This window comes from Rhopilema esculentum, chromosome 11 (assembly GCF_057945365.1).
Source record: "Rhopilema esculentum isolate cy_ngs chromosome 11, ASM5794536v1, whole genome shotgun sequence".
In the NCBI taxonomy this organism is placed as follows: Eukaryota; Metazoa; Cnidaria; class Scyphozoa; order Rhizostomeae; family Rhizostomatidae; genus Rhopilema; species Rhopilema esculentum.
The window spans coordinates 15,752,667-15,803,443 of record NC_142825.1 but is presented as its reverse complement, the minus strand read 5'-3'; the positions used below and the strand labels follow the sequence as shown (position 1 = coordinate 15,803,443).

At 36.3% G+C, this 50,777-nt stretch overlaps 2 protein-coding genes across 3 annotated transcripts; both read left to right on the top strand.

The window, feature by feature from the left end:
* Window positions 1-7,149: 7,149 nt before the first annotated feature.
* LOC148959084 (NK1 transcription factor-related protein 1-like) lies at window positions 7,150-13,655 on the top strand. The gene is made up of 2 exons (XM_089111348.1): window positions 7,150-7,717; window positions 8,460-13,655. The coding sequence occupies exons 1-2, from the start codon at window positions 7,603-7,605 to the stop codon at window positions 9,035-9,037; spliced, it is 693 nt and encodes a 230-aa protein (XP_088967474.1). The 5' UTR covers window positions 7,150-7,602; the 3' UTR covers window positions 9,038-13,655.
* Window positions 13,656-24,392: 10,737 nt separating this feature from the next.
* On the top strand, window positions 24,393-50,390 carry LOC135693486 (serine/threonine-protein kinase N2). 2 transcript variants are annotated; one of them, XM_065211990.2, is made up of 23 exons: window positions 24,393-24,728; window positions 26,686-27,061; window positions 29,998-30,470; window positions 30,971-31,150; window positions 31,598-31,757; window positions 32,119-32,228; window positions 32,450-32,593; window positions 36,673-36,748; window positions 36,888-37,032; window positions 37,365-37,545; window positions 38,379-38,545; window positions 39,495-39,570; window positions 39,866-39,957; window positions 40,147-40,234; window positions 40,726-40,814; window positions 41,121-41,183; window positions 41,384-41,522; window positions 41,815-41,895; window positions 42,319-42,426; window positions 48,002-48,082; window positions 48,504-48,563; window positions 48,997-49,098; window positions 49,518-50,390. In XM_065211990.2, exons 1-23 carry the CDS (start codon window positions 24,681-24,683, stop codon window positions 49,557-49,559), a joined length of 3,081 nt encoding a protein of 1,026 aa, XP_065068062.1. In that variant the 5' UTR covers window positions 24,393-24,680; the 3' UTR covers window positions 49,560-50,390. The 2 variants fall into 2 exon arrangements, with proteins under 2 accessions (XP_065068062.1, XP_065068063.2); XM_065211991.2 differs by lacking the exons at window positions 24,393-24,728; window positions 26,686-27,061; window positions 29,998-30,470; ... (2 more) ...; window positions 32,119-32,228; window positions 32,450-32,593 and adding an exon at window positions 32,601-35,494.
* The last annotated feature ends 387 nt before the right edge of the window (window positions 50,391-50,777 follow it).

Below are 50,777 nucleotides of genomic sequence, written 5' to 3'. Positions count from 1 at the left end.
AGAAAAGTTTTATTTGTCATTGTATATAATTTTACAAGAGCAAAACTCCTTGAACCATTTTATTTTCAGCAACTTCCTCTTGAGGTTGCTCAACATACTTAATTTAAGACACAGCTACCAATCTACCAATTCAATTTACAGCCTTGTTTGAAACATATTAGAATATTAGGAGACCGTCATTTAATTCCGTCTACATTATGCTAATATTCATGATGATTAATTCATGTAAGCATCATTACAAAGTTTTACAAAAGATATGAGCATAGTTAGCGACTGAGAATGAAAAAACTCACCAATTTATTCATACGCTCTTTTCCTTTCATATTCCAAGTTTCAAAATATGGCAAAGTTATTATAAAAAAACACTTTTGCAATAGTGCTAGTTTAGACTTCGTTAATTTTGTTACTTCTAGTCATAGGAATTTATCATCTTTCGCACATTCCATTGTTTATGATTTCTTTTGTTATCTAATTGCACCTTTAGATTCATTAGTTATTTCTTTTGGGATTTTAGTATCAATATTCGATTTATCTAATTATTCTTTGGAATAGTATCTTTTGTGTTCACTATTATCACGTAAATACGTAACTTGGTAGAATTTCAATTACAATCTTGGTCCTGCCAAAAGTCTTGGAACACTTGCTACAATTTACGTTGTGCACGAGCAGCAACATCCCCTCCCCCCTTGTACAATGTTGTGCCACGGAAATATGAATAATCCTACATGTACAAGTGATACATTTTTACATAGCTATGGTTTTCAGCTAGCGAATCAACATTGTATGCGGGGGAAGGGGGGCAACACCCTCCTTGTTGACATGGAAATAGAAAGGAACACGCGAATTCACAGAAATCTCAGGGTGTTCCAAGGACTTTTGGCAGGCATTGTAGTTCTTGTTTATGTTATACTTTGGGCGTGTTACTTCATTACAGAGTTAGTTGGAATTACGGTTGAGCGCGATAAGGTTAAGATTTGATGCAATGTATTTTTAGGCTCTCGACGATGTATTAATGTGGCAAGATGCGTAAAAAACATAGAACTTGTTATTAACCTTATTCGCGGAAAGATCATTTGATCGGAAGATAGAAGTCGTGAGAACATCACGATTTTTGTCGCTTCTCTTAATTTCACATGGAAGGATACGATGCAAAAACCCCTATTACACTATGCCCATTTCTTATTAACAAACGACCCCGACATTTATTGTGTTTGTTGTATGTTTAATGTGGAAGCTTCTCAGATGCATGCGATTTTAAGAGAAAATTTCTAATGTAACTATTTATAGACCAACATCTCTAGCGATTTTGCTTATGACTGCTACTTTTTTAGCGACAGGGAATGCAGATACATAGACAAGCGGATAAGTGAACTGTAGAGTGCCATTGCATGGTAGTAATAACGATTAACTTCAAGGAAAGGCTGGCGACTTGGTATTTATGCGTCGACGGGGGTTTGCCAGTTATGACCTAATATTATTGTTAAAAAATGATTTATTGCCGAATGTCTCGCGGAGAACGGAAGGCTGATTAACGAAGAACAAGTAAAAACTCTATTTGCATTTCTGATCTCAAATTTAGGTCTTATAAGGATATCCTGCGCATCAAGTATTACACTTCGCGACACCTTATTTTCATGCTGTTATCTAAACGATCTACGAATTTTGCGGTGTCGTTTGAGTGTTATTGCCTATTAAACCTGGATTAAATATTCGACTTGCCTCAAAACCAGTGCGCAACTGCCCGCCCAGTCCAGGTGTCAGCTGATAAACGACAGAATGGGAACAAGAAATACTAGTCTCGGATCTGCCACATATATTTTGTTGAAATCTGGCATAGCAGTATTAGCTTCTCTACGTTTTTTGTTCGTAATCAGGCTTGAGCTTTAAACTCTGGCTGCGAATATGCTCGTTTGTGGCTAGAAATTGTTTTTTACATTTTTCTTTTTCTCTCTCTGGCTTCACCTCTTCCTTCCGTCTGTATTCTGCTATCTTTCTCTTATGTGCAAATCAATTTTTGTTCTGATATCAAAACATTCATTGCGCTACCATGCCCTTTGCAAGCCATTTCCTTGAGTCAAGTTTCATAGCAAGTTCAAAGGTCTTTAAATTTAAGAGGGCAAATTGCGTTTACACACACAAAGCATTCACAGTCCTTTGATGGCGCCGTGGTTTAATTGCGCTGACTAGCTGAAAAATGCAACAACTCGCGATTTATCAACGGCTACTTTATCTTCGAAGTGAAACGTTGGAGAAAGTAACAGGTTTTTTGTCAAAAATTAGTGTGCAACCGCAAATTTCCTGCTCTAAAAGCATACTCGCCCAAGCATGCAACATTATTGAGCACGTTTATACTAGGACTACACTATACACTTATTTATTGAAAGAATATAGTCTATAAGGATATTGAGGCTCATTTACTGAAATTCAAGAATACTTTGAAAATAACGTAAGAATCAAAAGTTTATTCTTTTTGTTAATTTGAATTTTTTTTAGAAAACAAAACAAATGCAAGTTTCACGCTATGAAGTAGACGTATCTGGCCGTCTGGCCTCAGAGTCATTAAAGGCAGTATGTCCCCCATTGTTCTCGGAATCTCTTTTCATGGCCACGATATTCATGCATATGAAGAGCCACCATAATTCGATGATATCAAGATTAGGCACTCTTTTTGTGTTCACCCTCAATAACAATTGTCGGATGCTAAAAGAGAGAGAGACCCTTTAAAAACGAGGCTTTCAAGATAGAAGAAGCCATCACGCCAAGAACAGACTGTCTTTAAAACTACAATGCTTTAAAACGTACCTTTTGTCGTTTAGAATAGTTATAGAATAATCCTAGGGTCAAAACCAAAAAGATTTAAGAACATTGAGGCTGAAAAAAAGTTAGGTATTCTTATAATAAAAAGTGTGTAAGCGTTATCAAATTTGCTTTCAATTTTGAAACTCATTTTCAATAAAAATCTGTTTATCAGATTCTCTGTTCTAGGGCCACAGAGCAGCTAAATTATAAACGTGCTTACAAAAGCGCGATGCATTCCTCCAGCCCTCTCACATGGTGCTTCCGTCCTTATCCGGAGGGGCCAGCAAGGTGAAGAAAGTTTGCTCCTAGCCTCTCTAATCCCAATTTTGGCAAAAATTGTTCTTACTATCTACAGATCAATCTATTTGAAATAATTTGAGGTAGTTTTGATATTTCATCTCACACAAAGATAGAGAACCTATGCCCACTTGCTACTCCTGTGATGTGGATCAAGCCATAAAACTTTTAAATATAAGAAAATTGCCCTTATATTAATGTGTTTGCTTTTAGTTATTTGTGGATGAAAATCTATGTTGGAAGTATCATTTGTGTGAATTTTCTAAAAAAGCTTCAAAACTTTTTGTTTTGTTCTGCAAAGTAAAACTGTTCTTGGCACGTTGTATAACTTTAAAACATTTCTTAATTCGCCATTACGGGGTCATTTTTTGTGTCTCTTTATTCCTTGTCAGTTTCTAACATCTCTTTTTCTTAGCTTCTTCTGTAGCACTTTCCCTCGCATCCTCTAGGGCCGTTTTCTGTCAATTCATTAGGCCCCTCTTCTTCAGTACTTACTCTATCGTTTGCATTTCTTTTTCTGTAGCCTTTTCTTTCCAAATGACATGGCCCTAGAGGAGGGTAATATGGGGCAATGGACAACTCAAGTTTGCCCAATGTCTTCCAAAAATTTTCTTCTCGTGTGCGGATTTTTATGAAAAAAGAACAAAAATGAAGAATATGCTTTTGTGCAATATCCTCTATGTCAAAGAAATCTCTTCAGCCTAAATCTAAAAAGACACAATACAACGTAAAGTTGCCTTTCAGAGCTTTTATTGTATCTGCTTTGTGATGAAACCAGAAGTCACACTACGTTTACCGTTTAGAGCCCCAAACTATTGCCCTTTCATTTCTACTTTATCTCTTAGCTTTATATCCAACCTTTTTTATACGTGATTAGCTTTACAAGTGACATTCTCATGACTTGAAAAAAGGTAAGAATATATTGGTGTCCCAAAAATTAAAATTCAATACAACAATCTGAATTCGTTGATTAGTGATTCACCAGGCCTGTCTGTGGAGAAATTCTTTGTCACATTTCGATCGTAGCTAATGGGTTTCCAGTGCTTCAAACCTGCGGCGCAAAACACACAAGGTCTTTTAAGATATTTTGATCGAAGTACATTGCCCCTTTACGCTGTTCGTCAGCGGGAGACGCTTATCTTTCTTTGAAAGTGCTCACATCTGCTCACTTCCTATATTAGCTAAAGAGAACAATTTTGGAACCAGGACAAATTTCGGCAATAGACTTTGGCGAAAATAGTTTTAGACAACAATGTTTTTTCGAAGGTTGGAGCATTCGCAATACAAATCTGAATTTATTAAGCTACTGTCTTTATTTTGATCAATATTCTGGGAGGGTGACTTGAAGAAGCTCTTGATGAATTCTGGATCTTTTTATTATTGCTTTCCTCAAGGGTCTTGATTAATGCTTAACTTCTAAGGAAATCATTTGGTGAGAAGGAACAAAGCAAGAAAATATAAGAATAATGTCATGAGATCAAAACATTTCAATGCTACTCTGCGTTTGGTTTTGTCAAAAAATTTTACTGGATTCAACTGGAGGAGCCAAAATTTTGTTTGCATAAATGTTGTCTATAACCCCAAAAATGACTTTCGGGCTTAAGGCATCATAGCCCCTAGCTAGTATGCTAAAACTTGTATGTATACGGCTTTGATGTATGTCATGAAGGCTGCAAGAAAGTTTTTTATTGTATCAGGATCCTTCTTGCTACAAGAAACGTCTTATTGAAATGTAATCTTTATCTTTTAGTTTTGAAGCAAGTTCCAAGTGTTTGTGATTTTGAAAGAGAAATGAGGTCTTCTATATTTAGCCGTTTTTAAAAATTGAATATAAAGATTAGCTCTGGCGCTTTGTGGTTAGTGGGAACATGACACTAGTAGAAGAAGGACAAGGTCACAGAGGTGGTATTGTTGAGGCTTTTTTTACCCATTCGTAGAAATATAAAGAACTGATGAATGCACTTTTCAAGTGAACTTTTAAGCAAAAGCTAGGTGCATTTTAAAAAATTTTTGCATATGAAAAAGAATTAAAAAAAATAACAATAAGAGTCAGGGGGTACCATTGAAGAAGGGGCTTAGCCCCTTGCTAGAGAGGCTTCGGGGGGGCAGCCTCTCTCGACAAGCCATCACATGTTTGGTTGGACGAATTCTATGTTGACCGAGCAGGGCCACACACTCTTGGGTATGCTTAATGGCATAACCGTTCATGGGGTTTTCTGTTTTCTGTTTGTAAATCTTTCGGCCATGTTTTATTCATATTTTCTTTATTTAAAGTTGCACTAATTTTTATTCTGTATTTTTGTTGTAAATAAAGGTGGTCCTTGATACTTGTGAATGGTGAATAATATTCGACAAATATTCATATTAATTACAACATACAAAAGAAAAAATGAATTATACATGAATGCAATCATATATACAAAAATAATAAAAACTTACAAGTTGAAAAGAAAATATAATGTACAGAACTGAAAGGAAACATCGAACTTTCAGGCTCTATTTCAGAGCAAATTTACAGTCTCTTTATATTTGAAAGCGTTTTTCAGTTTCTTTCTATTCAGAAGTGAAATTTCGCTATTAGTCTCTTTCAAAACAAATTTTCAGTCTTTACAAATCGAAGTTTAACTCTCTTTCAAATGAAATAAAATCATCTAAAAATGCAAGTTAATTCAAAGTTCTTATAAAAGATTGGTACTTCGAAAATCAATGCGCCTGTAACGCTTGCAGTCAATGACTTCCATAATGCAATCTCTTAAATTGCTTCATGTTAGTGTTTATTAGTGTTCACACTATTGTCAAACTAACAGTAAAAAAGGTATTATTTTTATTCAAAGCGATTTTGCCAGTCTCTATCTCTTCCAAATTAAGCAAGACACAAAATAAAGAATTTCCGAGATTACACACACTGCGTAGTTGTACACTGGTCGAACAAGGTAACCGGCTGAGAAACGCCTGATGACAAACTGAAGAAATTTCGCAGTAGATGTTGATAGAAATTGAGAATCACTGGAGTTTGCGCTTTCTGAAACAAAGCCTAGATTTAGGATGTTTTTCTTAGCGTCTAAAGGCAAAATATCTGGCTGTGAAAGTGGTACACGCAATATATTTTTCAAAAAAGGACACTTTTTACACTTATTCTAATCGGGGAGCGGGCCTGTGCCCCCGTGCCCCCTCCCCGGCTCAGGCGGCCCTGGCCGAAAGGCATATCACTCCACGAATATTCTCGTACGCCTTTGGCAAAAATCGTTTTCTGTTGGAGAAAAATCCGCCTAAAATCCCTAAAAATCCTATTGTTCTAAAACATCTCGTATGTTGTATGGGAACGGTGATACACTCGTCGGTGTTGGCAACCTTTTATTCTATTATGCCCGAGATTTTCCGAGAATATAGTTGACATAACTGCAATATATTTGGTGTGGTCTTGGCTATAGTCATGGATGTGGCTTCTAGAAGCATGGGCATGGTTAAGGGGGCTTACTGTGGATCATACCGGAATATTTTTTATTTTATGGGACAGAACTGCCTGAAATGCGTAATTTTAGGACAGTGCAACTGGTAAGAGGGCTTTCCTACAGAAGCAAGGGCCAAACTTAGTGATCTGCAGAAGAAAGAGTGAAGCAAAGGTAATGCAAAAACCCTCCCAGCTTCTAACTTTCCTACGCAGTTTCAAAATCATAGAATTTTGTCAGAAAGAAAACGTAATGCCAAATATTACGTACCCCTCCTCAAGATTTCCTCATCGATTTTATATATGAATTACAAAATTAATTCTGCTGAGAAATGGGGGACACGCCGCTACTGATATGCTGTTAGAGCCTCTTTTTCTTTTCATTTCACTAAACACCTGGATGTAAGGTTTTGTACAAACAAACTTTCTTCTTTATCTATTTTCCACGCATCCAAAGTCCCAGCTCCCTATAGTTATTCCATTCGGGAGTCTGGACTTCTTTCGATGTCTTGTCACCTCCAGCTAAGGATGATGTACGACTTGACCTAACACCCTGTTTTGTAAAGTAAAATAAATACAAACGAAGAACCTGTTAATTGGAGAGAAATACTGGCTTGATGATGCTAATCAAGTGTCTGCGGAATTGTAGCCGGTCTCACAGCAACGACGTTCTCGCACGTGATTATAAATGACTCGGTGAGATTTGCGACCCAGTGCTTTGTTGTGACATCCTTGTTGCTTGCGTGCATTCGACTGCAAAATATCACCCACAAATTTCCGTTATTTCATGCAAACCAGAGGCACAGATATGGCAATCTTGGCGAAACACCTTTGGACGATGTGATCTAGATGCACTAAATGTGGCCTTTGCTAGCTGTTATGCTTTCTTAATAAATCATAAGGACCTATTTATCAATCGTCAAAAAGAGAAATTGGAGTGAATCACAGCAGCATAATCTTTGGCATCAAGGAGCACTGGGTCAAAAAGCACGAAGAAAAAAACTTTATAAATATTTTCAGGTGGACCGTAAGTATCGCTCTGCCTACTAAAGAAAACAATGGAAAAATTGGCAAACAAGAAAATGCCAGGAAAATTGAAGTCCTTTTTTATAAAAGATATAATTGCTGGCGACGATGTGCATGATGATGGAAGAGCCAGCCTAAACGAAATTGGTATGAGACTGTTTATATTCAATTTTGCTACAAGAAAGTTCTTTATGTAACTTTAGAAATGTTACGAAGGGGTTTTTATATCATTGTTTTGAAAGTTCTTGATAAGTTTCCCGATTTTATTGAACTATTTAATAAAACTATATTGAACTATTAGTTGCACTTGCTAGGACATACGAATATCACTTGTGTACACTCTTCTTTTACTAGATCAAAAACATTTGCTGAGGTTTGATGTTTTTGTTTATTTTCTTATATGAAAATCGATTCTTCTAGTACATAATGTATATCTATCAACTATAAATTGTTTCTAAGACTAATGAATAACAGTTTTTCATGACATCTTTTGATTACCTGGACAAATTCCCTCTGTTATATGAGAGAAATTTTTAAAAAGACAAATTTTTTCTTTTAATTTTTCATCGAATCGAAAAACTGGGCATATTAGATGTTCTTAGGTTGTTCAAATTTTTTTTTAAATCGAGCCTCGGTGTTTCCCTCCGAGAGGTGATTTGGATCCGGGAAAAGATTTATGTTAAAGAAGGAGGATAACAGACGTCTTGAATATCGCCAATGAGTTTCAGAAATTTTAAAAAAAATCCAATTTTTCATATAGCTATATCTTAGGTATAAATTTTCCGAAACTAAAAGCCACAAAATTACAACTGCATTACTCTGGATATTCTAAAATTTACCAAAACCCTGCCAAGATAATGTTGATACCCTTTTCCGATTTTCATTTCAGCTGAACGTATGTGTTTGGGCCACAATGATGAGCAACTGTGTGTAAATGATTTAATTCCATCAAAATCCAATTGTCTACCTGAAAGCGCTGGAGGGACAGTTGGAAGCGGTGAAGATAGTGACTCTAACAGTGGGAACGCCGATGGAAGTTTAGAGAACAATGAACCGAAAAGAAAGTACCCACGAGAGAGAACGACTTTTACCGCAGCTCAGCTAAAATTCCTAGAAGAGCTTTTCAGAGTTAAGAAATACTTGACACTGATAGAAAGGAGCAAAGTTGCTTCACATTTGGAACTCAGTGAAAAGCAGGTAAAAACTTGGTTCCAAAACCGTAGGACGAAATATAGAAGACAAAAGCAGGGAATCAGTTCTTTGGCAAGTAGCAACGCAGGCTTGTGTAGAGGACAAATTTATAACAGTCAAGGCTACTGGAAGTTTCTTCCAACAGCCTGTTATTCGGCTGATAAAACACAGGAGTGCTGTCGAGCTGAAGACTTCACATTGAAAACGGATTCTGTTGCAAGCAAACATTTCATGTGCTCAAGGCCGTGGCAGTTTTGTTCTCATAGCCAACCATAATTTAAAAGATTGCATAAATTTAGTCGAATCATACTCAAAATTACATTTCGATGAATCACATTTCCAAGGTATTTCTTAACTTAGATAGGCAAAGGTAAGAAAATAAGGGTACTGCAATTTATGGCTGGGATCCATTCGTTTGAATGTTAAAAATCAAGCATTTAGTGAAAAAAGGAATTTCTCAAGAATGCTTCCAAACTATCGCTGCAAATCAGATAACTTCTTTTCAAGATACCAACAGTCTGACGGGATAGGGTTTGCGAAAATTTTCCTTTGCAAAGTTGTTTTCTGTATGATTTTTATCTGTCACTAAAACATTGCCAGTTCTTTAGATTAGATTTAGTACCTTAAAATCATCCAAACTAATATTGCTAATGTTCTTAGACGAATAATATGTAGAGGTCAGATTCCAATCTACTTTTCAGGGAAACTGGCCTTTTAAGATTAAAAAAATTCAAAGCCATATCCTTGAATGTATCAATCATAGATCTAAATGTTATTCACCTACCCCAAAAGAAATGTAAATGAGAATATTTGTAAAAATGTAGTATAGATGTAACCGAATTCAATAAGACATCGATTGTGCAAATAATATGAAAGGGGAATACTTTCATTTTTAGAAAACAAATACGTTATATTTTCTGTCCTTGCTGTTTCTTATACATATTTTCCTGTATTTGAAGAAAGCCTAAATTAATTTCTTTGAGGAAAAAACAATTCAGTGTCCAGTAGAATATTGTGAAACATTGAGGGATCTGGGAAAGACGCTAATTTTTTCAAAACTGATTGTTTTTAGATATTTCTTTTAAATTCCTATTTTGAGTTAACTTGATATTTCAATGTATATGAAGGAATAAAAACGTATCATTTATGGGCGTTTGCGATTTAATGTGAGTTTGTAATTTCTAATCTTGTTGTAACAAAGCCATTTGAATTTGCAGCCAGGATGTACAGAAAGATGGTTCAAACTTTTGAGAAATAAAAAAAGTAAAACTTCTCAAGAAAATGTTTACAAGTTAGGATGTTTCGTTGGCTATTTCTGCAACAGAAAGAAACAACAGATGATCGGTAATTGATAGTTCAAAAGGATGTCTGAATGTGCGAGATCTGGATTATTCTAAGATTTATTTCTACTGCAGAATATAAAAAGGGGACACTGATGGTGATATTAGATAGCTTGAAGGCTATAAAATGGAGAAGTATGTCACTGTTACCTGGAGCATTGCACATGTCGATGAAAGAAGCACAGAAAAGGCTAAAAATATCTTACATAGGTTTGGGCTCATCCTTTGACTTCTGTGTCTGAATCTTGAAATTTAGAATATTCTTGGGGATAAAATCAATAATCTTTTGGCAGCTACTTATGCATGCAATGCACTTCATTTCAAAACTTTAAAATGCGTGGAAGCAAATTGATGCTGAAATCTGATTATTTGGGTTCAGAGTTTGCATTCAGAAACGTAGAAATTGCTCGTTTTTATTAGGACTAAAATACTCCAACAGTCATCAAAAGTGAAAAAAACTTAAAAGTTGAGGCTAGTAAATTTGAGTTTTATAAACGAATCACATTTTAATATTTTATGATTAGTTTTAATTTAAAAGAAGATGAAAAAAGGCTTGTGTTTGGATCCTTTTGACTCTTACTTTTGTTATCGACGCATTGTCGTCATTTAAGTACTCACGGATGAGCGATTAGGTATATTCTCATTTCACAAGAGGGATTTTTCACCTTAATCTCACTTGCTTTACTCCACACTGAATCCCAGTGGCTAGTTCAATAGTTTGGAGATTGGTAAGCTCGTCGGTCGGGTTTTTATTTATCTGAAAAAGAATTTTGATACAGTTGCTCATAACATTCCCTGCAAAAACTCCTAGAGCTTTTGATTAAATGGGATATGTAAAAAGCTACTACAGAAGAACGAAATGAAAACAAGAATGAAAAGTGTTTTGGAATATTTTCATGGGCCAGCTTTTTATGGTTTTTCGTCTTAAAAATATTTAGCAGTAGGGATAGATCATTCAAAATCAAGTAATGTTTACTTTTTTGACAGAATAATATTAAGCTGATAACCAACACAGCGATGAAGAGAGACAGCTTGTTTTAGTTCCATTTCGACAGTCTTTTTCCTTTTTGCATATTTTTCAAGCTAAAACGACCTTTCAATGATCCACAATTGAGACATAATACAATATCTACATAGATCTACAGTTGTCGCTAGTTTACTCATATAATATAGTCATAATTAAGAAACAGAAAATCTAATATACATTATGCGTTGTTTATACTAAAACTTCTTAGAAAAGAAAATGTCTTTGAAAGTGTTCTAAATGTTTATACCGAATTTGCTGCCCTTATTGAATACGGCAGTTCATTCCAGAGAAATTGGGCAACATGAACAAATGATCAGTCTCCAGGTGTTACCAAATAAGTTCTCTTTATTTCAAGCAGGATATCATTCTTTGCAGATCTTGTCTTGTTGCATGAGGAGCTGTGCGTTTCTTACGTTAATCAACTAAGTATTTTAGAGCTATGTTATTCATACACTTGAATGTCAATAGCAATATCTTATACTGAATTCTGCATTGAGCAGTTAACCAGTTAAGTTCTCTCATAATTGGTGTTATGTGACATTTTCTGCTTGTACCCACCAGGATGCAGCAGCGTTTTGAACTTTCTGCAATTTGTTAACTCACAGGATGGCAGTCCTTGTATCAAGGTATGGTTGCTATCAAGCCTTGAAATTACAAATGCATGTATGGTCTTTTCTGCAGCCTCTCTTGTCAGGTACCTTCTAGCCCGACTGAAGCTATGCAAATGGTACCTGGCTGAATTACAGATCATGTGTACATATGACAGAAAAGCCGCTTTAGAAGAACATCGTGATTGACAGTATCGAAAGCAGCAGATAAATCAAGCAATAGGAGAATTGAGACTTGTTTGTTATCCATCGCTACAAGTATAACATTCTGGATCTTAAGCAATGCAGCTTCTGTGCTAAGACCTCGTCTGTATGCTCACTGCAGTGGTTCAAAGAGCCCATTAATTGTCATGTGTTCCATTCATTGATTGGCAACAGCTCTCAATTAGTTTAGAAGTATTAGCTAGATTTGAAACAGGCCTAAAATTCTGCTTTAGTACTTCGAGACCAAATTTCTTCAACAATGGGATTAAGATTGCAAGCTTAAATTCCTTAGGCATATTTGCAGATTGGAGTGATTTATTGATTACTATTTGTCACTTATTGATAGGCACAATTCGTTGTCATTTGCACACTTATACATGCTACTTCTTCAATAAAAATACGATAAAGATGTTTTTCATGTATCCGTTGAAAAGTAATAGGCCTAAACGTGTTCCTTGGGAAGCCTTTCTTTCATATCAAGTCAGTTTCTATGAATGGAGCTAATTTGACTCCTTTCGTTTCTTTTTTTAAAGTACCTGTAATTTGATTCAATTGTATCATTGCTGAAACTATACAACTTCAACTTAGCGAATAGAAGTTCATGAGGTAGACCAAGAATTGCCTTCAATAAAGCGTAACCATGGATGCTGTATGCTTATAGCCTTTCCTATAACCCGATTAACAAGCTGGTATCTCCACAGTTAGAAAAGGAATTCTGCACCTTTATATTACCGATTCAACCCCAAATGTACCCTCTCTATTCCAGCCCATCAGTTACAGAATGCAGGTATGTCTCGCCTTTCGAAGACAGGAATCAAGGGGCTTGACAGCGTTCACCATGCAATGCTTGTATGGCAAGAATAAGATGCTACTCAAGTGATATCCAAAACAGACGCGTTGATATCACTTCGCAAATAGACTTCGGGCTTGTTATAGGATAGATGAGCATCATCAAAAAGTATAGATTACGCCAGTAACTGTAAAGAACTACTCAATTTCTGAATTGAATAAAAAATGAAATGGTTAGAAGTTGTTTGTTGTCTGTCTACGTTAGTGTCACTGAATCTCTTAAGAAACCATCGTGTAGCAGTTAAGATAAAACCCTTATCCTTAATAACTCATCAATCCATTATAGCATGACACCTTGTAAGAGCGAAATGAAATGCTTCGTTATCTTCCAGCCGCAAAACCTCTCTGCTTATACCAAAGGCCTAAGTTCAATGGCAATAGTTGTCCAGAGTCATTTCCTTGTCAGCCTTGACCTGATATCTTGCTTTCATACTTTCATTCAAACGCAGATTTTGGCTCCTAATTAAAACAGAAACCACCAAATTTATAAACTCACGTAACAATACTTATGAGCTTTTCATTTCCAAGACACTTGCCAATTGTAAATCGGGTGACGTTCTTAGAAAGGCATATCACCTTTTAATAACCAAACCAAGATTTGATATTTTAATAAACTCAGTTGCGATGAGTGACAGTCACCAAAAACCTCAGATCCGGACTCAAATACATTGTGTTATACTTATTCCTGAGGCAAGTTGAAATATGTCTTTAGTCACAATAGTCGTGGTCTATAAATCACAAGTTTGCCTCAATTTATCTGATTCCTTATATGTGCAACCAAATATCTTACTTCCAGTTTTGCAGTTATTAAAAATAATTTGTTTTTGTCTTCGACTTTTCTTGCCACAAAACCTATGCCTAGACACACAGAAAATACAATCCACCTTAGAATTCAAAGACAAATGATACCAAGGTTTCGTTACAAAATGTTTGCTATTTATCTCAAAAGCGAATTGAGAATGTGTATCAATTTACAACTATAGCATTTACTAATAAATCCAAAACATCGAAACTGATATTGCGAGCCAATAAAGAAAAAAATAGCTCACAAAAAGAAGCGGAGGAGATTTTCAAAGCCTAAAACATATCTATGATGTAATGAGCAGCTAATTGTAAGGAAAAATAGTCTTTACTTAACATTTAGCTGAAAAAGCTAAACGAATGTGCTAACAAATTTCATATCAAATTATCACATTATGTCGTGATATCGACGAATAATGGCATCCTCAGATCACAAACTATTTATTTATCTGCCTGTGTTTGAAATGTATCATCGGCATGTTTTACAAATTACAAAAATGATTATCTCCAAGAGAAAGTGATAAATGAACACCAAAAAAAATGAATGAAAATAACAGATGAAAAATTGTGCATTTTGAAGATCTGAGAATACAATAATTCTATTATTTCAATCTAAAACAAGAATCTGGTTTTAAGAAAGCTATTTCACTTTATTATCAAGCAATCACAGTTGGATCAAGAAAAAATAAAGCATGACCCCCTTTTCTCAATTATATAATATAATTCCGAAGTTTGAGAATCGAATTCTTTTTTAACACGCACTTGAAATATCTCAAACTCTTATCAAGTTAAACCCAGCGTTATCCCAAAGAACTCATATCGTGAAATTCATATAAATTCCCCTGTAGCTAAAATTTCCCATATTGCAGTCTCTTTTACACAATTGCTTTATTTTGATATGTCAAAGTGCATGGACTATTGAAACACTCATGCCAAGATAAGTTGATACAAAACAATTCGCATGAAATTTATGTGTTGTTTAGATTGGGGCATAAATCTAATAGCAATGTAAAAGCTAAATATTGCGAGCTATAAGAATTACAAAAAATAATTACAATGCAAGAAAATTATTTTAAGCAGTTATATATCAAATAGAAAAACCTCAAAGAGTCACTTCACACAGTTCACAGTTGCACTCAATATTGTAGGTTTTTATTCCCTTTTGAAGGCTTACAGAAACTTAGACATAATTTGGATAATTTCTGAAAAAAAATGTTGTCCTTGTGTCGAATTCCAAGGGTATCCTCATTTCACAAGTCATATTTCAAGTTTCTTGTTTAAAAATTTCACTCAAGAGACAAGGATTTAGGCCTTTTTAGGTTTTGTCCATCTGTTTCAGCAAGTACTATAGATTGCGTTTGTGAACCGACATTGCATTACATTATTTTATTACAATATCTTTAAGTCTAAAAGTTTTCAAGTCGGCAGACTGTTTCATATACAATTCTCAGTGCCTTATCTTTGATTTTACTCAATTCTGTGATAAGAGTTGATGGCTGATGATTGAAGACATAAAAAACTCAGTAAGTGTGGGGAGTGACAATTAAGAAATATAATAATCTTTGATAACATACTAGAAATCGGTTAACAATGAACTGAAATGACCTAGAAAGTAACTTTTGGATGGTTAAGTCAAAATCTGAGGCTGAAATTTGTAACCTAAAGTTCTAAGAACAATAAGAAAAAGTTGTTTGTTGTTAAACAACTTGGTACCTATTACAAGAAAGAGAACGCCGAGTGAGACTTTTAAACACTGATCTTGTAAAAACTAAACTCTCTTTTAAGTTTGCTGTATGATAAGTTGACGCTTTGATCACTGGCTTCACTGCTGCAGAACAGAAAATAACGAATTCAATTAGGACATCTAGCAAATGTTTATAATTCGATAGTTTTTTAATGATATGAGAGACTAAAGTTCAGACTGGTGGTGCTAGAAATTTTACAACGATAAAACACTACACAATCTGGTCCGTAAACTAACTCGCTTTAAAATTTAGAGAACGGGCTAAAGAAGTGCCCAGACGGGGAAAAAAATAATTTTCTCGAAGGAATACAATTGAAAATTCTAGTTTAGAGTCCGCTTATTCTGAAATTTCAAAATACCTATTTTGAAGAATTTGAAGGGCTGTTCAAACACCCGTAGCACCACCTGGCCTCTGCTTAGTATTCAAAACAGGCAATGCATAGATTACTACTCTACGTTCTGTCTTTTATTTTCTAAAAAGATAAGTGAAAAGATACAAGGCGCATAGAATAGTAGCATCTCTTAAAAAACTCTTCTTACAGATTCCCTTTGCTTTTCCCCCTTTTATTTTCTGGAAATTGATCCAACTTGACCTCAATTTGTGCTTATAGATGCATTTGCCAAAAACCCTCCTCGATGCGCGTCAGCTCTTTGTCAGCAAATTTGTAGAATGGGCACGTCGGCAACATTTGTCTCTACCGCCAGTCTATGATAATAGGTCTTCCTTTTTTTTACTTTAGCAACTTTTAACTTTAATAGAAGACTTATTTTTCACAGCACACTAATCTTTGAGCACTGCTTTTCTACCACTGTTTAGGAATAGTGCCCTTTGAAGAGAACCTTTGCCACAGCAAACATCCAACAAAAAGGGCTAAAAATGGCCCGCTGTAGCTTAATAATTACAATTACAAAATTATTTATGCTTTCAGTTTGGTGAGTTCAATTACAACAACATTACATTTATTTGACAATTTATAATAATTATACAAAAAAAGTCACGGTTCATCTCGCAATCTCTTACGATGCGCTGGCATACCGTGGTTGACATTCACTGGGTTGGAAGAAATCACAAATTTGCAACACACTGAATCCACGTAATTCTGAGCATTTTATGAAGATTGCATCACTGTAATTGCGTAGATCTGCATGCATCAGGTTTGTGATTTTTTACTTTTTTAGTCAATGATACCCAGTCAATGGTGGCCACAAATTGTAATTCGTCTTTAAAAGAGCAGTAATGAATTTTTAAATGTAGATAATGATTGGTCTTCCTCTCGTATACCTTTGGTTCAATTGGTAGGAATGTTACTGAGAAATTGGCCCTCTATTTCACAAATTGGAGGGTCTCCCACTTCTTCATCCTTTCTCTTCTGTACATAAGAAATCCTTTCTCTTCTGTACATAAATTAAGTTTCCATTCTCCTTCGCAATTCCTTTTCCCTGCTCTTTATCCTTTGACCCCCTTAGGCTCTAGCACCCAGGGTGAGCAATGCTGCACAATTATCTGTATTGTGCAATTATCAATAAAGAAGATAAGCTATACTTTGATAGCAAGGGTATTGCCGAAGGATTTCAGATTTCAACCTGTAATTCATTCATTTCATTGGTCATGGTTGGTCATTGGTCAAAAGTTAAAGACAAATTAAGAACAAACTGAGGTTGAGCTATTCAAAAATGTAATTTTGAGCAACGTTTATCTTAAAAACGAGGACTTTTAGCCATGTTTGGATGCTTTTTCGGCAAATATTCAAACTTGTCGGAAAATGAAGATTGTCTCATTGTTGGCGAATAAGGCCTGAAAACCTCGTTTGAGCGAAAAAGCTAGCAATCGCACTGCTTACAGCCTATTAATTTAAGAACAAATTAAGAACAATCCACCCTCATATTCTTGAAACAACAGTCAACCTGAACTCGAATTCACTGGCTCATACAAAAAAAGGGTGTATTGCAAATAACTTGCTATAAGGAGCAAGCTAACGACTATAAGAAATGACTGCAAAAAAATAACTGCAAGAAGTTTTCTGAGATGCATTTTAAGCTAATCTGAAGGGTGTTGTTGCAAAAATTTTTGGCATCGTCTTTCCATTTTGCCCCCTGGGGAGTCTCTGAAATCTCGGCGGCTCTCCAGCCATATTTGCCCTTCAATTCTTATCAAATTCTATAGATTAGAGGAAATTTTATAAGCTGAAACTATTGTTATGAGGAGCTCAAAAGAAGCTGTAGTTCATTTTTGCATCCTAAAATTTGCTCTTCGCAAAAAGATGCTCACGAATTCACCCAAAAAGCAAACTCCAGGAATATTAGTTTCCGCAAACCTAATTTCCTTATGCTTTTATGCCATCATTTGCTCTTACTAGGTATCATTAAGTGTGTATATGATCATCTATTTCATTGTTAATGAATTATGTCTATGGAGAAATAGTCGGTTAAACAAGAAAAGTTGATCACTCTTTTTCTGAACGCCACCCCCCCCCCCCCCCCAAAAAAATTGTCTAGGCACATCACTGCTGTTAACTGCTGCATTAAGAACTCGGGTTCATTGCCTGAATCAACTACTGATTGCTATTATTTGACTCTGTCTTGCCTACATTTAATATTTGATGCAATACACAAATATTGCCTGGGATCTTTCTTGCATGTTGTAAACATGTTTTTAGATGCATTTTCTGATCATACTTAGAATGTCATATTTCAAAATTTTTATTCCCGCCAACCTTGGCCATGGGGGCCACTTTGACTAAACCCCCGAGCCAGCAATATAGGCATTTCGCCCCCTCACTTTCAATGAAATTTTCCCCAGGCCTTTCCCATGCTACTGAGGTTCTGATATCAGCTCCCGCACAAACCCAGTCAATGTGCCTGGTTGCTCAACCGATGATCGGAAAAAACATCAACCCTGGTCATGTTCAGATTGCAAGATTACATGACAAGAACAAATTAGATATTTCATAGATTTTGTACTTTTTGTATTCCAACAATGCTTTTTGTATTCCAACAATGCTTTTTGTCAAACTACAAAGTACATATTATAAATTGTAAATAAATTGACGCTAGGAATACCAAGCAACGATTTTGCATGACATTTTAGTAGCACGAATGTAATAAACAGATCAAATCTACTCTGTTTTGTTAACATAAGAGCAGATTTTCTGAGAATGCAACACAAGCACTTTGTTCTTTTATCTGAGTGTTCATCTAAAGCTTGACATAAACGCATTTTTATAAAGAAATTTGGCTAAAGCTCAGTACTGAAAGTTCCTTAAATTACGGTTAAATTTGAGTAATGGAAATTCCTTAGCAACTCCTTAGCAAACCTTTCTCTTTGTGTTTTTTTGAAAAATAAATAAAATAAACAAACAGCAAGCAAATTAAGTTAAACAATTAAAAGATAATTAACAATAGATATTGTTGGCACATTTTTTACATTTTAAAGTTCATGTGAAACTTAACGTAACTTTTTTTATCATCAATTTTTTCAATGGAAATATTAAATGAAACTCAGACATCATAAAAATTGTTTCTAATTTGCTCGAATTTACTATACCTGCTGTATACCCGTGTGCATTTTATTGCTAATAGTGGTTGAAATATATTAGAAAATGTGTGCATTCAAAGACTTAATTTTTGATATTCCTTAGTAGTCTCCCATCCAGTGCCAGAAATTCCTTAATTTTTATTCTGTGCGAATACTATCTTCATTATAAAGTACTTCCTTATCAAAAATGGGTGGATTCTTACGTTGCTCTTATTCTTTACCAATTGGGTCTCAATGCTTTTACAAACTGTATGCTTATAAAAAAGAGCGCAGTAACTCAAAATAATCACAAATTTTCATACAGTCATGAGCCAGGCAGATAAAGGTCGTTGGGTATTGCTGCCATTGGGCTGCCATTGAAAAATTGTTTCGGTGGAATGCTGTCACCATCATTTCTTTTAGTAGATCTGCATTTTTTACAAGCTTTAGAGATTGAATTAATGCGGCTGAAGATTCATTACAGTAGACTGAACTAAGTATTCTTACATAGATGTAGATATTCTATTTGAGAGGATGTCGAATATCAGTGGTGTAGTGCTATCAAAATAACAAGGAGGGCTCTTGCACAAAATGTTGCGAACAACAATAGTAAAAGTAGAAATTTTAGTAGAAAAGTAGCATTAACAGCCCCCTGAGCCCTCCGCCTAGCACTACAACCCTGTCGCATACTTACTTCAAAAGTAGGAATAGGATGATTATGCAAGCAAAGGAACTGTAAATTGCCTTACAAGCAAAGTAACAATTGTCAATTGGCATTCATAAAATGTATTGTAAGCATTCCTCTAGAAATATATCTTTGCAACATTGGATGTACTGTTAAAAACGTTATGAAATGGCAAATGTTTTGCATTTAGAAAAAGAAAAGATCAAGCAAATAGATAGAATAGGAAATGAGTAAGTGTACTACAGAGAATGCACACTACCCCTAAATTGAATGAGATCGTTGCGAAAAGGAGAGCTGCGCTTTCTGTTTTCTTTAATATTATGGAGGGTTTAAGTTCAGGTGAAAAGAAAAGGAGAACCAGGACAGATGATGTTAAAGGGTGGGCAAACATCAGGAGCTATGGTATCCTAAAAAAGAGTTTGGTGGAAAGCTATGGTTAGCTACCTATAGATCATGTAGAATGAATAAATGAAGAACAAATCTTGATCTATTATAATGATTTTTACAGCGGAAAACAACTCTCAAATTAAAAAGCTGTAGAGTCAAACTCACATAAGTCGGATCTAAGTCGGGTATTTCTCATCTTAGACAAAGTTTGGGAAATTTGAAATCGATAAACCGTATAAAGCATCACATATGAAGTATGTTATATAGAACAAATATATGATCATATGTACAATACTGAATTCGTAAAATGCCTGTCTAGCGTCTATAATACTCATTGACTGCTTCTGGATGTCTATAATACTCAATGAAGACTTCAACAAATGGCCGACTTACGCAAATATCAGACTTAAGCCTGGTTTCCATATAGCCGTAAGGATGCCTGCGGCTGCCTGCGACTGCTTTCTGCCATCTTCCATCTTCCATCCCTACGGTATCGCCGGCAGATAATTCTTTAAGCCTGGTTTCCATATAGCCGTAAGGCTGCCTGCGACTGCCTGCGACTGCCTGCGACTGCTTTCTGCCATCTTCCATCTTCCACCCTTACAGTAGCGCCGGCAAATGGAAACGTTCTGTTTTCAATTGCCTGCGGTATCGGTAACTATGCCAGTAACTAGGTAAAGTTTGAGCGGGAAAAACTGGCGGGTAAAATTCAACAACAAAGCCCTGTTTCAATTGGTTCTTGCACATCACATGATCCGTTTGAACAAAAGAATGCCGCAGGCAGCCGCAGGCAAGGCGTTTCCATTTGTAATTTGTCTGCCGGCGGTACCGGGAGGCTGCCGTAAGAGCCGGGAAAAGTTGAACTCGTTCAACTTTCTCCCGGCTCTCCCGGCAGTCTAACGGCACTTCAAACAGCTGCCTGCGGTACCGTTAGAAAGCGTTTCCATAAAGAATTGTCTGCCGGCGATACCGTAGGGATGGAAGATGGAAGATGGCAGAAAGCAGTCGCAGGCAGCCGCAGGCAGCCTTACGGCTATATGGAAACCAGGCTTTATGGAAACGCTTTCTAACGGTACCGCAGGCAGCTGTTTGAAGTGCCGTAAGACTGCCGGGAGAGCCGGGAGAAAGTTGAACGAGAACAAATTACAAATGGAAACGCCTTGCCTGCGGCTGCCTGCGGCATTCTTTTGTTCAAACGGATCATGTGATGTGCAAGAACCAATTGAAACAGGGCTTTGTTGTTGAATTTTGCCCGCCAGTTTTTCCCGCTCAAACTTTACCTAGTTACCGGCATAGTTACCGATACCGCAGGCAATTTCCATTTGCCGGCGCTACTGTAAGGGTGGAAGATGGAAGATGGCAGAAAGCAGTCGCAGGCAGTCCCAGGCAGCCTTACGGCTATATGGAAACCAGGCTTTATAAAATCCGGATGCAAGTATGGTGGGTTAAAAATCAATACCAAAAAGATGGTACCAAGCATTTTTGTCCGAGTTAAGAAAAATCCGATTGATGCGAGTCCGACTTATACGAGTTTGACTCTAGATAAGCCGTTGTTTTATGCCCCCCCCCCCCCACCCTTTCACTGTCCAAGCATGCCTTTTTCTTGATAATTATAAGGCATAAAAATGCTTTTTATCAGACTTAACATTCATTGCCACTAAAAACAAAGAGCATACTTCTGGATTCATATCTTAACCTTCCTTTATTTGGTTGGTTCGTTAGATATTCTAACAGACAACTGTTTGGTTGAACACAGGGGCGGATCCAGAGCAAATTTGAAAGAGGGGCAGTTGGTTGTGGGGGCGCTGAAAAGTTTTCAAAAATTGGTTACGAGAGTACGCTGTATACAACAATTTCAGTTACCTTTTCAGAATAAACAACAAAACTTTGAGGTAATCCTTGAAGCAAATTAACCTATCGGTCCAAGAACCTTTTTCATCTGATTCTCATTCTTCAAAAGAGGCGCACAATTTCCAAAAAGGGGCGCCAGACTTGCTTCAACTCGTTGAGGGAGGAGCAACTGCCCCTAGTTGCCCCCCTCCCCTTAAATCCGCCACTGGTTGAACAAATGTCAGTTTGAAGATCAATACAAACGACATCATGAGATTAATATAAATTTTGCAAATCCAGTGTGGCAAATATATCAACATTACAATGAAAAATATACAGTGGATAATTGACAATTGAAGTCAAAGCCATTTTTTAACTGAACAAGTGATGCGTAGAACACATCTGAAATATAAAGACTTCATTAACTCATTTTGGGCATATCCGAAAAATAGGAAGACCTGTGAACGTTTGATTCTTAGAAGAATAGTAAAACCTGTTTGTACCAAGTATTGCATTGCGCGGCGTAGCAAGAGAGGGGCATTGTGTACCAAATGCATGTTTCTAACAACACTAACACCAAATACTTCATGTAACAACTCAAACACAAAACACTTTATTCAACGATATAATAGCTCTGATTCTGTCTACCTTTTGAAGTAAGTACCAATGGAGTTCCTGTCACTAACAGCGTCAGAATGATTATATAACGGATCTTAAAACAGTATAAAAATTTCATTAAAATATGCATTTATCGCCATGTGTCTTATAAAGGAAAGAAAAAAACAAAAACCCTGCATTACCTCTGTGTAACGCCCAGCAGTAATTACAATGATACTTTTACAGTTCTCAACAAAGCATGCCTGTCAATACATTCTTAAAAGCTTGTTGCTGTTTTGGTTGTCTTACCACCAATTATAAAACAAAGCATTAAATTCCTGATTAGGAGAGGCGTATCAGTCTATTGTAACAATCTTTTTCAATGCTTGACGATACAATCTATGATTGTTTTGCAGGTTCTACCGAAAGCAGTCCCGACTGTAAAACAACTATAAATTCAAAATAGCTAAGAACTCATAACCTGCTTGAACTCTACACAGTGAAATATTTAGTTTCATCTGAAGCAGCAATAGAGTTCTAAAGTGTGACATCACCAAAAACCTTTTTTTTAAATTTTTGAATTTTAACCAGATATGGCCACATGAGCACAGAATCTTGCCCCATCAAACCTCTATAATTTGGTCTTGATTCATAACTTTATGAACCAGGCCAGAATAATGGTAATCCGTTAGCAAACTTTAAACCTTCCATTAGCCATATCTCGCCCAATTTTGAGCATTTCTAACTGATTTTTCTTTTTACGGGGTATTTTATGCTGTTCTTTTAGATTATGTGGTCAAATTTAAGAAACTTTAAAAACATTTTTGATGACGTCACACTTCGGTGCTCTATTACCTCTTAGCGTGGGTTATGGTCTGTAACGCAGGCTACAATTCCATATTCTTAACATCAGTTTAATTCTATGAACATTTTCTCTATGGGTACCTTTTTCCTTTCTTTTGCTTTTCAGTTACCACTTAATTTTTATTATTTATTATATTCCTTTTGGGCTTCTTCATTTTCAACTTTCATCGAGTTTACATTCAAGACCTTAAACTCGCAGGGTCGCCCTAAACTGTATTTTCTAGAAGAAAAGGATCTACTTTCAAAACGAAAATTGTTTGCATATCTTATCAATTATTTTACACCTCTAAAAAGCCAGATTTTCCGCTTAGATAAATTCAACACAAAATAAAGTTTGACTCAAAATATTGTCTAAATGTTTCTTGCTTTAATCATAGTCGATAGAAGCGAGTTTCTCCTTGCCTGATAACCAGACCGCTAGTTTTTCTATTGATTATCCTTTAAACACAAAGCTAATGCTAAACCAAATGAAAGACTTATGATTTGCATAACAAAGTGGATTAGTATCCTATAGCAGCCCAAACAAATGATTGGTTAATCTTGTTTTATTTCTCGGCTAAGATCTTTACATTCTTTGCAAATTTTCTTTAATTTGAATGCCATAATTGACAATTGTTCATTTTATCGGACGTGTAGGCTCAGGGGCCAAGGACTGAAATTTTTTGAGATTATGTTGATGCTCAAGCAAGTAGGTACCACCCAGCTCCAAGAAAATTCACCCTCTCCTAAATTTCTGAATTGATGGCAATTTTACAGCTATAATTAACTCAAAAATAAAGTAGCATTTCTGAGTCAAGCTATCAGCTGTGTTTTTCCCTGTTTTGAAGCAAATCAAAAATCTTCAATAACATTAATACGTTTTTCCATATAACACTACATGTTGTTTATTGTACGTTAGTCTGTTGACCACAAGGTGGTAATTTGCCAATTTGGCATCAACAAGGGGGGCTGAGTCCCCCCGGAGTCCCCTAGCACTACATCCCTGCTTGACAGCCCTGAGTTTCGGAACCGCTTTAGAAAACTGCAAGTTCAGATTATCCAGCTCACGCGGTCCTGGTTGCTTAGCTTCTAAGATATTCATGCATTGGCCATTGAATTGAGCTATAAGAATTCTTGCAATCGTTATCCACCAGCGATCATTTCTGGATTGCCCAGCTGGTTTCCAATTCACTTTTCAAAGGCTGCCACCAGTGATCACGTGACTGCTTGAATCTGAATCGTCCTGTGATGTACCAAAATAACTACTACGAATGCAAAGTGTTGACAGATTCTAGTTGATCGAGGGCAATATACAAACTAAAATACACGACAAAGGGAGCTAATGCAAGAGGTATTTGCCCTCTAGCTGTCATAGCTGAGTAATTTTGGAACAGCATATCGGAAAATGTTGCTCGTTCTTCGCAAAGCAGATTCTTGATTGGTGAGGCTCACGACCGATTTCTTTAGAGCTGTTCTGCGCACATTTCCAAATGGTAAACGATCTTAAAAAGACGGCAGATCGTTTGCAAAACCTGATGGTAAGTTTTCTTTATCTGACATTTTGTACTTTTTATCATTTCCTTCACCATCCTACAATATTGGACGCCGTTCATTTCAGAAATTATCTGTTTTTAGCTAGTTAGTCTACAGCCTGCAAAATCAGTAAATACTCTGCAAAATACTCGTGTCAGTAACAGCTATGTATATATTTTATCTCAAAAACATTGCTGGCTATTATCTTTATGTGCTTATCACAATTTAACATACAGTAAGTAACTGCCTTCCTGTTTCGATTGTTTTGGGGTTTCCTAAGCGATGTTTTGAATAGGTCCATTCTTTGCATGGTATAAAGAAGACGGCAAACAGGGGTGACTGAGAATGTAATATGATGACAATCGTACAGAATACTGGTTTAAACGATTTGTGATATTGCTGACAAAGAGTTTTCATTCCTTAGAATGACAAATATGACGGTTTATTCTATTTGATTGGCAATATTATAGGCATTATTCATGCTCTCACATTTACAATTTCACAAATTACCAAGTTTCATTTCTCAATCAAGCTACTGAATTTGTGGCTTCAAAATTTCTGAGGAAATCTACCCCCATGACTTCCCTTTAGCAACAACCTTTGCGGAAAAATACAAGACAAGGAAGTTAATGTGCCCGATCTTTTCTGTTCAATGAAGTGAATGTGGGACCTGCCCCTGAAGATAATCCAACTGACTGATAACCATGGCAACTGAGAGATAATTCAATTGGCTTTCATAATCATAATCATAATCGTTATTGTAATTGTAATCATAATCATAATCTCAAACTTATTTTCATTGGATTTTGTTTCTAGTCCATAATTAACTAATTCATACGAACTATTTACATTATACAGCTTGATATATATACAGAAAAAGATAAAAACCGCCGTTATAATTTAAATTCGAAGACCAGTAGAGCTTTTGAAGATATTGTGTGCATTCAAAAAAAATTGCTTAAAAGCATTTCTAAGGTCTCAACACTGGGATATATGACGTGTTCCCTCTTTTAGGCAAAACGAAAATAAGTCTATTGGCACAGAATATTTCAATAGCACTGTGATATTTTTTATTTAGTGCCATTTCCGCCGGTATCCTCTTCAAATTCAATTTAATGTTCGAAGTAATAACATATGAAAAGTTGTTTAAATGCTGGTTAGGACAGTCAGATTACCCCCTTACCCCCCCCCCCCCGAAAGAGTTTTCGAGCCCAGTGTCCTTAGTTGTTATTTAGTTACAGCTAAGGTAAAGGCTGATGAAGTTTCTAATATACTTGCACTTAAAAAGGAATATTGAATTATAATTTAATGTGATACAATAGGAAAGTAAAAAAGGCGCTGTAGTTTATGATAAGCATCAATAGATATAGGACAGCTACTTTTCTAATTAAACAGTTGATACAAGCAATACAGTTAGCTTATATCTAATTCATTTCTCAAGAAGAAGACATTCATTATCATGTAACAGAATGTTTTAACACGAAGATGCTCTATGCGATTAATTTTGTTGCTTCATTAATTTTCTGTTTTTGCTAATAAAATGTTATTAGTTTTTACCAAATCTTAAAAGAAATCCATCAAAAGCAGTGAATGCTTGCAATTTCTAGTGTTGTTAACAGTTGCTAAACCATAAACTTTATGTTGTAACCTTATCTCCCATAATAAATAATACAGGGACATGCCAGTTCAGCTTTCCTCCTCTAAAATTGGCACCCTTTAAGCGCAGTGAGCATATAGCATGTCTATTGTTTGGATACAACGTAATTGGTTGAATCGACAGTTTTGCGCATCATCAAACCTGTACATTTTTGTGGTAGACTGCAGCAAATGAACTGTTTGCAACTTATTTCAAGATGGAAGTAACCTGACCGGAAATTTTTGTTAAAATCTTTTCACGTAAATACATTTGATAATAAGTCATCTATTCGAAAATTTTAATCACAAGCCCATCTGGTTCCACAGGCATCCAAAAGTAGAAGACAAAGCTTGCCTCTTTCGCTTCTGTTCAGAAGTAGCGGCAGTAACAGCAGCATCCTAGGCCCAGCGCCGGAGAGGGATACTCTGATTACTATTACCAAGATGTCTCGTATAAACTCAGAAACATCAATACATATGCAAGTTGAGCAGCTTCGTGAATCATTAAGAGGAGAAATTCGTCGTGAACTCAAAATCAAGGAGGGAGCTGAAAATTTAAGGAAAGTATCAACTGATAAAAAGACGCTTGCTCAGTGTAACCAGGCTATCAAACAATCAAATGCCAAGCTCGACCAACTTCATCATGAATTACAGGAGGTAAATGCACGCCTGTCAGACGAGATTCTCACCATTGGAAAAGGAGGTTTGATATTTTGCTGTTTGTTTTTACAGAAGCGTTGCAAAAGTTTCCCACACCCTGTTTGTTGCCACTCCATCGGCACAAACATGTTGTCAGTCGTTGTCTGTCGCTGGGAAACGTTGCTTATTACAGATACAGCAGAATGATGAGAACGAAATTTCTACTCATCATTATTAAAGTCATCATTTAATTCAATTCAAAGATCGAATATTAATTAATTGGGAAATGCATTTGCCAATATTTCACTTCTTTTCTTTAAAAACAAAACATGCGAATAGGCCTAAGTTTTGTGGTTAAATTTGGGAAATCAAGCAATAATCTCCGTGATACATAACAGTTTTTCAGATTTTCCAGATTTTTCAATTTTCAATGCTCGATGAAAGCAAGTAGTATTTAAAAAATTTCACTGAGCACGATATCTTTCTATAATCTACAATAGCCATGATTCCAACAAGGCGCTGGCTTCTTCCCTGATTTGCTGTATGCCCCTATTTTTTTATAATTGGATTATTCAGTTAACTAATTGTAATTCAAAAAGCTAAATTGTTGCACTGCTGTAGCAAACGTAGATAGGTTTTTGCTGATTCCATCCCAGACAAATGTTTCCTCTGGAAAACTTAGTTGACTGCAGCTATTGATTTCCTTCAATTATCAACATTTCCATTGTCTGCATGTTTTTCACCGCATTATTAGCTGCCTGCTCAAAAAAATATTCGAGTTTAGCCTTAGTGGATAGATTTATATGCATATTTAATCAACAAATACGTATTTTTCTTGAGAAGTAAATGCAGGAAATGCTGTAAAATTGCCTTCACTCACAATTCAACTTTTGTCAAATAAGTCCAAAAATTTTGTGTTTATTTAAATGGTTATTATGCCAAAATAGCATTCTATAGATGGTTGCAACACAAGAACAGTACATATAGAATAGTTACATGATAGTCACATTTGGAATATGACTAAAAATTATCTTGTTCCACACACCAAAGCCCATACCACACTTGCATTATTTGTTTGTTTTATTTGTCCTTTGTGTGATGCAAGACATCCTCTTACAGCCTCTCAGTAAACTTTCCTTTGAATTAGATTTATTTTCTATTCCATTTTTCCAAATTTTTCTATCTTGATTTTTCCATTGGGAGCCAATTATTTTTAATTCTATTATTTTTAAGAAGATATTAAAATTAGATTCATTTACTTTTTGCATTTGGCATTAGATTGTTACAAGTGAACAAAGACAAATCATCTAGGTAAAACTACTATGTCACAATGTTCTCCTTAAATTTTTTGCTTCCTTCAAGTACTTGAAGGGTCCTAAAGCAAATTCCAAAAAACCACTGTGCCTAACATAACCTGTAAAGGCAAACTCTATAAGTTATAAATAAAAAAAACGAGTACAGTGTTTGTTGCGTAAAGGTTGCAAGTTTTTCCAACTATTGTTGATTTTGTTTGAGGGTGCATCTGGTCTCTTAAACCAACTGACCACACTTTTATAAAATTACTCTCCTTTCTGGGGAAAATAAGGTACAGCAGTTTAAACCTGTCAGTTTTATTTGATCATTTGAAGTGCAACTGTTGATGTGATGTAAATTGAAGTTTGCCTGGGCCTTGCTGCCTTTCTTTTCCTAAACTGATTAGTTTGCCATACCAGGATTTGGGAAACAACTGAGGGGTTTCATATTTACATTCGAATCCAACAGAGATGCAACTCTTGTCATTTCCAAATACCATTCTGCCAATCATTGACCTACAAACACTTGATTTCCTATACCAAGATGAGATCATCTGAAGTACACTGTGATATCAAGTTTACATAACTGTTTTAACAAACATAAAATTCCCTTTCTTTCATTGCAACTGCCAAATTGCATTGCAACTTCCAAATGGTATAACTCAAAAGCTATAAACAATATTTGAATACAAACAACAAGTTCATGGGCAGCAAGTTCAATTCAATAAATAACAAGCCCTTAATTGATGTCACCTAGGTTCTTCAGAAGATTCCTTACATAATATAAATATTTACTGCCAGGAATTAGCCAAAAGCATGAATATTATTGTTATTACCTTTTTATCCTTTTACTGGGCCAAATATCAAAGCTGATTTTGCTGATAAGGAGTTGCTCTGTATTGAATTTGTTTGTTTTTGTGTTTTAAAATTTCATTGTTCAATCAATTTTGGAGCCAAAGTTTTCTATTTCATTATTATATTTTAAGAAACATCAATTTTTATATTAAATTGAATCTATCAAACAAAAATGTTTTCAAGATTTTATTCCTAGACAAAAAAATGTTGTCACTTTCAGAATGATATTCTTTAATGTTACCATTCAAAACCTGAAAATAAACCAAAATTTTAGCAGTGGTATATTTGACTCTAAGAAAACTACACCTTATGAATGTATTTATCAGTGGTAGCTTAAGAGACCTTTGAGCAAACTTTTCAAATGGAATTTAAGAATGAACGTCTAGATAGGGCTAAACTTCAAAGTAGAAGCCAAAGTCTCTGAGTATATATCTAAAGGGTCATCCTGTTTCTAGTTATATCAGCTTCAACATTTTTTTGATGTTTAATTTTGTGGTGGATGATGGTTTTGAAAACTCCCCCTTATCTGAGTTTGCTTCTGCTAATTTTTCATTTATCTCAATTAGCTATATATATATGTGTGTTTTGTGAAGTATATATAGTATCTTGTATTTTAGATTGTTTAATATCTTTTTTAAAATCTTGGAATCAGAATGGAATTATATTAAGAATTTCATTACTTTTTTTACTTTAAAAAACCTTGTTTGTCAGTAAAGTACCTTGTTTGTCCTTAAAATCTCTTTTTTCAATGTTTTGTTCTTTCCCTAAATGGTATTTGCACTGGAATCTAAATTATGATAGTGATATTCCTTTTTTGTCTGAGGATAACTGCAACCTTGGGATTATGCTCTAGGTGACAGAGATGTGCCAGATGCTACATCTTCTCCTCTACCTCCCCATTCACAAGATGGGAATCTAAGTGCAGAGGTGTCAAATAGCAGAATAGCCTCATTAGAGAAGCAGTTAAATATTGAAACTAAAGTCAAACAGGGAGCTGAAAACATGCTCCAAATGCTATCGAAAGGTGACAAGAATAAGAAGTTGATGGCAGAGACGCTCCAAATGCTTGAGGATTCTAAAGTGAAAATTGATGGAATAAAGATGTCAATTTTGAGAGAGCAGCAACAAATTTTAGCATTTGAATCACAGTGTGGAAAAAATGGGGATGATAGTTTGTACAAGAAAAACTCAAGTAAGCTATCACTATTAGAACAAAGAATAGAAGATATACGTCATCACATAGACATTGAAACAAGAGTCTCAGAAGGTGCTAAGAATATGAGAACACAGTTGTTAAAGGTTCAAGATAAAAAAGCCACACAAGAGGTATGTTCAATATCATCTGCTTGAATAGTTGTTTTCTTTAGTCATCATCTGATGGAAATTTTTTGTTGTGGGTTATGTATCGTATGTCAGGCAATATGCAATTGAAATGTCAAATATATATCTGTATCCTGCTTTTGGTAAGATACATTTTTCCATCAAAGCATTTTGCTGCAGTTTTAGTCTCATCAAAAAGCATTCTACATTAAAGCGAAAAGGCTGCTATTTAATAGACAGAAGGAGTTAGTTCTACTCCAGTGGTAATTTATTTATAGACATGCATTACTAATCAGAAAACTATACTGGTCGTATGCTGGCATTTTCTGATTGGCCTATTTTGACCCACAACTGGGTATATGTTCTCTTTCTTGATCTTTTGGGTCCTTATTCTGACATTTTATTCTCTGAAGAGGGTTAGACGAAAGCCATTTGCAAATTTTTTATTGCCAAATAATTGTTCACATAACTATTGTCCTTGTATATAATGATCAGTTTCATTTTAGGCAGAAAAGAGAATTTTTGAGTCTGGAGAAAAGTTGGATTTACTACACTTGTCATTAGAAAAAAGGATGGCAGAGTTGTCTCCGGAAGGTGCGGAAGCTGGGATATTCAAGGAGAACAATCACCTTTCTAAGGAACAACAAAGATTACAAAAACCAGCTGCATTAACCGGGAAATTAGAGGTTTGTTTTGCAAAACAATTTTTTCCTGTAAAGCTACCTTTTGCCGACTCTGTTTGGTTTTAGCAAGATGAAACTTCAAATGAAAACAGTGGCTAGATTTGATGTCTCTTATCTTTTTAGTGCTTCCCTTGATGTTATGGGCCAATTACTACTAGCTATGTCTGTGAAATAAACATTCCGCTCTTTTTTACTCCTTCCGCAATTTATTTCTACACATTCGCAGAAACATTGGCATTTAACTTCTTATCCAAAAATGAACTACCATGTTTTATTAAAAATTTCGGAATGCTGTCCCTAGAAAGCACAGCAATTTATTCACACCCAAAATGTTGAATATTGGATTTACCTTATCAGAATTTTTGTAAGTTTCAATTTTGGAACAACTTTATAACTTATTTCCTTCTAAAGTATCAATTTTTCCTTGATATATTTTGCTATTTTTTACAGATTACTGTGATCGGGGCTGACAGCCTGTTAGAAAACATTCCAAATCGACTTCCTCGAAAGAATTATGGAATATCAGGAAGTCCTGACAACAAATTTAGATTAAGTAAAAGGGGCTCAACCCTTGGCTACCACTCAAATAAATACGATGACTCAGTTTCAAGTAAGATGCTATTTGAGACTTGATAATAGATCTTGTCTATACACTCATTCTTATCTACCTTTTTTAATATATACACAAAGTTATTTTGTCAGGACTATGCTTGTGTGATATTTGTTCAAGGGGCTGGCCAATTGTATCTAAATGTATACTTATCTTAATGCATAAAAGTTGATTTAACTGTTTTGCATACTTTGCAACAGAATTATGCAATGCATCCGGCCTTCATTTTTGCAATCTTAGAGCCGGCTACACATTATTAGCATTGCAACAATCGGAAGTGATACAGTAACGCACGAAACGATACTTTAAAGTCATATAGTTTCGAATGTATTCAATATCAGGTAATTGATCACGATTTTAGATGAAATTTGCGCTGTTATAAAGCTAGACAATTCAGATGTTGGCCAAACAAGTTGGAAGTCAGGAGGGTCTCATTGCTGGAGCGAATCGTTTTTTCTTGACCTCGACAAGGTAAGGGAAGTCTTTCCCAAAACATCGTCGTTACTGCTTGATCGTCACCAATGCTAGCTCGTAATATCCCTTTTACGTTTCAGTTTCATCGGAAGCATGATATCTCTCGCTGTCCTTTTCACTGTTTTGATTAGAATGTTAACCAGATATTCAAGAAGAATGTATTGTTTTTATTTCAGACTCCTTGTATTGTACTTTTTTTATGAATTTTTTATTTTCAGTCTAGGGAACTTGAAATTGGAGTCTACTACAAAGACTACAGATCCTTATGTGGAATTGTTTTTTTGAAGTTAGAAGAGTTTCTCGATAATCAGAGACATGAAGTCTGTGTACCGTTAGAGCCAACTGGCATGTTGCGAGCGGAGGTGAGGCTTTTTTTAATATTATTTTCACAGGTCTTCTTTCATGGCTCATGTAGCATTTTGATGTTAGTGCTGCTGCCGTGTCCTAAGTTGTTGTTTATAGGAAAGTGATGATGGAGTTTCAGGGCCTTACACAATAAGCAAACAGCTCGATTTTAGAAGAGAGTGCTTTTCCCGAACTGTCTTAAAACAGTCGGTCAGACTCCACCTTTTTGGTCTACTGTTTTGAATTTATTTAAATGTGAACAATATTGCTTCGACTACCAAGTCTCTTCTTTGTTGCTCACTGCACTGCACACTCACAAAAGTGTTATCTTACATTTTTCTGTAGAGATTTGTACGTTAGTATATTAGTGCCTTCTCGATCAGCTGGTAGACTTTGTGAACATTATTGGATTGCCATTTGTCTAAAGTTCACTGGCGCCGTAGAGGTATCCAATTGGGAGGTTAAACCAATCTGGACATGTTTCGGATCTAAGTGGACATATAAGCCTCGAAGTAGAATCTTGTTTGTTCGAAACTGTAATATTCGGCAGACTTAAAAGCATTGAACACGCATCATACGCAAGTGAAAAATGAAGAGGCGTGTACATCCAGTCTTTTACCCGATCAAATGTCCAATCTTAGATGCTCATTATCTACTTTGTTATAATGGAAGGATGCCTTGATCTTTGTAATTCTGTGAACTCATCATGCTGCTAATATCATTTCACTTACAAAGTTACTGTATAAAAAGACGGTAAAAGTGATAGGCTGTTGTGTTTTTTGTTTTGGATCAATTCCTCACGGGTGCTCGATAGTAAAGTATACCAGTTGTGCTTAAGCAGGTAAAACGGATTGAGACAATCAATGGTTTTCTCGTTGGATAGTTGCTTATGGGTAAGCAACGTTTGAACAATGGCCGCCAGTGGTCCTGTTGGTTAGATAAGGGCATGCATAATTCATAAGCGGAAGATATTCATTGCTTTGTCTGTGCATCAATTAGAATCAAGGCTAGTAGTAAAATATTGTAAAGCAAAATCAATGATGTCAAGTGGACACAACGGAAAAAGGTTACTTGGATAGAATAGCCAATTGCTGTGTTAATGAACTGCTAGAAATCGAGTCAGCAACTCTACAGTAAAGTTTGAGCGTTGCACTATGGCTCTGACATTGTTTTCGTTATTCGTTGAATTTAATTACCGTGCAGGAGGGTGTCAATGTTTACCGGACAATTTGTATCCGCTGTACCCAAACTGGACTATTACGCATTTGCTGAAGTAAGCTGACGAAACAAGCATATTCTTTATTTGAGCGTTCCTGTCCTTGGCTGTTGATTAAAAGCCTAGTTCGAGCTCTTTGTGGATCTTGGCGATTGTTTTGCAACTTGAGCGAACTAAACACGGATGGTGTTTGATTTTCCTTTTTTAATCTGAAATTATTGATAGATTTTACGTGAGGAGGCAAATTCAGTTTGAACTTTTATGCTCTGAAACAACCAAATCAAAGAATAGGCATTTTATGTGCAAATCTAAAAAGAGTACATTCAGTTGACAAAGATAAACCTGTGTTATGGCAGGTACCACGAAGAAAAAGAACTTTGCCCGAAGCAAGAACTCAACTGATGACCATTCTTTAAAAAACGTTCAAATTTTTAAGCCGCCTCCTTTCAGATTCGGGAAGATAGCTTATAGCGAGACGAAAATGATATCACTTGATAGGACGAGATTGCCCACCAGTGCTTGTAGAAATAATGTCTCTACACTTTTGACAACTTCTAGTAAACCACACGGGCAACTGAATCGGAAACTCTTCTCACTTCAGGATAATTTCGACAAAAAATCAGGGGCACGTCGTAAGCATGATTCGCATAGTGCCCCCGTTTCTTGCAATCCATTTAGCAGAGGTCGGTTAGATGCGAAGAAGGGCGTGCTTCGAAAAGTTCATCCTTCGGATTCAAAAGAATGCGTAAATGGTGAGGAGGGTCTAAAGCCAGTTGATAAATCAGGCGGTTCCAGCCACTGTGGCGATAATGGTCTGAATAAAGAAATTGCAAACTGTGTTGAAAATGAGGCCAAATTAAGGCATTGTCCAGTAACAGTCGAGAGCAAGGGTACTTCTACTTCTAAACATCCTGGGCAGAGTTCGGCTTCAAATGGCGATATTGGAGTATGTGATAGAGGCTCCACGGGCCTGTCTTCTGTAATTGAGCAGAAAGGAACTTTAGAAGACAAAGAATTAAATGACAAAAATAAAACTTTAAACTGCCAGGACAAAGATCCATGCAGCAAAGAAAAAGATTTTGGGAAGGTAAATACGAAAAGGTCGGGTGGAAGTACTCTAGTAAAGCAAAAGTCAAAGCGTGTACCAACGAGGCATATCAAGTATGTGTCAGAACTAGACGAGAAGGTAAAAAACAAGTACAGGCGAAATCAAAATTGCGGAAGAAGCAAGGGTAGGGGAAAGGAAAATAACCCATCGGTCGGTTTGAAAGCTAATACCATTTCGACTATTGGGAAAGATTCAGTAGCAAAAGAAAACAATGCTGGTGAATTGCGCGGCCGCGAGGAAGGGAAAAATAGCAACGAGAGGAGGAAAAATGATAAAGAAACTGTCATTGTGAAAAATGAGAAAGGCGAAAAAATAGCTCCTGTTGGTAAAATGGGATCCAGGAACGTTGAGTCATTTCTGGTCAGAAACGGTTTGATTCCGAAAACTGCAAATAAAACTCAAGATGCCAAAGGGGGAAGGACTTTTCTACGAAAGAAGAGTATAAGAGTGATTGTATCACGAAGCAGAACTAAATCTCTACGGAAGTTAGATAGTGCCAATAGCACGGCAAAGCAGGTCAGAAAAGAGGGTTTGTCTATTCATAAGTTGACGACTTGCTGTGATGCAACTATTGCATTCAAAGGGCCTGCTAAGGTTGGTTTTACTTCCCATGTTTAAACTTTTCTAACATTCCACAATGATTAATAATGGCATTAGCATCCCTCTGTATACGAAGAGCAGCCTTACTGCAGTTTGTTTATAAATTGTCCACCATCATGTGACGTATTCATTTGCACTGTCGAGCGTGAAAGCAATGAGATGTTTGAAATGTTATTTATAACACCGATAGCAACGTCGCGACTAGAGAATAGGGGCTATTAGTAACGTGCTATTAGTAACCTGTTTCAACGTGTTATAAGTAGTTCATGAATACATCATAAGGTGGTAAATGATTAGGTTGTAGGTTCTTTCGGCAGTTCACAATTAAAAGACAGATTCAGAAGGATCGATCTTGATGCTTATGAAATTCAGAATGAATCTTCCATTATCATTTAACCTCAGTGCATTCCACCCATCGAATACATCTTTTTCGCTAAAGATAGACCAGCCTCGTTCAATAAGCCCCCCCCCCCCCCTCCCCTAACTGTTTCAGAAACAACTAAACGTTTAATTTTTCCCCTCGCTCTGTTGTTTACGTTATCTGTGCCCAATGTTTCTACTTAAGTCCACAGCATCCCTTCTCCTGAAGATGGATGTCCTAGTGGGGGTTGCTTCTACCGTTTAATTTTGTTTGAATCTCAATCTTCGATCTCACAATGAAACCAACAGGTGAGAGTAAAGAGAGAGTAAAGACCAGCTATTGTTGTCTAGCGGGTTTCACGTGTTGTGTGCCTCTCGCAGTCTTTGGTAGAATTCAACATTGTTCGAGTGCGATTATTTGTAATTTGGCTTGATCGAAATATTTGAAACTGTATAAAGATGTTAATTGATAACCGTTGCTTTGAGCTGCCACTGCAGATCTGGGAAAAGTTAAAAGATGTAAGCAGTCTTCGATTTGTTTTGCTTATTATGTGTCCAACTGGAGCTAGAGTTTAAGATGATTTCAAGCACCGGAATGGCCTAATCAACGTCGTTGCCAATTTCAATTCTATTCTGACTCATTTGTCTAATAAACAAATCAGCTGTAGCAATTGATATATACAATTGGTAGTAAATTGTTGTTCTGGCATGTCAGGGAACTGATTTTCATTGTATCCATTTCATTATAAGCCCAGTGACTGTCCGATATAACCACATGGAAAGGTCTTAAAGGAACTTCTTTCTTTTCGTAGGCGACTTTTTATAATCCAATGGTCAACCGGCGACCAAAACTTCAGCGCCAGAAACAGTTATTCCCCAAAGCTAAAGGTGAGTTGCTTTTTGTACAACTTACAGTTGCAAGGTTTCGTGAGCAATCATTTTTGTTTTAGCTTACAATTTAAATCTCGTTTTTCTTCTTTAACGATAAATCAGTGAAAAATCATTTAAAGTGATTTGTTATTTGCAGGAAAACATTTCCTTCGCGCTGGGCAAATGAATACAAACATCGCCACATGGGCCCGGCTTCTAAAAAGAGCTGCCCCACCCACCTGCGCAGCGACAACTTTCAGCCCGAACAACACTTTGAATACGACATCTGCAATCGACACAACGTAAGTAATACTCCTTAAAAGGCAAGGATGTCAGTGACCAGTGTTTCGAGAAGGGAAACGTTGATCCCTAGCTACAATATGTATCGTTTTTTTTCTTACAGATATAGGTTATTTGTACCACCGTACATTTCGTTAAGTATTCTCCATTCAGCGAGGAGTCTTGCTTAATTATTTTTTTAAGGAACGCCAAATCGAGATCACAAAGTTTGATCATTTGCCAAAAATGCCTCTTATTGGTTTGAGAAAAATTTAGTTTTTAAAACGTTCGATTTTTTAACGAATGGCTTTGTTTCATATGTGATCGAGATGTCATTTCATCTTTTTGTTTTCAGGACAAAGGAAGTGACGCTGACAAGCTCACTTCCACGAAGTTCTGAGTCGGAATCGTTTGGATCAGGCTCATTTTCGCCCAAATCGATTCGTAAATCGCTGCATGTGGATGAAAATCAGGAAAAAATTCCTGGCAATGTATCCCCGCGACCGGACTTGAGACCAAACTCACTTGAAATACCGGTAACTGTGATACTTTTGATTTTTGACAAAGTTGAAAGTTATTTACTGTTTTCTGCGTCAAAAACGTTGTCGAATGTCAGCCAATAAGAATGAGGGTGATAGGCTGTCGCAGTGATAGTGACTCTGATTTTTTCCTTTAACGATTTGCCAAATCAGTGATGAGTTATTTTATTTCTATTGCTTCAGTTTTCTGTCAGGGAAGCTGTTAATTGAGAAAAAGATATTGCCGGAAGAAAGTTAATATTAAAATGTATAAGAACCGTTTATAACAAAATGCATAGATTGATCTAGATTTGGTTTTAGTTTTCACTGCTAATAATTGCCATTTTCAGGGTTATTTATCTCTTGCTGTTATAACTCAAGACAGACTACATTTTTAGCTTGTCTTTTTATAACTGGGTTTAAGAATGCGTTTTGGCAAAATCTCAAGCACTACAAGATTGGGTTGGGCGTTTTATTTCTGCGCTAGCTAGCTTTTATTGATGTTTCCAAATGATTGTTTCCGAAACATACAAACCATGCAAGGATGACTATTGTGAAAGTATTTGGAAAATAATATATTTAGAATTAAAGAAATATTATGATTGTATAGACACTTTCTGTGCACATTTATTTCCTAATCCTTCCTAATCTTTCCTAATCGGAAAAGTGGATAACTTTGTAGTTGAACAAATTGCTTCAATGTACGACAATTCACAGATCTCTAGTTTTAAAAATATCTAGAAAAATGACATTGCTGGGTTTTATGTCATTGGAAATGGAGCTTAAGCTTGACTCAGTTATTTCTAGTCTTACTCGCTACATTAGTTTTAGTTAACTTTTTCGACTTACAGACTTTTAGAACACCTGTAGAAAAGCAGTCAGATAATTCGAACAATGTGAATGCAACGCAGCCAGACACACCGACGTTGCTACCACCGCCTGTGCCCGCACATGCAAATAGAAAGTCATCTCCGAAAAATGATCGACGATTAAAACCAGATACAAACAAAAAGGAAAAGTAAGATTTTAAAGATAATCAACCTACTCTGGTGTCTCTAATAAACGCCCCCCCCCCGTGTATTAATTTCAGAAGAATTTGCCCTCCCCCCGTCGCTTATTATCATTCTATTAAATTTTACAAATCTGTCATGACCAGAACACGCAATTTTCACTTGTCAATAATTCCCCTTGTTATGTTATGTAGTTATTTTTTAATTGTCATAATTCCCCTTGTTATGCTTGTCAATCTTTATATCTAACCATCTATACATTATCAAGTTACCAGTGTCACCATCCTACTAGTTCCATTGCCTTTTAATTAAAAGATTTATCAACATCCACTCCTTTTATTAGCTCCCCTTTGCTATTGAAATTTGCTGACAGTTTATTGAAAATTGGCCAACCTGAACACCCCCTTCTCTTAGCAACAGCCTGAACACCCCCTTCTATTGAAAACTGGTCGACATAAATACCCCCTTCTATTAGCACCCCCTTCTGTTGAAAATTGGCCGAAATGAACACCCCCTTCCATTACCTTCCCCCTTTTATTAGTGACACTAGAGTATCCAGTGCGCTTGGCTTCATCTAAGTTACCATGACAAATCGTCAGTTCTTGCAATTATGCCTTTTGGATATATACACCATTCAAGGTCTGAGCTTGTCCCCATACATAGCAATAAAACTCGATCTTTTTTGCAATATTTCTCCATTCCCAAACGCATTTGCTTGAAATTTACGTGTGACCGAAGCTGGGGGAAAGCGTAGCCCCATGAGCCATTTTCATCAGATGAACTCTTGTTTATCTCGGTTGTGAAGACCGTCTAGTTTTCCATGAAAAGAGTGTTGCTTCTTCCAGCGTTAGATACATGTATATTTTTGTCTATGTTAACAAAATAAGTATTTGCTTCTTAAAACTGTCAGCTCTAATTAAATTATTTGCTTCTATCAACAACGAGGTTTGTTTTTAGGCGCAAAAGTAAACACCAGATGTCGATGAACGACTTCAGATGTATAAGTGTTCTTGGAAGAGGTCATTTCGGAAAGGTGTGTTTCATTCCTTGTTTTTTTGTCACTAATTATTTTGCTTTGTCTACGTCTATGGAGATATGATACCAACAACTCGCTTCAGCTGCTGGTTTTTAAAATACTGTCCATATTCAGAGCTCTATCCAACATTTTATTTGCATTGCTTTTATGTTTTGTTCTCTCTATTTTTCATCTATCTTTCGAAAGTATTTATATGATTTATCATCCGTACTCTAGATATATCACTTTGAATTTCGTATTTGAAACAAAGGTCTGAGGTTCTAACACATAACTCATCTTTTGTTACATTTAGGTACTGCTTGCGGAATACAAAAATTCGAAGGAACATTTTGCAATTAAAGCTTTAAAGAAGGGAGATATTATTTCAAGAGATGAAGTCGAAAGGTTTGAGATTATGTTGTCCTTCTCATTTTTTACTCGAAAGTAGAGGTCTAAATCCTATGATTGTTATTGTTGATAACAAAATTTGATAGCAGACTTACCTTTCGTTAATCATACGCAAAATGCTTCCAAAGATATAATCGCATCAGTTCTTCATTTGGTTTTTCAATAGAAATTCTCTTTATTTTGTAGCTTGATGTCTGAGAAAAGAATATTCGAAATCGCAAACTCATCGAGGCATCCATTTTTGGTGAATTTATTTGCATGCTTTCAAACAACAGTGAGTATCTCTTGCGATTTACACTGCTTTATTTATGACTCTATTTGCTTAAATTAGTCTATTTTAAAGACTAAACTGGAATTTGTTTGCAAGGAATGGAGTCATAAAAACCAACCTTTTACAAAATGGATTGTTCTCTAGTATCTTTTGTTCTTAGTATCTATGCAATTTGCGATTACCCCCTACTGGTAATTGAATTTCACCATTTTTCTAGGGAGTGTTGTAACTAATTGATCAGCAATTTAGAACTGTTCCGTATTGCACACCAAAATGGCAACAGCTGTGCTCGTACGGCACTGAACTCTCTGCAGTGAACCCGTTTTAGGACTGGTTCTATTTGGTAGGGTTTCGTTGTTTGAGCATAGTTTCCCTATTATAAATTTAAATCACATACAACTGCATAATGTTTGTCATGTAAGGCACTTGTACTGCTGTAAAGGCACATCTCCACACATTTTATCTATTCTGATTGTATAAGATGTCCTTTACAGGAACATGTTTGTTTCATAATGGAATATGCGTCAGGCGGCGACTTGATGATGCACATCCATGCCGACGTATTTTCAGAGCCAAGGACTGTGTACGTGTTTGCTTTTATCTGTCAAATGAAAAATCAAATTTTTGATACCTACACTTAATATGTACTCTTTTACACTGGATAAAACTGTTGTAGATCCCTATCTGATAATGTCTGGTTTGAATTTTGCTTATTTCTTTCATTCTGATTTGAGAATGATTCCACTGAATTGATGTCATTTTTTGTTTATGCAGTTTTCAAGTATCATTATATATTGACGTTGTATGATAAAGAACCTTTAGGGTCCTTTTTCATGACACACGTCACTTTCCCCGAAATAAAGTAAGTCATATGCTTCCTTTCTTTTAGATTCTATGCTGGCTGCGTTGTGTTAGGGTTGCAGTTTTTACACAATCATGACATCGTTTACAGGTATCAAACTCAATCTTTGTTATAAGCGTGTTGCAAGTTAATGCAAAGACTATGTTACAGACTTTTGCAATACCAGTGTGGCGATACCCATTAAAACTTGTCAAGTGATAAGCTCGTGATGAGCCGTTTTTTAGCAATTCAAAGTTCTGTCGCTGATAACGAAAGATTTGAACATCTAAATTTTTAATGTGTTTTTTCAGGGACCTGAAGTTAGACAACCTTCTACTGGATAGTGATGGTTTTGTTAAAATCGCAGACTTTGGTCTTTGCAAAGAGGGTATGGGTTATGGCCAAAGAACAGGGACTTTCTGTGGTACTCCTGAATTCTTGGCACCAGAGGTTGGTTCATTTTTTGTGAAGCCTGTTTATATATAGGTTGGTAACGTGGGATGACCTTTGCTCTCTTTCTTTAAGTTTATATAGATTGTCCATCAATTTCTATATATCTATGTAGCTGCTATATGTAAAACTCTATTTCTATATTACTATATATAAAATCTGAAATTTCATCTGAAATTGAACGTTATACACCTGAAATTTCTATTTCTTAACTATTCCATAAAAACAGGGAATCGTTGCTCTGTGATTTTTTAAGCCCCTTGATCTAACTTTGCCTTCGCTTTACTTTTAGGTTTTAACAGAAACATCGTATACTCGAGCTGTAGACTGGTGGGGTCTAGGTGTATTGATTTTTGAAATGTTGGTAGGAGAGGTTAGTATTTTGCAGTTTGTTACTCGAATTACTTTCAAATGTCTTGTGGTTGGTCACTAGACAACTATACATGAACATGCTGGACAATTATCATATAGGCGTTTTCTATTGCTTCCTTGGTTAGCACGTGCATATAGATGTAAATGCTAATGAAATAAACCTTTATCAGCTAGATTTCCCCTTGTTCCTTCCCTGCCGTGTTTTATATTTTTTGTGTTGTGGTTAATTTCTAAAATTACACGAAAATCCTTTATCATCCAACTGCGATCGCATCATGTTCAAACGTCAGGCGGTCATGTCGAACAAGTAAATACGTGTGCTTTGTACGCCCTTGAACGTAAGAGCTGCAATACTGATTTTATCTTGTTCTTCTCATTTATTGGCGTTTTCAGTGTATTGTTACAAAACTGATGTTTTTTCTAGTCTCCATTCCCTGGTGACGACGAAGAAGAAGTCTTCGATAGCATTGTTAATGATGAAGTTAGGTACCCAAGATTTCTTTCCAACGAGGCGATTGCCTTAATGCGACGGGTGAGTTCTAACATCTGTTTTTATCTATTATTTATTATTTTCATTATTATTATGCTGATGTACACAGTTCTGATGTTATAACTGGCTTGTTCTTGATGTTTCTTGAAATCGGATCAATACCCATGATCTTAGATCTCGAGAACTTTTCTCAACACTCTTGCAGTTCCTAAAAGTACAGATTTTTGTATTAGTTTTATCTGCGTCTTGACTCCAATTTCCTTGATGTAGTTGCTCAAATTTCGTGTTACTGTTCCAAGGGCTCCCAAGACAATAGGAATAACTTTTGCTTTCACTTTCCATAATCTTTCCACTTCTCTCTTTAATTCGTCATACTTTTCGATTTTCTCTATCTCTTTTTCAGCTATTCTCACATCTCCCGGGACTGCAACATCAATGATGTAACACTTCCTTTCTTTCTTATTGACAACCACTATGTCAGGTCTCCTTGCCTGGATTTCATTGTCTGTTTGAATATTGACATCCCAGAGAATCTTTACATTTGTTGTTTCTACCACTCCATCTGGTTGATGTTCGTACCATTTATTTCCACAATCTATGTCATACAGGCGACAGACATCCCAATGGAGGGCTTTCGCTACACAGTCATGTCTACGTTTATACTCTCTCTGTGCCAGTTTTGGGCATTCACTGACAATGTGGCTTATTGTTTCCTCTTTCTGATTACACATTCTACATTTCGAGTCCCTCTGCGTCTTATCGATGTTTGCTTTAATTGCATTTGTTCGCAATGACTGGGTCTGCGCCGCCATTATCAGTCCTTCAGTCTCCTTTTTCAATTCCCCGTCCCGGAGCCATCCCCATGACTCTGGGTCATTTATTTCTTTTGTCTGTCTGAAAAACTGTCCATGCAACGCCTTTTCTTCTAGCTCTGATCGCCTCTCTTCTCTTCTTCGCTTCTTGAAATCTTTCTCTGACACTCTTTCTCCTGCCTCGCATCTCACTGATGACAATATCCTCTCTTTGCTATCCTGAACATAGTTTTCAAGCCCCAAAATTGCGAGCTGAACACAATCCTCAATTTCTACAAGTCCTCGTCCTCCTTCTTTACGGGGTAGGTAGAGTCTTGCTACACTATCTCTGGGATGCAGTGATCTGTACATATTCATCATTTTACGAGTACCCCGATCTATTTCTTTCAGCTCATCCTTTCTCCAGTCAACGAAAGGTGCCGTGTATCTCATCATTGAAACAGCCCAAGTGTTTATGGCAGTTATCATATTGCCTCCATTAAGCTTAGATTTCAGTATCTTTTTCACTCTTCTCTTATATTCTTTCTTTAGACTTTCTTTCATCTTTTCACCTAATACTTGATCAGCTTCCATAACTCCAAGGTATTTATAACCATTTTCCTCGTGTATAGACCTAATGGTTTCCTTATTTGGTAAGTCAATGCCATTAGACTCGACTACTTTCCCTCGCTTCATAACCAACACTGCACATTTTTCTACTCCAAATTCCATACCTATATCATTACTAACAACTCTGACAGACTGTATCAATGCATTTAGTCCACTTTCATTCTTCGCATAAAGTTTGATGTCATCCATGAACATTAAATGATTTATCTGCTCTCCATTTGAACTGAACTTATAGGACGCTTTCATTTTACGCAGTACTAACGTTAGTGGTATCATAGCAATCACAAACATTAATGGTGATAAACTGTCTCCTTGGAAAATTCCTCTGGCAAATTTTACCTCACCAATCGCTTCCCCACAAGATGTCAACATGGTGCTCCATTCCTTCATACTGTTGGTCAGCAAATTTTTTACATTCTCTGCAGCTCCAAACATGTTCAAACATTCCTTCAACCATGAATGTGGGATTAGATCATAAGCTTTTCTATAATCCAGCCAGCCCATTGCAATATTCTTCTTTCTTTGCTTCACTTCCTTCATGATTTTCTTGTCAATATACAATTGGTCTAAGCACCCCCTACATCCTTTCCTCGATCCCTTTTGTTCTTCTGGTAATACATTCTTAGCCTCCATAAAAGAATAAATCTCACCTGCCAATATTCCTGTCAACAATTTCCAGCACATAGCGAGACACGTTATTGGACGATAATTACTAGGCACCCTTCCTTTTTGTGGATCTTTGACTATCATTATTATTATTATTATTATTATTATTATTATCCTTTCAAAGCTCTCTTGGGATCTCACAGTTGCTAATCTCTCCAAAACGTGGGTTTGCGAAAACTTAGATCAGCTTGTCACAAAATTCGTTCGACAGTGGCTCGAGCTTCCAATATCTTCGACATTGAGTGGCATAGTTCTTTCTCGTAAACACTTTGGTCTTGAGCTTCTGCTTCCTTCCGTAAAGTTTCAACAGTGCCAGACTGTTCTTCGAAACTCACTCAAATCTTCGCCCAACGAAAACATCAAATCCCTATGGATGAACACCAATTATGGACCTAATATACAGTTCGACGCATACAAGAACACTAAGGCGGTACTGAAATGTGTAAGGGATGAACACACTGAAAAGCTCAAAACTCAGTTAACATCTCAAGGCTTCATCATTTCATTCCTGCTTGAGCATTCATATACAAAGTTAACCTCACTCTGGTCTGCAGCTCAAAGTAAACTTCCAAAAAACATCTTCAACTTTACGATAAGGTATCTCAACAACACACTAGCCACAAGGAACAACCTCTGCTTATGGAAAATTAGCTCTTCTCCAGATTGCTCATTCTGCCTTCAGCCTGAATCACTTCTTCATGTCGTAGCTGGATGTAACAAATACCTTGAGCAAGGGCGTTTTACTTGGAGGCACGACTCTGCCCTGCACTTCATTGCATCATCATTTCAATGTATCCGAGATGTATTCATTTATGCTGACATTCCCGCTTATTTATCACCATGTATCATAACTGGCGATTCGTTCCGTCCCGACATGCTAATCAAAACTGCTTCTAACTGTCTGTATGTCATCGAATTAACTGTTGGGTTCGAGACTACCCTGGACAATAACGCTTCGCGTAAAGCTGAGAAGTACCGTTCCCTTCTAAAGGAACTTCGCCCTAAGTTCAAAAAAGTAAACTTTGTTAATCTATCTATCAGCTGTCTCGGTATCTTTGGTAACTCCTGTGATTCTTTCATCGATATGTGTGATGAACTAAAACTTGACTACCAACACCGTAATTTTATAATTAAAAAACTGTCAGCAATAATTATACGCACATCCTATTATATATTCTGTATGCGCAATAAGACTTGGACAAACCCTGAACTGCTCTCCTTCTAAAGATTCTTTGCACTCATATGATTTATTTAAGTGTTATAACTTTTGTAAAATTAGTAAACTTGTCACCAGGCTAGCCGATAGTAACTACCTGTAAAGTGAGGTTACTGTTGTAAGTAGAAGAATATAAAATAAAAAATGTTTTCATTATTATTATTATTATTATTATTTTGTTTGTGATTGTAATAGTCTTTTTTTTGTAAACCCAGGCTAGCCAATTGCAAATTACCTTTGTAATAGTGAAATTTGTAATTGTAGTTTTAATTGAATTGAAAATGAAAAGTTTCCATTATTATTATTATTATTACTATAACAGATGAAGTAGATGATTTTTTAATTCCAAATGTTGAGCACTTGTCAACCCGAATATGCATGTTTGCCCAAGAGCACCATCTAGAGAAGTGGTTTAAGAGAATTTGATTTTCGTTTTCTTGACCAGTAACCACTGCCGCATCGTCAGCGAACTGAAACCAATGGACAGGGTTTAAGGAGTTTGTATAGAAGCCGAACTGGTTGAATTTATTATCTGAGATGTAATGAATGAAAGTATTAAAGCAAAGATTGAAGGTTAATGGGCTAAGGCAATCACCCTGAAGGACACCGCGGCCTACCGGTATAAAAGGGGTACGAAATGTATCGGTTATGATAGATGTTTTAAAATCAGCATAAAGGCTGCAGATAATGTTTTGAATGTGCTCAGGGATGTGGTGATAGCGAAGAACTGTCAACTCGTTAATGTCCAGTATCGACAAATTGTCGTGTCATCCAAAGAACAAAATTATGTTATACCACCGATATCTGCTATCCAAAATTTCCTGGAACCTGACCATCGCTGATTTAAGCGAGACATGGGTGACAGAGAATCTAGACAATGTTGTTTCAAGCTTTGTTAGACAATGGCTCGAGCTGCCAATAAGTGCTTCACTAAGTAGCCTCGTCATTCGAAAATCGAAGTTTGGCATCAATCTCATTCTTCCATCTACCAAGTTCTTACAATGCCAACAGTTATCCGCAACTCTTTAAGACTGTCCCCAAACCAAGAGATTCGCTCTTTATGGAAAGACTCTAGCACTGGTACAAACATACAGTATGACGTTTATCGCAACACCAAACAAGTTCTCAAATCCATCCAAAGTGAACACGAAAACCGCATTGAAAACGTTCTTACATCTCAAGGATTTATTATCTCGTGCATCTTAAAATTTGCTTCTAAGGGAACTAATCAACTTTGGTCTAGTGTCCAGCAAAAGTTACCAAAAAACATTTACAACTTTACCATCAAATACCTAAACAACACTCTTGCCACTAGGAAAAACCTCTGCAAATGGTCAATTACTCAGTCATCTGCCTGCTCTTTCTGTCTCCAATCAGAATCATTACAACACATAGTCTCTAGCTGCAAGAATTATCTTGAACATGGTAGGTATACCTGGAGACATGATTCCGTACTTCTATATTTGGCTAAAACCCTTTCTACACCTAGAAACAGCTCACTTTACGCCGACCTACCTTCATTTCTATCACCTTCTTTAATCACAGGCGACTCCTATCGACCAGATCTTGTCTTTGTAACTGAAGATCGAATCCTTTACATGCTAGAGCTTACTGTTGGGTTCGAAAGCAACATCGACGAAAACAGTACTCGAAAAGCTAGGAAATATAGCGATATTATCAAGGAACTGAGCCCTGCCTATAAACGTGTTACCTTTGTTAACCTTTCTATGAGTGCCCTTGGCATTCTGGGAACCTCATCTACCTCTCTCTCTGACATGCTACACCAACTTAATTTTGACTCAAATCAAACTAAATCCATCTTGATGAAACTCATGAACATTTCTATCCGCTGCACCTACTATATCTTCTGTCGTCGAAACAAATCATGGCTAAGCCCCGAACTAATTGACTTTTAAATATTGTAATGCAGATAAGCCAATTATGATGTCTGTAAAAGCGAGTCGTATAATTGTAAATTTAAAATGTATTCAATGAAAATAGGATGTTTAAAAAAAATTACTATTATTTTTTTTATTATTATTATCGCTTTATTTGCTTGTTGGGAATATATTATAATTAGTGTTGTTAATCGTTCATGACTGGCATTGCCATGCCCTTCTTCATTTGTGTTGCAATTCTCGTCATTCGTGTTGCAATTCTAGTAATTCGTGTTCTATCTGACAACATAGTCAGTCACTCCGTTTTAGCTCTACAGAAAAACTAATATAGTCAGTCATCGATATTTTGCCGGTCTTATACAATATGAGCCACTTCAAAACCCATCGTATTGTTCAGTTGAATTGTTTTGTCCTAGCTATTACGAAAGAACCCAGACAGGCGACTAGGTTCCAGCCCCCGTGATGCAGAAGATATTAAAAAGCAACCTTTCTTTAGGGTAAGTTTCAAGGAAGGCTTGAATTTTTGCTGACTTGTATATACTGTCTCGATTGAAGTTTTATTAATCTGTGTATATTAACTTTGTACCCCTACCCCTTAGATTTGTTAATAAAAGAGACATAGATTATCAATAAGTAACATTTACTCTAGTTACGGTTTGCTTCCTCGTGATTTTGTATCGAAACAACATTCTTTTATAAAACTCCCAAGGTTTGTACTTGCAGTGCTATCGCCTTATTCCAGTCTGTTGAAAGATTTGATTCACACCCCCTGACCTATAGAAAATGTTGTTAGCTTACTTACCAGTCTTTTTCAGCATCAGTCTTTTTCAGCATCAGTCTTGCATGTGCATGCCTGTGTTGTGAAGTCTGAACATCGTTTGATATTACGCCTAACAATTACACTTTATGGTTTTTTAGGACTTGCGGTGGGACGATCTGTTGAACAGACGTGTTAAACCCCCGTTCAAACCAAAAGTGGCAAGTATTCTAACATTTAACCTAGCAAGCTGTTTTCAATGACTTCCTTTTTTGTGACCGTTTATACGAATTATTGTTTTATTCTAAAGGTAAGCCTTTAGCTTAAGCCATGCAATGCTCCTGCTCTCCGTCCACCTTGAATTACTTTCCTGTTAATTTCGAATATCATTTTGCAAACTATCGTAAGTTAGTGAAATGAAATATGCTTTTTTATCTTCGGTGGACATTGCATATTCTTGAAAATACTCTAGCTCTTGAGGTTGGGAGAAGCAAAGTTATCATATTGGAAAAGTATCGAATGTATCGCACGTGCTTCTAAAACAAAGATTGTTTTCATTTTAATTAGTTAAGTATTAGAACGAAAATTGTCCAGTAATTTTGTATTTTTCTGGCACACTACCTTCATCAACTAAACTCGTTTTTTTCTTCGCAGAAACATGCAGAGGATGTTAGCAATTTCGATGAAGAATTTACTTCTGAAGACCCTGTTTTAACCCCCGCTAAGGAGAAAAAACGAATAACCGATTCAGAACAAGTAAATACTTATCATTCTTTATTAATCCTTTTTATAGATTTATAATGAAATTTTACTGAAACCCGTAACTTTCAAAACATAACAGTTTAACAGGTGCGTGATAATCGTGAAATTCGACGCTTTCCCTTAGGGCATTTCAGTTCTATTCACTAAAATGGTTGCAAAATTTATGTATTCTATATTTTGATATTGTTTACGGACGCCTCGTTTAGTCAATAAAGAATGTCTGATTTTCAAGGGTCCGAATACAAAGAATCTTTTTGCGTATATGTATTATAACTATATTCACTAAGCCACAGTTTAAGCTGCTCAGCGAGTATCTTCTCTAGTTTCTTTGTACGAAGAATGATTACACTGTGTTTAATTAGTGTTGCTTCTACTTGCTTCGAGCTTTTGGTAAATGATCGATGTGTTTTCAGGCACTGTTTTCAGAGTTCAACTACACGGCCGACTGGTGCTAGTGTGATACCTAGTGTTGCACTGGTAAGCGACCATTGAAAGCAGAAACTATTGAAAACAGAACTTGTCTTGGCCCTGTCGTCTGGCCCTGTCGTCTGGCCATGTGGTCTGGCCATGTCGTCTGGCCCTGTCGTCTGGCCCTGTCGTCTGGCCCTGTCGTCTGGCCCTGTCGTCTGGCCCTGTCGTTTTGCCCTGTCATCTGGCCCTGTTGTCTCCATTATGCTGAAGCCTGGAACATGGTGATGGCAATTTGATAGTCGGCTAGTTCAGTGAAGTTTTTACGCCTTTTCGCCCTTGTGTAATCCACTCACTTTTCTAAGTGTAACTGTAAATTCCTGCCTGTTTATTATTTGACATACGTATCATCCGCCTTCACCGCTTTCTTTATCTTTCCAACCTTTAACTAGTGATGAAATTCATCCATAATTTATCTTAATTTTTCATGATTTTTTAACTGAGTAATTTTTTTTTGAATCAGCAAGTTCTAGGTTTATAATAAATTCGGCTTGATATTTTAGCAGTTGGAACAAATGATGTTGTGAAAGCTCTAATTGTCATTTTCGAATTTCTGCGAGTTAATAACAGTGGATGGAAGCCTTTTGCACTATTTCATAGAAACTTATCTTGTCTATAAGAGTAACAACTGTACAGGTTTTCGTTGATCAAAAACGATTTCATAGGACGACTGTTGCAATTAGCAAAGACCCTATTTTGAATTTGGTGTTTATAATGATAATTGTTAACAATGTATGAATGTAGATGCCTTGCCTGTTTTATACTTGTATGTTCATTGTAAGTTCCTAATTCGAAGAGAAAAAGACCTCGTCTATTCATTTATGTCTTTTCTGATGCAAGCCATGTCCGTTGCTCCATACATACACCAATACAAAAGTGTTGGGAATCGAGGAATCAGGAAATCGGGGAATCAGGAAATCGGGGAATCGGGGAATCGGGGAATATCGAAACCAGTAAGCCAATTTAACAGTTTCATTCCTTGTACGAAAGGTCTTTGCGTAAATACTTCATCTCTGAGACCAAAACACACATAGCGCAATACAGTTGGTTAGATTTCATGAAATACCAAAACTCCAGCTAATGAAAATTGAAAATGAAAATTGGCATGCATAGACGGCTACAGGCATTCAAGCAGCTAGGCACTTTCAAAACCATATATCACTTTTTAAAGAGACAGCTCAAACAATCTACTGTCTGATGTTTAC

Coding starts and splice junctions, on each gene's coding strand:
- LOC148959084 (XM_089111348.1), top strand. CDS start 7,603: ATGGAAAAATTGGCAAACAAGAAAATGCCAGGAAAATTGAAGTCCTTT. Junction 7,718..8,459: donor AGCCAGCCTAAACGAAATTG/GTATGAGACTGT, acceptor TTTTCATTTCAG/CTGAACGTATGTGTTTGGGC.
- LOC135693486 (XM_065211990.2), top strand. CDS start 24,681: ATGGTAAACGATCTTAAAAAGACGGCAGATCGTTTGCAAAACCTGATG. Junction 32,594..36,672: donor CTGGCATGTTGCGAGCGGAG/GTGAGGCTTTTT, acceptor TTCTTTTCGTAG/GCGACTTTTTATAATCCAAT. Junction 37,033..37,364: donor ACATCTGCAATCGACACAAC/GTAAGTAATACT, acceptor TTTTGTTTTCAG/GACAAAGGAAGTGACGCTGA.